Source organism: Balaenoptera ricei, chromosome 6 (genome assembly GCF_028023285.1).
Source record: "Balaenoptera ricei isolate mBalRic1 chromosome 6, mBalRic1.hap2, whole genome shotgun sequence".
Classification (NCBI taxonomy): Eukaryota; Metazoa; Chordata; class Mammalia; order Artiodactyla; family Balaenopteridae; genus Balaenoptera; species Balaenoptera ricei.
The window spans coordinates 97408784-97480872 of record NC_082644.1 but is presented as its reverse complement, the minus strand read 5'-3'; the positions used below and the strand labels follow the sequence as shown (position 1 = coordinate 97480872).

Here is a 72089-nt window from a genome sequence, read left to right as displayed (position 1 = left end):
GATGAGGAAAGTACAGCTTTGATATCAAAATGAGGCAGAAATAATATAAAAAAGGAGTATCACCAGCCAATAAAAATCACAATCCATATGAACCTAGATGCAAAGTCCCTGAACAATATATTAGCAAATCAAATCCAGAAACTATAAGGGATGATTATACACATGACCAAATGTGGTTTATCCAAGAAATGTCATGTTGACTTAAATTAGATATTTATTAATGCACTTCATCATCATAATATATTAAGTGAGAGAAATCACAAGGTAATATGAGTAGACACACAAAAAGCTCTCTAAAAATTCAACATTAGTAAGTGTTTGAAAAAAAAAATTTAGCAAACTAGAAATAGAAAGAAATTACCTTAACTTTAAAAATGATATTTACAAAACTCCAAAGTAAATATCATACTTGATAGTGAATTATTAAAAGAACTTCCTTTACAGTCAGCAAAGAAGCTGCTATCCTGGTTTAAATCTGATTTTTTTTAGAGGTCCTACCTCATGCAATTAGACAATATAAATAAAAGAAAGGTATAAAAATTTTCTTTATCCCCCAACTATATGATTATCTACCAAAAAAATTAATGGAAACTATAAATTATTAGAAAGAATAAGAAAATTAGCAAAATTGTTATCAGTAAACAAAAAAAAATTGCATTTAAAAAAATTATAATTTTATAATCCAACAATCATCAGTTTAAAATGAAATTTAAAAAATACAATTTACCATGGTAACAAAAATAATTCTAATAAGAAATGTACAAGACCTTTATGAATACAGCTATAAAACTCGTCAGAAGACATTTTAAAATATTTAAATGGAAAGAGAAAGTGGGATTATGTTCACGGATAGGAAGTTTCAATAGACAGATGTCAAATGTCCCCAAACTGATCTGCAGATTCAATACAATTGAAGTAAAAATACCAGCAGGGTTATCCAGGGAACCTGAACATCTCATTTGAAATGTATGACCAAGAGCAAAGAGCCAATGGTAATTCAGACAATTACCACTGTAATTGAAGAATAACAAATAACAAAACTTGCCCTTCCAAATATCAGAACTTATTATAAAATTATAAAAGTAGATAGGATACTATTGATATATGGAGAGACATATATGCCAATTGGGAGAGAACTGAGCCTAGAAACAGACCCATGCATTTATAGATAATAGGAAAGAATTTCAATGCAGGTCAGCAGATAGAGATGGACTATTCAATAAATGGTTACTGAGCAATCAGTTATGCATATGGAAGATATAACAAAAATGTTGATCCCCACCTCACCCTTACCAAAAAATCAGTTTCAGGTATTTTAGTGACTAAAATGAAAAGCAAAACTGTAAAATTTTTTGAAAAAAATATGTAGAATGTATTGATGGTTTCAAGGTAGAGAGGGAGTTCTTAATCAAACACTAAAAAAGCATTAACCTTTATCAAATTGATAAGCTCAACAACTTCTGTTCATCAAAATACAATACAGAAAAGTGAAAATGCAAAAACTGGGAGAAAATATTTACACCACCAGCCAAGGAATGGTACTTAGAGCATATAAAGAATTCTTACGGAAGGAAGGAAGGGAGGGGGGGAGGAAGGAAGGGAGGAAGGAGGGAAGGAGGGAAAGAAGGAAGAAAATGAACAAAAGATGTTAATTGACATTTTGAAAAAGAGGAAAACTTGAATGGCAAAATTTTTAAAATTTAAAATGTAGTCAATGATTAGAAATCAAGAAAATTCAAATCACAATGTGATATTTTCATCCTCCAGAATGGCAAACATTGAAAAGTCTGACAATACCCCCAGCAGAGCCAAGTATCTGGAGCACTAAATTGGGCAATAATTTTGGAAAATGATTTGCCATTTTTCAGTATGTTTCAATATGTTTGGGAATGCACATACCCTATGACCCAGCATAGATGTATGTCCTAAATTAAGAATTCTTGGGCTTCCCTGGTGGCGCAGTGGTTGAGAATCTGCCTGCCAATGCAGGGGACAAGGGTTCGTTCGAGCCCTGGTCTGGGAAGATCCCACATGCCGCGGAGCAACTAGGCCTGTGAGCCACAATTGCTGAGCCTGCGCGTCTGGAGCCTGTGCTCTGCAACAGGAGAGGCTGCGATAGTGAGAGGCCCGCGCACCGTGATGAAGAGTGGCCCCCACTTGCCGCCACTAGAGAAAGCCCTTGCACAGAAAGGAAGACCCAACACAGCCATAAATAAATAAATAAATAAAATTTAAAAAAAAAAAAAAAGAATTCTTACACATGTGAGGCAGGAGACAGGCCTAAGGATGTTCATAAAAGCACTGTTTGATTTGTCTGGTTATTTTTGTTTGGGCTGTGCCATGCAGCTTACGAGATCTTAGTTCCCTGACCAGGGATTGAACACAGGCCACGGCAGCGAAAGAGCCAAGTCCTAACCACTGGACTAACAGGGAATTCCCAGAAGCATTGTCTGAAATAGCCAAACACCAGAAACAACCCAAATGGCCATCCGCAGGATAATGGATAAATCTCGTAATGTGTGATACACTCATATATATACAGCAGTAAAAATGAATGAACTAGAAATAAACTCATTGTCATGGTTGACTATCACAAACTTATGAGGGATCAAATATAAAAGCAATGGTTTCCTAACTATTCTTTGTGTCTTGACTCACATAGAAAATGATAATACTTCTACTGTGCTCATAGCACACCAGGATCAACTTGAAGTCTGGGGTGATCCACCCAGAGTCACCAGGTGACCAGTCCCCATAGATTTCTTGGCATTGTTAAGCTCTAACAAACATTCATTATGCTGGCATTTACACAAATCAAAAACATGCAAAATGTAACACTATATTATTTATTGACACCTGAATATGTGAAAAACAATAAAGAAAAGAAAGGGAATAATGAACAAACTTACCTCTGGGGTAAGGGATGATGGGAAAGCCCATGCAGTGCATTCTGCCATGTGTCAGAAATATTTCCTTACAACTGTGGGATACGAAGCTATATGTATCATATGAACTTAACTATTTAAAAGAAGCATTAAAAAAAAAACCCCAAAACCAGAAGAAAATGTATGGAGGTATTAACCATGTTTATCTTTGAATGACAGATGTCTCTCTCTCTCTCTCTCTTTTTTTTTTTTTTTGGTAGTTTCTAATTTTCTACAATGAACGTGTATGCCTTTTATAATCAAGGAAAGAAAGAAAAAAGACTTTGCTTCACAAGACAGACCCCCTAATTGTGAGGATAAACACCAGGCAGCTGAAAGGAGAAGGAAGAAAAAAAAACCCACTAGGTATAAAAATAACTTTCCCTGGGTTTGATCTTCCAGCAATAAGCTACAATCTCAGGAACTCTTTCTCCCCTGAGCTTTTCTGGGTCCTAGGCGACAAAATAAGGCAAAATGTGCCTGTTGAATTATATTGTTCTCAGTCAGGTAGAAAAGAGAAACCTTTTGTGCATTTAAGGAAAAAAGCACACTGGTCCTCCCAGGTCTTATTTTTAGCTTTACTGTAATTCGGTCTCCTAAGAGGTTCTGCAGCCAAGTAAACTCAGAAAGTTTGTTTTTCCTTCTTGAAGCGTCATCTGTTGCTCTGTATTTTGTGGAGGTGAGTGCCATGTGGTCTCACTGCAGGCAGGGACTTCCCTTGAGATTAGCGTGTACCCTGGCATTCATCTGATTTGGACTCAGCCCCTCACTGGCCGCAGCAGTTGTTAAATTATTTCCCGGGAGGAGACTACGAACTTGGGGCAGTGAGGGCATCAGAGTAGCGGTGAGGTTCAGCTGGGCTTGTGGTCCCCCGATGTAGACGTCGAAACTGAGACACCAAGAGGTGAATGATCTGCCTTTTGTCACCGGTGGGGAACCAGGTATGGAACCAAATGCCACAGGCTGTGACCAGCTTGGCCTCACGCCTTGCCCTGCCACCCACGGACCATGTCTTTTAGCCCCTCGGTGACATGCCACCAACCCGGATGCCAAGAGCTGGTTCTAGAGTTCCACCCAGGAGCCCTTAAAAATCTTCTTGTGGGCAACGTATGGAGAGAGGAGGAAGAGAAGGAGAAGGAAAGGAGAAAAGAGAGACGAGAAGAGATTCATCTCCTTAATAACAGCTAGTGCTCAGCCACATGTCAGACTTTATCTCAGACAATTCACCCTATCGTAAATCATTTAATCCTCAAAGCCAACACAATGGATTCAGTAATGGTTTTTTGTTTGTTTGTTTTTGCCTGTTTTTCAGAGGACAAAACTGAGCTTCACAAAGGTTAAGCGTCTTGCCCAGTCACATGCTATTAAGGGCTGGAACTAGGACTTGACCCTAATCATATGGGTTTGGAGCTTGAATCTGAACTATGATTCCTCCTATTGACCCCCGCACAAGCACCCATCACAGGTGACTGAGGAGTTGAGTTTTTTCTCCAAAACAGAAAAAAAGCTACATGTGGCTCGGCTGCCCGCAAACATTCAGGGGCTCCCGATTTCCTGAACTTGTTTTTCAGGATTCCATGTCCACCTCTACAATCTCTCCCCAGGATGACCCCTCCCTATCTACCCAAATCCCAGGTCTGTGCAGAATGCCTGGTCCCCACCTCGGGCCTCCACCCCTCCAGGTTCAAGGCTGTCTCTGGTTTTAACTGCCAGGCAGCTTTTCTCCTTTCTGCAGTTTCCTGGAATGACTTCTTTTCAGCCCAATAAGGCAAGAAGCCGTCGCTGATTTCATCAAATGCATTAACTCCTTCATTCAATCAACAAATTGTACTAAGCAGTCACCATGTGACAGACCCTGTGAATTAAATCATGAATAAATACTCCAGTGAAACTCATCAGGGAGGTCAAGAAAGACTTTTCTGAAGAACGGGTGGTTGATCAGGGATCTGAAAGACAAACAAGAGAAGTTAACTAGAAAAACTAGAGGAGGGAAGTGTTGCTAAGAGGACCAGACCAAAGGAACCACCATGAACCAACAGACAGATCAGAGACAAACCATAAACTAGCTGTGGGAATGGGGCCAAGTTATTCCACCAAACTTTTTTGAAAATCAGTTACTCCATGACAAAAAGCAAGTATCGGTGCTTATCCCACAGTCAGAATACTACGTGATTATATTTGTAAAGTCCTTGGCACAAAGTGTGTCACGTAGTAGGTTCTCATTAAATGGTATATCTCTTCTGACAGATGTTTCTCTTGGGGAGTAGAAACAATCTCATAATTTTTATAAGCATCAGAGTTTTAGGGCAAATGGTAGAATGTTATTATCTGGTCAACTCCAGATCCCTGAGGTCACCACCGTCTGTTCTTTGTGTCCCTGCTCAAAGCTCCACTGAAGAAGGGGACTTCACTTGTCTTGCTCACTACTATATCCCCAGTGCTGAAGCAGTGCCTGCCCCAAAGTGCTAAACTGGGAATGTTTGTTGAATGAATGTTTGATGGCTTTACTCATCTGCTAGACCAATGGTTCTCAAAGACTGTTTCTCCAAGCAGCAGTGTCTTGGAGCTTGCTAGAAACACAAATTTTCAGGCCCCATCCCAAGTCTACTAAATCAGGAACTCTGGGGTAGGGCCAAGGAATCGGTGTTTTCATAAGCCCCCCAGGTGACTCTGATGCCCACTTGAGTTTGAGAAGCACTGGTCTAGAGATCAGCTCCTAGAGAACAGGGTTTGGCTTACTTAGTTCTAAGCTTACTAAGCTCTAAGCGCTGAGCAAACTCATCAGGTCTGAAAATTGTTTGTCCCTCCTGAACTCAAGTCCCTCTGCAACACTCAAGCCAACCTGAAGAATGTCAGAACCAACTGGCTCAGGGAATTGGGCCTCCTCCTTTCACCAGCCCCCAGAAAGGTGCTCCTACCTTTGCCAAGGATGCCCTTCCCTTCTGGGTGCAATCAAGTCCCAACTCAAAAGTCTCCTTCCCTGGAAAGACTTTGGAAGCAATTCCCAGAAATGCTCCCTCTCCGTGTTCCCAGGGTACAGAGGAGAGGCTTCATTAGGGCCAGCATCCCATGGTGGCATATGAACTAGTTTAGAGACATGTGCCCCTAGACATGCACCATCCAATATGGCAGCCACTAGCCACATGTGGCTACTGAGCACTGCCAATGCGGCTGGTACGAATCGAGATGTGCTATGGGTGTAAAATCCACACTGCATTTGAAAAAAAAAGTAATAGGAATAAAAGAATGTAAACTATCTCATTAACATTATCTCATGGACTATATGTTGAAATGATCATTTTTTGGAAATATTGGGTTAAATAAATATATTCTCAAGTTAATTTCATCTGTTTCAGTTTTCTGTTGTAGCTACTAGACAAGTTAAAATTGCCTATATGGCTCATTTTTATAGTTCTATGGGGCAGTACTCTAGACACTCAGAATTCCACCATGGTAAAGGCCAGGGCTCACTCACTTTTGGATCCCTACACCCATCCCCTCTCTTGCATATAATAGATATGCAAGGAATGAGTGTAGAAAAGTAAAAGAATTCACGAACACCTCAAGGCTTAGAAAGAAGTGTTGATCTTCTTAAACATGGATGCATTGATATCAACATCTGGGACCAATTCAGTTAGTTCCAACTCAAAGTCAAAGAAAGAGGACAAGTTTGGGGAGTTTAAAGGCCCTGGTTCTGATGCTGAGCCCTAAGCAGCCAGATGATTTCACGCAACTCAACCTCCTTCTTAACTCCAACAATTGCTGCCGTTCCCACTCCACGAGCTTTATGAGAGCTGAATGAGAAAATAAATAAGAGTCTATTGCAGCGACTGCTAGCATTGGAAGGGTGTGAGAAATTACCCTCCATTCCCCAGCCCCATCCCTCCAGTTGTCTGGCTTAGATTTTCTAGAAAGCTACAGAGTGTGCAGACATTGTGTTCCCAGGATTTATAGCTCGGTTTACAATGTTTCGGGTGAAGCCAGAAGCTTTACATGCATTATTGTTTTTCTCGTTTTAAAACTAAACTTGCTTTCTCTCAAAGAGAAGAATTCCAGAAAGAGGAGGCTACCAAGGCATTCCAGAAAAGCTCAGGCTCCCTTCCCCTTAGTTACCCAGCCAGCGTATCTCGGTCCATGTCTAAGGAACTGGAGGGAACGTTATCTTCCTAGAGTCGCAGGTTCATCTTAGACCAGCCTTGCAAGTATCAAAAAATTCAACAGCCGACCAGATGTCTTATTCAATAGTTGTGTTTGATGCAATTACAGTCAAACTTCATGATTCTCAAATTATTATTCTTTATTTATGAATTCACCTACTTGCTAAAATGTATTTGTAACCCCCAAATCAATGCTCACAGAGCTTTTCAGCTCATTCGCAGATAACTGCAGAGTAGCAAAAAATTTGTTCCCGACATATACGGTTATGGACTAAACTGTGTCCCCCCAAATTCATGTGTTGAAGCCCTACCCTCAGAATGTGACTGTATTTGGAGATTGGGCCTTTAAAGAGATAATTAAGTTAAAATGAGGCCATTAGGGTGGATCCTAATCCAATCTGACTGGTATCCTTATCAGAAGGGGAGTTTAGGACACACAGAGAGATAGGAGGAATGATCATGTGAGGTCATAGCAAGAAGGTGACCATCTACAAACCAAGGAGAGGGGCCTTGGGAGAAACCAAACTTGCCAACACCTTGCCCTCAGACTTCCAGCTCCAGAACTGTGAGAAAATGAAATTCTGTGGAACCACCCAGGTTTTGCTTGTTGTTATTACAGTGGCCCTAGCAAACTATGACACAAATGTTCCCAGCTGGGATCATGTGTGAGCTCTCAGGCTGTCAATAAGGGTCATTGTCATGGTCTATTTAGTGCCACGTTCTTCACATTTTTGTGCTTTTGGTTATGATTTTGTGCTTATGATTTCACTGTTTAAAATGAGCCCCAAGAGCAGTGCTGAAGTGCTGTCTGATGTTCCAAAGCACAGGAAGCTGTGATGTGCCTTACAAAGAAAATACAAGTTAGATAAGCTTCATCCAGGTGTGAGTTATGGTGCTTTTGGCTGTGAGTTCAATGTCAATGAGTCAGCACTATATATTAAATAAGGTGCCTTGGGGCTTCTCTGGTGGTGCAGTGGTTGAGAATCTGCCTGCCAATGCAGGGGACACGGGTTCGAGCCCTGGTCTGGGCAGATCCCACATGCCGCGAAGCAACTAGGCCCGTGAGCCACAATTACTGAGCCTGCGCGTCTGGAGCCTGTGCTCCGCAACAAGAGAGGCCGCGACAGTGAGAGGTCCACGCACCGCGATGAAGAGTGGCCCCCGCTTGCCGCAACTAGACAAAGACCTCGCACAGAAACAAAGACCCAACACAGCCAAAAATAAATAAATAAAAATTAAAAAAAAAAAAGAAGAATGCTCCTTGTACAACAATAGTCAATATTCTAAAAATAAATAAATAAATAAATAAATAAATAAGGTGCCTCTACACAGAAACACATACCACAAGGTTGTATATTGATCAGTTGATGAAAATGTTGTGACCAGAAGCTTGAAGGAACCTAACCCTGTATTTCCTGTAGGAGCTACAGCACAATAGTCACTAATTCCGTCTTCATGGTGACTATAGACTGTAACTGTAACTCCAGCAAATGGATCCAGCGATTCCACTTCTGGGTATTTACCCAAAGGAAATAAAATCACTATCTCGAGAATATATCTGCACTGCTACATTCATGGCAGCCTTAATTACAATAGCCAAGATATGAAAACAACATAAGTGTCCATCAATGGATGAATGGATAAAAAAGATGTGGTACAGAGACTTCCCTGGTGGTCCAGTGGTTAAGACTCTGTGCTTCCACTGCAGGGGGCATGGGTTCGATCCCTGGTCAGGGAGCTAAGATCCCACATGCTTCATGGTGCGGCAAAAAAAAAAAAGAAGATGTGGTGTATATATATATATATACAACGGAATATTGTTCGGCCATAAAAAAGAAGGAAATCCTGCCATTTGCAACAACATGACTGGACCTTGAAGGCATTACGCTAAGTGAAATAAGTCAAACAGAGAAAGACAAATAACATATGATCTCACTTACATGCGAAATCTTAAAAAAACCAAAAATAATTGAAACAGAGAACAGATTGGTGGTTACCAGATGCATGGGGAAGGGAATGGGCAAAACGAATGAAGGTTGTCAAAAGGTACAAACTTCCAGTTATAAGATGTAATGTACAACAAGATGACTATAGTTAACAATACTGTATTGCATATTTGAAAGTTGCGAAGAGAGTAGATCTTAAAAGTTCTCATCACAAGAAAAAAAATTGTGACTATGGTGATGGATGTTAACTAAACTTATTGTGGTAATCATTTCACAATATGTACATATATTAAATCATTATGTTGTACACCTAAAACTACTACAATGCTATACGTCAGTTATACTCAATAATTTTAAAAATGTTTTCATCGGCTGTAAATGTCTTTTAAGTAAATGAGTTCTGAGTTCTGCTCTTTTGATACGTTGCTCTTTCCATGCAGCGACATCTCTGGTCTCACCTCTTTTGAACTGACAATCACCAGCATATAACCCAGTAAAGATTAGCAGATGTGCTCAGCTGAGGCAAGAGAAGGAAGAGCTGATCATTTCTCAATGTTGCACGTAGGAAAACACCCTGATTTGTTTCATATTGTTCAGAGGAGGGGTTATGTTGGTCAGACACAGGCATCAGTTAGGTGGATTAAAGAATGGAAATTAAACCCTTAATTGAGCAGACAGGCTCTAAATGTTCTGTTATTTAAAAAAAAAAAAAAAAAGAAATGTGTCTTTACCAGTGTACTGGCACATGGAATCCAGTACAAGATATCCGGACAATAATAAATGAGATGGGCAGCTTTTACTAGCTACCTGACATGAAAGGACACTTGCCTTGGAAGAGGGAAACTTTTGACTCTATTTCCTGAGTCACTCATCTGGCGTCTCTCCTGCCCCGTGGAGAGGTCAAGGGTTGTGGAGTCAGACAGACATGGGTTAAAATCCTGTCTGCCCCACTCCCTGGCTGTGCAAATTACAGCCTCCGTATCCTTATCTATAAATTGGAGCTAATAGTACCTATTCCGTGGGTTATTGAACGCTTATTGAGGGAAATTAAGTGCTTATTGCAATCCCTAGCACATATTGACTGGCTTACTCCATAAGTAAGGATCTTCGACATCGATGTCTTATTTTTCAAGTGCGCGTTTATTTGTGAATATCATCTCTCAGCGACCCTTTTTCCCAGGGAAGAAAGGACCCTGTGTCAAACTTTCAGTCCTTTAGCAAAGTTGTACTGTGTACCTACTACTTACCAAGCCGTGTGTGATACCAGAGAAGCAGATATATAAAGTTCACGTAAACCTGTTCTGAAGGAACTCTTTCTAGGGTCCACGATAATACTTCATATCTTAAATAATAATATCTTAGTATCTTATATAACCCTCATGACACAAACAGAGTGATAATAAGATACTCAAGGAATTGGGGCTAGAGCTGTAAACATTCCACAGAAGATATTATTTGCATGGTGGTCGGAGTGGGGAAATCTGAGAAGCCTTCCTGGAGGAAGGAATGCTCCACTTAAGCCTTGAATAGGGCCAAGATTCAGAGAAGTACAGATGAGATGAGAAAGCGGGGGGGGGGGGGGGGGGGGGGGGGGGGGGTGAGATGGGAGAAAAAAGTGAGTCACTTGGTTTTCATAGGAATGTGTATCTGAGCCCTGAGGGCCTGAGTGGGAAATCACACAGTGAAAATACATTGGGTTAAATTTCTTTCTGCAGTTCCTCACCTGCCATGCCAAAGCCAATCTTACTTCTTTATTTTTTTCTTTATTGAAGTGGGAGAAATTTTAAAATTTATTTTCTAGATTATATAAATATTGATTGTTTAATTAGCAAATTTAGAAAATTCAAACAAACAAACAAAAAGAAAATTACGATCACCCACATTCTTACTCCTTAGAGGTAACCACTGTTAGAGACAAACCCCTTTCTAGAATATTATGTGTGTGTGTGAGAATGAGAAAGGGGCGGGGGTGGGGGGGAGGAACATGACATTTACAAACTAGGATCCTAATGTGTGCCTATTTTAGAGCTTACTTTTTATCACTTGATTAACATGTTACAGATATGATTTCAATGTCAGTAAATATGGAACTCTTATCTTTCACAACTATACAGTATTCCATTGAATGTATGTACAATAATTTGTTTAACCCATCCTTGCTTGACAAATGGATGTGTGTGTTTTAAAGATTATTCTAATTATTATAAAATAAAAATTTGGTCAGATAGACTACTTGGAAAGTATAGAAATGTAGACATTTTTCTATTTTTCTTATAAAAAATAAATTTCAGTCAATATAAATTATCTAGAATAACAAGGACCTAATCAACAAACTTATTTTACTTCACATAGAAGGCATCCAAGAAATTCAGACCTTGATAGTAATGCCTATCTGATAATGTGCATAGCAGTGCTAAGTTTTCCTGGTAGCTGACTTCATCTTCCTTTCTGATTAAAAAAAAAAAAATTTTCCAGATACTTTAATGCAGACTACTCAAAAATTGCATTATGTAGAAATTAAATTGTCTTAGGATACATGTATTTTTTAATTTATTAATTTTTGGCTGTGTTGGGTCTTCGTTGCTGTGCACGGGCTTTCTGTAGTTGCGGTGAGCGGGGGCTACTCTTCGTTGGGGTGCGCAGGCTTCTCATTGCGGTGGCTTCTCTTGCTGCGGAGCATGGGTTCTAGGCACACGGGCTTCAGTAGTTGTGGCACGTGGGCTCAGTAGTTGTGGCTCGCAGGCTCTAGAGTGCAGGCTCAGCAACTGTGGCACACGGGCCTAGTTGCTCTGCGGCATGTGGGATCCTCCTGGACCAGGGCTCGAACCCGTGTCCCCTGCACTGGCAGGCGGATTCTCAACCACTGCACCACCAGGGAAGCCCAGGATACATGTATTTTTTTTAAAAAGGCAAAAAATTTCTACAAGACAAAGAGAAATACATACAACTGCTTCAAATAGTTTGGTCTGATATTCTTATACTAAACTGATTTTGGAAACATGTTTTAGATACATGCAGAGAGGGCCATGAACAAGGGTTAACTTTCTCCATCACATATTTCTTTAATGCTTGCAATTTTATTCAATAAATGTGTGTTAAATTTGTATCAGAACAAACTAAACTTTTCTTAAGACAGGAGAAGTTGCAAGAGAAACAATATCACTCTTAGTCCTCCCACCCACTGTTAATATTTTGGTGTATTTCTCTCCAGTCTTTTTCTATGCCTACTTGGGAAACTAATTCTACACAGCTGGGGGTCATAGTATCAATATAGTCTTACATCCTGCTTATTTCAATAATAACATAAGCATTTTCCATTTATAAGCTCTTCATAAACAGTTTTTTTTTTTAATTATTTATTTATTTATTTGTTTATTTATGGCTGTGTTGGGTCCTCGCCTCTGTGCAAGGGCTTTCTCCAGCTGCGGCAAGCGGGGGCCACTCTTCATCGCGGTGCGCGGGCCTCTCACTATCGCGGCCTCTCTTGTTGCGGAGCAGAGGCTCCAGACGCGCAGGCTCAGTAATTGTGGCTCACAGGCCCAGTTGCTCTGCGGCATGTGGGATCCTCCCAGACCAGGGCTCGAACCCGTGTCCCCTGCACTGGCAGGTGAACTCTCAACTACTGCGCCACCAGGGAAGCCCCATAAACAGTTCTGATGGCTGTATAATATTCCATGGAGCAGCTATGTAATAATTTACATAATGCTTCCCCTACGTTTGAACATTTAGTTGTTTCAAGCTTTTCTCTATGATACATAAAGTTTCCATCTTGACACAGAAATCCGGGTCTACACTTTAGATTATTTCCTTATGAGAGCTTCCCAGAAGAGAAATGACTAGCTCTAAGGCAGCGAAGATTTTTTAGGCCTGTGATACACATTGCCAAATTGCTTTCCCAAAAGGACTGTACCATTTCACACTCCCACTAACACATTCCATTTTTAATAGCATCATGTGACTGAAATGGCCAATAGCAAGGTTTAAATAAACTAGCATACATCTCGCCAGTGAATTATACAGCCAGTGAACTTGATTATGAGGCCTGTGTAACAACATGAAAAAATAGTTATGTTGCAGTGTCAAGCAGAAAACAGAATTGAATGTAATTGCCGCTGCGTTAAAAAGAAAAAAAAAAACAGTAGGTCTGCATAATGAAGAGGACTGGAAGAAAGAAAAAAAACAGGAAACATTGACATGTAAGGATCAGTGTGGCAGGGTGATGACTTCAAGATTTATCACTGCCCCTCTGGTTTTAATTATTTTCATTTTCTGTGTTAATTTCACCCTATGTTGCTATAGCACTACTTCATATTTCAAAAAGTTCGAACGCAGGCAAAATATTCAGGCTACAGAATGACACACGACAGGACTTCTCAAAAGCTGCTCCTGCCGACAAATTCTAGCATTTCCAAGGCCGGCCCCAGCATTTTCTCAGCTAAAGGATCATGGTGGTCTTTTCTGAATTCCCAGAAATAATTAAGTCAATGAATGGAATTTTCTCAAATGTAAATTCTCCCATGATTTGTTTTTCCTCCAGCCTCTGGCAACTGCCACCAGTCTTCTGCTAGCAGATGACAAGAATGAAGACTTCACAAATAGTACCAGAAAACCATCGAAACAGCTGGTAACATTCTATGGATCCTGCCCTTGTGGTTGTACTATTTTGCCCCAGCATGGAAGAGAGAGTCATATTTTCTGCTGGCAAAATTGTTCCAAATCTTGCACTGGTGTGAATATCAGCAGGTTATGACTATCCCCCAAGACCACTGTGATGTCAGTTGCTGAGACTCACCATCTGAAAGACTTGGGCAAAGCTGAGTTCTGACCTCTCCTGTAGAGGATGACTTAACCCAGATGGGGTCTGGGTTCCCAAAGCTGACGGGAGAAGCAACAGCTTTCTTTTCTTTTTTTTCCTTAATTTTTGAATTTTTTTAAATTTATTTTTTTATACAGCAGGTTCTTATTAGTTATCTATTTTATACATATTAGCGTATATATGTCAATCCCAATCTCCCAATTCATCCCACCACCATCACCACCCCCCTCCACTTTCCCTGCTTCGTGTCCATACGTTTGTTCTCTACATCTGTGTCTCTATTTTTGCCCAGCAAACCAGTTCGTCTGTATCATTTTTCTAGGTTCCACATATATGCGTTAATATACGGTACTTGTTTTTCTCTTTCCGACTTCCTTCACTGTGTATGACAGTCTCTAGATCCATCCACGTGTCTACAAATGACCCAATTTCGTTCCTTTTTATGGCTAATATTCCATTGTATATATGTACCACATCTTCTTTATCCGTTCGTCTATTGATGGACACTTAGGTTGCTTTCATGTCCTGGCTATTGTAAATAGTGCTGCAGTGAACATTGTGGTACATGTCTCTTTTTGAATTATGGTTTTCTCAGGGTATATGCCCAGGAGTGGGATTGCTGGGTCGTATGGTAGTTCTGTTTTTAGTTTTTTAAGGAACCTCCATACTGTTCTCCATAATGGCTGTATCAGTTTACATTCCCACCAGCAGTGCAAGAGGGTTCCCTTCTCTCCACACCCTCTCCAGCGTTTGCAACAGCTTTCCTGAGCAACCAACTCTCGGCTCCCCAACGTCTGCTTGGATGTTTTTCCTGCCTCCAGACTCTCCCTGCATCGGTCCACAGTGATCTGAAGGACAGCTACTTAAAATCTTTCTACTTCAAGTGTGTTCCAGGGACTAGCAACAAGTTCCAGCGTATCTTTGGAACTTGTTAGCAATGCAGAATGACAGGCCACGCCCCAGACATATGGACTCAGAATCTGCATTTTAACAAGAAGCCCTGGTGATTCACAGGCACAGTACATTTGAGAAGCACTGAGCTAAACCATAGGGCTGATGTCATTCTTCTGCCCAGACACTTTTAGTGGCTCCCTGTGGCCTGAAGGAAACCATCCAAACTCAGCAATCTCATCCCAGACTACCTACTCAGCCTCTTCTCAATTAATTAATCCCCTGGGTTCGACATTCTCTGAGTACACTAGGCTTTCGCAAGCCCAACTCAGCACAACTTTGTATGTGCAGTTCCCCACTGCAAGAATGCCCTTTCCATGAATGGTGAAATCACGCTCAGCCTTCAAAACCTCTTCCAGGAAGCCTTGTGGGACTCCTCCTCCCAAGACACTCCCTACTCCTCCTTCTCATCTCCGAGGCCCTCATAGGCTAAGTAGTCTATTAGTCTATAGGCTAAGTAGTCTATGTGCACGTGGGTGTGGCAGTTTCCTGCAGGTACCTCAGTAGATGTCTAATCCATGTTTGAGAAACGAAAATGAATGAATGAGTGAATGAAAGAATGAATGAATAAGTGCTACCTCTGGCTCCACCACAGACTCACTGAAGTGACTTTTCTCTTTGGAAGATGCCCTGTCTCATGGGGACATTGTGAAAATCAAATAAGCTTTGTGCATGGGAAAGTGCTTTGTAAGCCCAGCACTTCCCGAGGGCCATCCCTGGCTCTGCCTGGGGTTATAGCCCCATGATCATGACCTGAAGGGATATTGATACGTACAGATTCCAAGGTCCCACCCACAGAGATTCTGATTTGGGAGGAATTCTGCATTTTAACAAGCTTTTCAGGTGGTTTCAGTATGAAGCCCCCTCTGGAAACAGTTGTCCCGTGAGGCTCTGTGAAGTTCATCTCACACTCTTTGACCCAGGGCCCGACTAGGGTGAGGTAAGAGACACACTCAGTGTAAAATTCAAGGAGGCCCACACATTCAAGGTCGGGGAAGTGCAGGGTCAGAGCCTGAGAGAGAGGGCCCTCAAACCTTAAAACTGTGCCCCCGGGTGCCCTCTGGCTGCACCCTAGTGCTGGTCCTGTCTTGACCACCCAGAAAAGCAGGCTCAGGTCTGGGGCGTACTGTTGTCTGTACCCAGCCCTCATGAGAACCCGGCCGCATGGGGACCTCAGCTGCCAGCCACGGGCAGATCCAGGTGAGTTGAGGACAAGGTGTCCTCACAGCTTTGGAATTCCAGGCCCGACCACTACAGCCCTGTTAACAGTCTGTTTTCCCTGAAGTGGGGAAGAAGCAGACTGATTCCAGCCTCATGCCCCACGAAGTCTGACCACCTCAGGGCACTGGGGTCCATTGAAGAAGCTGGGGCTTGGCACTGCCAGCAAGATTTCTCCGTTCTTCAGACCCCGAAGGCCATCTCTGAGGACTCCTGATGGTCCGCACCCCATCAGGCTCCCCAGGCTGGCCACGCACGAGGGCAGGTGAAGGCCCACTTTCCAGGCTGCTCACCACCCCTTCCACTCCCCAGAGCACATAAAGCTTGCTCCCAATTCTCCCTCGTTTCTCATGGGCTGCGTGACGACTCTGTGTGTCGAGCTTCGTGGAAAGCACATTGCATGTATATTTCTTTTTTTTATCATCATTATCACTATTTCACAGGTGGGGACACTGAGGGTCAGAGAGGGGAGGGAATTTGTCCAAAATCACAGAGCAAGTCCATGGCAGAAGTGAAATTTAAGCCCCAAAGCTCTCCAGGCTCTTCCCCCTGCCTCTTTGAATTTACTTTTTCACACTTTATGCCCCCTGCTTTGTATTTTCAAGCTCCTTCCTCTGTTTTCCTGGAGCATCTATAGATAACGGCAATAAGTAGCCTTGAGTTTTGGCAGTTTCCCTGGAGGGTATTTCCTGGAGCCTAAGGCTGGATTCTTGGGAATTCCCCAGTGGTCCAAAGGACTCCGCCCTTTCACTGCCAAGGGCCAGGGTTCAATCCCTGATCAGTGAACTAAGATCATGTGCAGCCAATAAATAAACAAACAGGCAAATAAATAAATAAAGGCTGGATTCTTTAGAGGCTGTGGTATGTGTGCGCAGGCGTCTGCACGGGTGCACTATGGTCTCTGGATACCTTCTCAGAATAATGTGTTTACATGCATACAATAAATTGCAGATGATTACAAAGGAAAGCAATTGTGTAAAGCCCCAATTATCAAAATATTAAAAAGAAAATTTGTGATATAATAATACAGTCTTCTTTATTAATGCATTAAATATAAGGTCTGGGCTTCCCTGGTGGCGCAGTGGTTGAGAATCTGCCTGCCAATGCAGGGGACACGGGTTCGAGCCCTGGTCTGGGAAGATCCCACATGCCGCGGAGCAACTAGGCCCGTGAGCCACAATTACTGAGCCTGCGCGTCTGGAGCCTGTGCTCCGCAAAAAGAGAGGCCGCGATAATGAGAGGCCTGCGCACCGTGATGAAGAGTGGCCCCCACTTGCCGCAACTGGAGAAAGCCCTCGCACAGAAATGAAGACCCAACATAGCCATAAATAAATAAATAAATAAACCCAAAGTTTAAAAAAAAAAAAATTCTAGTAGTATTTTAAAAAAAAAAAAAAAAAAAAAAAAAAAAAAAAAAAATATAAGGTCTAATGTGAGTCTAATTTCTAAGTATGATGAGCATAAATGATTTAGAGAAATCTGCAACAATTATCATTTGATATGAAAATACCTGTTACATCCAGATACAGCACATATACACACTCACACACAACTACCATACATTAGCAGAGGCCAAGTGCAATGGAATCTACTGCCTTCTCCAGAAGGCTAATGGGAATGCAAAAGGGGTTGCCTTGGGTTCAGAACAGAATTCTCCCTCTGACAGTTCCTTAAGGCTTTTTCATTTAAAGTGCTCACATATAAATTGTCATATGGTCTCCAGGATTTCCCAGAAAGAGGGGCGCATGACCCTCTTCTTGAAAAGGTGGGCAGTGAAGGATCTCATTCAAGGTCACAGTTAGTGAAAGAAGGAACCAATGAATTTGCAGACCTCTCCTGCACTTTCCATCCCTTTTCATCACCTTTCCATCCTGCACCAATGAATTTGCAGACCTCTCCTGCACCTTCCATCACCCCTGCACCTTATCAACTCAGAGCTGGTAACGGAGGATCTTGTTTGAAAGGGGAGACGAGAAAGTGTGTGTAAGTTTCCCAGGGTTACGTGTCCTGATTCTCCCAGAACTTTGCAGAGGCTGCCAGTTACCCAAGCAACCTGCTTCACGTGCATCACCAAGAAATACTAACTTCCAAAAATGAACCGAATGGGAGTGAATCACAAAACAATCCAGGACATAGCAAGAGGAGACAGGAATGCCCAAAGTAGCAGGCTGGCTGGCACAGGTGCCAGGGATCAGATAGGTAGGTGAGTGCGAGCTCAGAGAGTGGAGTATCTCAGATAGCAAAAAAAGAGGTTTGGAATTTCTCTGACGGGGAAACGGGGAGCCACTGAAGGTTTTGTGGGAGAGGAGAAACCCATCGAGCACTGTGTTTCAGGCTCACATAGCTCAGCTCAGGGCAACCAACACCTTCTGGGTTTGCTCCACATGGGTCCTGAGCTGGGCACTGGGTCAGGGTCAGGGGGAGGGGGCTGGGAGGTGAGAGGTTGGGGAGTGGTAAGAGAGAGAAAGAAGCCAGAGCCCCCATCTCCAGAGAGCAAACAATCCCCACAGTACGACCAGTATCAGGACAGAAAGGAGTTCTAGGAAGGCTTATTGGGGGACATGAGGCCTGAATAAAAGACTAGATGATAAATAGGAGTGAGTCAGATAAAGGGCGAGGGGGCAGGGCATTGAGAGCAATGGGAGCAGCCTTGGAGGCGAGAGACAACCAAGCTGGGCAGGGTACTTGTGCCAGACACCTCCCGTCTGACCCCCAGACCCACTCTGCACACTTCTTCACTTTGCTCTGTGCCTCCGGAGGCTGACCTTCATGGACTACTTCAGTGTAACCTTGACCCTGACTTCTGGTTGGGTTCAGCCCATGGAAGGCGCTGGCAGGAGATGGGAGGAAGTGGGGAGAGGGGCTAGTAAATTGATCCCCTGCCTCTTTCCTCTTGACCCTTCCAGTCTGGGGGAGTAGGCAAGATGCCCCCTGTTATTAGACCTGAACTACTACCCTAATGCTACTGGGTTTCCCCAAACCCCACCCAGTCCTTTGTAAAAGTCATTTTTTTCAATACTCCCCAAGTGTACTATGTCCTGCTGGGACCATGCCTGATATAGTAGGCATGGAGGAGATCCATTGTCTAGAGGCGTTATGATGATAGACTAAACCAGGGGAGAAGCAGGGACATTACCCTACGAATGCCCAGCACTCGACAGCTAGCGAAGTCCTCGCACAGTCACGGACTTCCCCACTGTTCACAATCACCCTGTAAGCATCAGGCCAGTCCGAACTACCAACTCCATCTCACAGATGCAGCAATAGAGGCCCAAAAGTATGTGGAGATTTGACCAAGAGGCACAGCTAGTCAGTGAGAGCGCCAGGGCCTCAGCTTGATTTTTTTTTTTTTTCATTTTTATTGGAGTATAGTTGATTTACAATGTTGTGTTAGTTTCGGGTGTACAGCAAAGTGAATCAGTTACACACATATCTGTATCCACTCTTTTTTAGATTCTTTTCCCATAGCTTGATTTTTAAATTGCTAATCTAGTCCCTTTCTACCAAGGCAATTTAAAGCAGGCCTGGGACGGAGAAAGAAATTCAAGAGGCCTTACATACATGCACACACACACACACACACACACACACACACACACTCCCCTTCAACAAGAATTAGTGATTCATTCAACAAACATTTATTGACTGGGTTTCCAGACTGGTATTGGAAACTGACGGATGAAAAAGATTAGATACAGGGAGAAGAAGAATGAGTCAGAGGAGAAAGGGTGGCCGTGTACAGTGGTGGACAGAGACCAGTGGCCCTGGGGTCAGAAGACCTGGCCTCCAGGCCAAGTCTATGAGTTGTGGCTCTGAGGTTGTCCATTGACTGAACTCAGGGACTCTGAAGGGGGCAACTACTCCTGGTTTTAGACAAAACAGTCAAGTCAATTTCAGATGCAACTGCAAAGCTGAAATCCCTTCAACAGCTCCAGAACGTCTTAGCATGACACCCAAAACCATTCATCACCTGGTCCTTGCTTATCTCTCTCCAGTCTTGGCTGCTGGAGGCTCCAGACCTCCTGGTAGTCTGACATTGGGAGCCACACAGTTCCCTATAACTGTACTTCCTCTCTTACCGGCAAAACTTTGCACTAGCTGTTCTCTCTGCCTGAAAGGCTTCTCCCCCTCCTCACTCCTCTTTCCTCGCCTGAAAAATGCTTACTCAACCCTCATGACTCAGTCCAGGCAATTACTGTATCCTCAGTAATAACCAGCACATACCAGGCACCAAGAAAGCTTCCAATTTTTTGGAATTAATGATTTGATTGATTAATAATAATAAAATAGCTAGCATATTGTGAGTATATTCTGTCTCCATGGGATAATAATAGAAATATCATACAAACTGTGTGGAACTAGGAATTTGAACTTGGTTGAAACATAATTGGGTGGATGGTTAGATGGGTGGGCAGGTGGATGGATGGATGGCTGGATGAATTGAGGATGGGTGAGGAGGTGGATGGATGGAGAATGGCTTCATGGACGGATAGTTGGATGAATGAAATAACTTGCATGAACTTGATCAAAAGGAATTTGGGGAGCCAGTCTTCAGGCAGTGAGAAAGGGCAGACGTTGAACTGGTGAGAGTGGGACTGTGGAGCTTGGTATTAAAAAAATATCCAAAATCTCGCTAGCAAATGTAAAGTGTGCTTGTGGACAAGGAACCATTAGCACAAAGGCCCCAGGAAATTCAAATCTGCTGTTCCAGGTGAATCCCTGAGGATGATGCCAGGCTTGATTGTCTGTTGAATGACTGACTGACAGGACTTAACTTAATGGAAGTCCATCAAGGTTAGGTCAAAGTATAGAAATCTGACCTTGAGGCTTACAGGAGCTGAGAGACATTTCTGTGACTCCTGTGACAAGACAACAAAGAAGAAAGAGATGCAGGGACTTCCCTGGTGGCGCAGTGGTTAAGAATCCGCCTGCCAATGCAGGGGACACAGGTTCAAGCCCTGGTCCGGGAAGATCCCACATGCCGCAGAGCAACTAAGCCCGTGCACCACAACTACTGAGCCTGCGCTCTAGAGCCCGCAAGCCACAACTACTGAGCCCGTGTGCTGCAACTACTGAAGCCCGCGTGCCTAGAGCCCATGCTTCACAACAAGAGAAGCCACTGCAATGAGAAGCCCGCACACCACAACGAAGAGTAGCCCCTGCTTGCCGCAACTAGAGAAAGCCCGCGCACGGCAACGAAGACCCAACACAGCCAAAAATAAATAAATAATAAATAATAAATAAATAAATAAAAGAGATGCAAGTAGAGGGAGGATGCGTGAACTGCTGCTAAAACAAGGTGGCAATTCCTCTCCTAACATCAGGGCTTCAACACACAATTTCTGCCCACAGATCAGGTCCTAAGCCAGCCTGCCTCTTCCTCAATCACTTGGCACGTTCCCTCTACCATGGGCTTTCCCGAATCCCAGAGGCTTCTGACAGCTGTGTCCCACATTGCACTGCTCCTTGGAAACCCGGTATTCACATTACCTCCCCTCCCCCAACCCTTATGGTCCTCTCCTCCTCCTTCCCCATGCAGAAGGTATTCAGTGGCTTGTCGCATCCGTTCCTCCAGACCTTCCAGAGAGCTGGAGAGAGCTCCCTGGAGACCAGACCGATGTTTGGCCCAAGATTACTAGGGTGGGGCTGGATTTCCTTTGGAGCCAAAGATGAAGCATCAGCAAGAGTCTGCTTTCTATGATGGCCTGAGCTGAAAGGGGAATCTCTTTTTTTTTTTTTTTTTTTTTTTTTAAGTACAAGAATTACTCTCCTTTTAAAGTTAAAGGGAGAAAGAATTCAGAGCTAGCACAGGAAAACTGTGAGGCTTCCAAGGACCTTCAGCCTTGATCAGCCCTTTCACATAGTTTTAATTTTGATCTCCCCAGGAGCCTTCTAAGGAGGTTCTCCCCTTTGGCTGCATGATAGGATCACCTGGAGAGTTTTTAAAATCCTGATGCCCTGGTCAAAGCCCAGAACAATTACATAAGAATCTCGGGGATGGAGTGGGTCCAGGCCCCAGCTAATTCCAATGTCAGCCCAGTGAAGGACAGGTACTCTGGGTATCAGCTCATGTTGCCAGGGCTTGGAAGCCTCCAGAGGAGTGAGATAAGTTGGTCCCAGATCTCACTGCCTGTGGAGGGGCGCTTCAAAACCAGGACCTCTGTTCACTCAGACCATCACTCTGTGTTCTTCCAGGAGTGGCTCTTAGGACCACGTGAGAAAAGTAGTTACTAACATATACAGTTGACCCTTGAACAACACTGGTTTGAACTGTGCAGGTCCAATTATAGGTAGATTTTTTTTCAATAAATACATACTAGAGTACTACACCATCGTGGTTGGTTGAATCTGCAGATGTGGAACCACAGATCCAGAAGTCACCGTAATGATACATGACACACAATGAACCATAAAAATAATTATAATAAAAATAGGCTGTATGAAAGTCTTTAAATTTTCTGGTTGTTAGCAAATCCCATTAAAGTCATAACAGCGGGGAAGATGAAAGTTTCTTCTATCAACAGAGTGACTGGTAGACTGTTTCTTTGCTTGTTTTTTAGTATTTTTATTCTACTGTGCTTTTGCCTATTTCAGCAACATTATTATATCTGATCTGTAATTGGATGTATGATTTTCTTCTTGCCAGCCCTTGCCAAAAGCCCAGTTGAGACAATTGATACTTGAAAGGAAGCAATCTAAGACAATGCAAACACTTCATTTCCTTGGAGTCTCTTCAAACTGTTCCATACATCATACAGAACAACAGAAAGCCACATAACTTATCTTTGATGCTTTAATTCATCATCTAAATGCATTAGCACCTGTCATTTCTTGGTGCAGGAGATAGCCACACAAAGAACATTCCTATTTCTCTGGTAACAGTTTTATTTGAGGGGTACTTTTCTTTCTTTCTTTCGTTTTTTTTTTTTTTTTTAGTTGTGGCACGTGGGCTCCAGAGCACGCAGGTTCAGTAGTTGTGGCGTGCAGGCTTAGTTGCCCCGCAGCATGTGGGATCTTAGTTCCCCGAGCAGGGATCGAACCCGTGCCCCCTGCATTGGAAGGTGGATTCTTAACCACGGGACCACCAGGGAAGTCCTGATTTGGGAGGTACTTTTCATTTCAATGTTCCTTAAAGTTTTTTCTCATAACTTCTCAGAGTTTACCATTGAAGGAAAAGAAAATGACAATTGATGGGCTTGTTCACTCTTATTTATTGTCTGATATGACCTTTAATTCATCCTTTTCCATTTTCCCCTTGACTGCTAGGGAGCTCAGTTCTAAGGTGTATGTATTATTACAGTAGATATTCTTACACTATGGATCTGAACAACTTACTTCCCCGTTACATTTCATGGCTCTTGATCTGTCTTCCTTGTTTTGACAGCTATATTCTATGTCACCTCAAATCTCTTTTGGAAAAAAATAAAATAAAATAAAGCAGAGCATAATAATTTAGTGACAGATAAAAGAGGATACCGGTACCCAGCCCTTTTCTTAAAGGTAATCACATCTGCCTTCTGGATTAAATAGAGGATTCAAAATTAATTGCTAATTTTGAGCACCTGAAACTTGACAAAGGGCTGTGAAGCAGAATAATCGCTTTACTCACATTAGAGATATGATCTCCAACAAACACTCTCTCATTCAAAACTTTACGGACCTTAGTACAGTACCTACATACAGTCGGAACATACCATTGGAATTCCGTGAATATTTGTTGAATAAGTGAAGGCATGAACAAACAGCCTTCAAGGTCATCAAAGAAACCTCAGTTAATAGAAAATTTGAAACAATAAAAATCCTTCAAAAAGATGATGATGATAATGAAAATGATGATTAGTAGCTGGTGTATATTGTAGGCTTACCACACCAGCCCCATACAAAGCACTGTGCAAAACAGCATATTAGTGATCCATGAAGCCTGTATCATTATATTCACTTCACTGATTCAGAAGCTGAGGCTCAGAGCAGCTAAGCACAGTTAGGAAGTGTTGGGGTTTGGATTCTGGTCTATCTGATGCTATAGTCCACATTCTTTATCACCATGCTGTATTTCATCAAATATTTTTGAATATTTGATACCACCTCTGTAACTTGGTCATATATTCAGGACATGAGATTATGAAATGAAACTTAAATACAGCTTTTTTTTCATATTGCTGATTTTTTAGACAGTTTCTTCCATCTGGAACTGCAAAATAGGAGGAGAAAGAGTAATATAGAGGGGAGGATATATAGGTATATGATATGATCATTATATATATGAATACATGTGTTGCATAAAGCATTGACGTCTTCATTCAATCATAAATTCCTCCTCCCTTCAAATGTACCAAGTGATTTTTCACATCTGTTATGTCATTTAACTCTAAAAGCCTATAAGGTCGGTTCTATCATTTCTGCCTTCCAGATGAGGAACCCAGCTTACGGGGATCAAATGACAGTGATGGCGCCCGTATGGCTCCAAGCCAACCTGGTTCCAGAGCGCAGACGCTAATCCTTTCTCACTGCACAGCCATGACCTCCTCATGCCCTCAGCCTGGTGCCATCAGAACTAACGAGATGGAGTTAAAACCATGAGAAATAACTATGTATGTATATCCCAAATGTACAATCATACACATATTTTGCATAGAAGTAGAGGGTTTAGGTACACAGAGGTCAGGAATATTTCGGAACAGAGACGAACCATGCTGGCTGACATGGGCTGAGCTGAGCTTATGGAGATACGAAAGGAAGGGCCTGCACTGAAACAGCAACTGTATTTGGATTCAAGCAAAAGGACTATTTTTTATTTATACAGTATTAACCTGTTAGCTAAAGTTCTGTCAGCTAAAACTACCAAGCTGTTTCTTGCAGCTTGTACAAAGGAGCCCACCCTCCCCTCCTTCAGATTTCCAGCCTTAAGCAGTTGAGTTTGGGATCTGCCGCGTACATGGACCCCCTTCCATCCTTCCCAGGCTCCTGGGTCTCTCTTCCGACACCTTAAATTCCTCGTCTCCCTGTCTCCTCTTAATCACGCCTCACCCCCACCGGGCCCAGGGAGGCTTTGAAAAGAGTAAAAGGGAGCAGACGGGACTCACAGCTTCCCTCACATTTCAGGGGGTCCAGGTGGGGAATTAGGCCATTCATCTAGATTTTCTGGCAAGTTCTCCAGAGAGTCTGCTCTTCCACGCCCCTATACTCTTCTCTCTGCCTTGAAAGCCTTTCTTCCCCCCTCAGCCTGCAATTTACTCTCTCAAAGTCAGCTCAGTCACGAAGGATCCTGCCCCCAAACCAGAGTACATCTTCCTCTCACCCTCAGAGGACTTACCGCAATGATTTAGTGAAATCACTGCTTCTTACCCGCCCCCCCCCCCACCGCCTCCCCGCTAGCGGGGCTTTTTTCCGATCAGAGATTGACATCGTATTGTTTTTGTCTCCCAAGTGCCTAGCCTGGGGCCTTGCACACAATGGGCAGAATAAACAAATGCATTAACTACCTGTAGCCTCCACTTATGAGAATTCATGTTTGTAATGGGTACCTCAATTTGCAGAGGACTTCATATGACATAACCTGCCCTGATCCTCAGAGCGGCCCTAGGATCCGGGTTATCACTGTGACCATTCTCAGATGAGGAAACGGAGGCTCAGAGAGCGACAATGGCCCCAGGTCACACGATGAGAAGACGTGGTACTGGGATCCTGGCCTCCAGGTCCCTCCCTGCCCACCCCGCCCAGCCCCTCCAGCACACAGCCGGCCCTCAAGGGACGCTCACAAGTCTGTGTTATGTATTGTTTCTCACATGTTGCCATGGACATCACAAGTCCAGTCTAGGTAACGTACAACTCACGCTTACGAGAACAGCCTCGCCCTCTATCTGCTATGTCTAATCTGCTGTCACCAATAGGCTCTGGTCCTGGATTGTGCTCATCCTTATACATAAACCAGGACCATCTGGTCATCTGCTCTCTCCTTCTACCCAAGCCCAAAGCACGTCCTGGGGAGGGGAGAGCACAGATCTACCTGCTACAGAAGGCAGATCCCAGTTCAGAAAACCCCCCTCCTGCGAACGTTTGGCCTTAAGAATCCCAGAACTCTAATCTGCCACCCAAGGGAAGTGGCTCATCCGAGGGCCCCATGCTCATCACGCCCAGGAGGTGTCCCTGGAAGTGACTTCGCAGACATTAAAATCTTAATTTAAATGCACGAGGAAGCTTGGTATTTAGAGGAGGCCTGCGGGCATTTATAAGGCAAAGTGAAGATTCCTTCTATAAGGAGAATAGTTGGCCCGAGGAATTCATTTATACCTAATGGGTTTGCTTCAAGAAGGGCCCGCCAGCTCCCACTTCCAAGCTCGGAGTACTTGGAAATGTAATCTTTCCCGGCTCCCCACTGCCTGGCATCGGAGCTTCATTTCCTCTCCCTGCTTCCTTTTCCTCCTCAAACGTGTGTGCAGATCTGAGGTCCCGGCCTGTGAGCTGAGGAGGGGCCTTGGACCCTTGGCGTGGTACCACTTCGGGGAAACTAAAGACCCAGGGCTGGCAAAGCCATGTGCTGGATGATACATAGGGAAAGAAAGATGTGTCTAGATTTTTATAATGACTCCATCTCTAATATCACTTTCATTTTTCCATCAGAGACAGGATTTGGTGACTGTTACTCACTGTTGCATCACTGAGGGTGGAGATTGTGTTCCCTACGCTGAGTGGCCCTCGCAAATGTGTTGTTTGGGGAGGGGGGTGATGGCTCTGAAACATCGTTCAGATCAGCCTTTTCCTCCATCACTGGTGAGGATGCCCCCACCCCCAGTTCTCTCAGCAGCTGGTTCTAAATCTCCACCCCTTCCCCAAACTAACAGCTGTGCCCACCCAAGCTGGCTCCCTCGTCCTCAGCAAAGAAGACATCCGGTCCTGCATTCTCGGTGTTCCTCAGCCGCCCATCCAGTCCTGTCTCTCTTCTTCCACCTGAGCCTGCTGCCTTTATATCCTCTCCCTGCAGTGTCTATGATGAGCTCCTTTCCACCAGCTCTTCCCGTCAACGTTCAACCGTGCTCACATCTCTCACAAGATTATAAGTCCCTTCATCCCAATTCCCCTCCGGCTATTACCTTAGCTCTCACTGCTGTTGGCTCAGCTCTCCCCTCCAGTCCTGCACAGCCCACAAGCTGGCATCAGGCTCATTCTGCTCCCAAAACAGTTCTTACCAAGGTCACCATGATCCTTTTTTTTTTTTTTTTGAAATAGGCATTGCTGTTTACTTTATTTTTTTTTGAATTTTTGAATTTTTATTTATTTTTTATACAGCAGGTTCTTATTAGTTATCTATTTTATACATATTAGTGTATATATGTCAATCCCAATCTCCCAATTCATCCCAAACCCCCCTTCCCCCTTGGTAACCTTACGTTTGTTCTCTACGTCTGTGTCTCTATTTCTGCTTTGTAAATAAGATCATCTATACCAATATTTTCAGATTCCACATATATGCGTTAATATACGATATTTGTTTTTCTCTTTCTGACTTCCTTCACTGTGTATGACAGTCTCTAGATCCATCCACATCTCTACAAATGACCCACTTCCGTTCCTTTTTATGGCTGAGTAATATTCCATTGTATATATGTACCACATCTTCTTTATCCATTCCTCTGTTGATGCACATTTAGGTTGAAGGTCACCAAGATCTTTTGTTGGCCAAACCTAGTGGTCAGTCTGAGTACCCAACCTCCTGCCCGCTCACAGCCATTGCTCCATCATCTTCCTTAACCCTTCATCCCCAAACCCCCAAATGCTCACACAGGTGCCTGTCCTCAGCAGCCCCCTGAACATAACCAGCAGATAGTCTGCCTATAGAGACACCTGCCCGTGGGAAGGCACAGTAGAATCTTGGAGGGTCCCAGATACAGTCATGTGATTTGAAAGTTTAGGAGGTTTGAGCTAACGTGTCTTGGAGAATCCACCTCCACATACCCCTAATAGAGAAAGACGTCAAGTCTGGTGTTGAGACCCTGTGAGCCTCTGCAGTTTCCAGTTTCCAAGATTCCAGTAATGACCTGGTCCCCTTTAGATTGACACAATCCTTCTTTAGATATGTTAAAATTCCAGACAGTCTTGCCCTGGTCAGCTGTTTTATCTCTTTTTTTGATTTGCATACCTCTGGTCCCATTCCTACTTGGCTAGTTTATAGTTCTCCTCATTTACAAGTGCCCATGACATTGGCATGCTGTTGCTTGGGCATCACCAGCAAGGGGTCTGTGACTGGCATGAAGTCATCCACCAGGAGCTAGTGATCTTTCCACCCACTGACTCTCTGTCCCCCGATCCCTGCTCCAGCTCCCTCCTCCAGTTCTTCTCAAAGGCCTCCTGAGTTCTTTCCCATCCTGCAAGCCCCCAGCCCCAGTTCAGGCAGAAAGAATGGGTCCCCCTCTGGGTTCCCTCCCATGACTATAAACTTTATCACACTCGAGTATTGATTACTCTTGACATTCTATGAGGGTCATCTGGGACTTATTGTTGCATTTATTTTCATTTTAAAACAGAGTGTTAAAAAGCAATCTATAACTGCCTGATACCTACACAAACATCCAGAGCCATTATGTCAATAACCTGGTAAATGTTTCACTCACTGGTTTCCAGCTGCCATGGGGAGAGATCTTACCATTTGCCAGATGCTCAGATGTTGCCTGGAAAACAGATCTATAAGGCACATTTGGTGGGGCCGGCGGGGAGGAGAAGGGGTGTAGTAAATAAACAATTTTAGGGCTGCTGAATGTTTCATATTTATTTTTTAGAAAATAAAAAAAGAAAAGCATGGTGTACTGGAAAAAGGATGGACTAAACTTGGATTCATCTTGGACAAATTGGACTCTGGTCCTGACAGTACCACTTACGGGTGCTGTGTATTCTCTGGGATTCAGTTTCCTCATCCATACAATGGGCACAAATAACAGCAAGCCTGCCTCACTGGGGATTGTTGGGATAATAGATGTGAAAGGCCCCTATGAGCTATAAACTAGGACTGCGAATCAAGCACCTTTGCCTTGACCCAACTGGATCACTTTAGACACAAGATGCCTGCATTACTTCACAGGATTCCTTGGGAGATAGTGATCTAGGAAATGGCAAATAACTTCCAAAAGGCAAGAATCTGGGGCAAGTTTGGGGGCACTCAATAGCAGTAACCCTTTATACAGAAGCAAATTGAGAACACTTATTCCTACCTCCCCTCCCGTGGTAATATCCACCATAGGAAGATCCACAGACAAGCAAGAAAGAACTTCAGCATCTACTTATGAAACACCCACCATCCATGCCCGCCTTCGTCCTCCTGGTGTGGCATGCGCTCCGGGATGACTTTGGGCTGGTCCCTTCAGCTCCCCGTCCTCCCTCTTCATCTGTCAACTGGATATACTGAGAGAGCCCTTGCCACATGGTTACTGTGAGAGCATTAAGTGAGCTCCTATATTTGAAAAAACGTTGGTAAACATTTAACTATCTACCGAGCCCCGTATGCATGTTAACGATCAGCATTATTTACAGTAAGTGTGTGAGATGAATATGAAGGAAACCCCACTAGGCAGAAGCAGAAGTTCTTTTTCAAAGAACCTGATTTGGAGGAGTCTCCCTATAATGGATGGAGCTGCAGGGAAGGGGTCCGGATCAGGGTCAAGAGCACAGTAGCTTTGAGATTTTAGGCTTGAATCCTGCCTGCGTCACTAGTGGTAACAATTTGCATAATCTTAGGCAATTTATTTAATCTTTCTGAGCCTCCGGTTTTTCCTCTGTAAACTGAGAATAATAATAGCACTTACCTCACAGGATTGTCATGATGATTATTCGAGATAATGCGCCTAAAACAATTCACACAATGCCTGGCTCCTTGCAATAGCTAACAATGTCAGTTTCAGTAGGTAGGTGGGTTGGAGAAAGGAAGACAGAAGTATTAACTGGTAAATTATTTATATTTTGCTTCATACAGTGGGTCACTCTCACCTAATGAAATATATAAATAGTATACATATTGGCAAGAACTGAACCATCATATGGAAGATGAGAATTGTCTTGCTAGTTATGGTGGAGAAATGTGGAGTGATTGTTTTTCAGTTCTTGTCATAATGTTGTTTGCACAAAGAATACAGTTTTGTCATATATATTAATATAAATGTGTATACATATTGAGTGGGCCAAAAAGTTCGTTCGGCTTTATCCGTAACATCTTACGAAAAACCTGAACAAACTTTGTGGCCCACCCAATATATACACACATATACATTTATATAAAAACCTTACCCTTGTGGTTTTTGTGGCACAAAATGTTGTGGCAGTTGGCTCTGAGGATGCCTTCAAGATTATAAGTCTTAGGCAGGTGGAAACAGAAATCTGCAGTTTGCAGGGAGAAAAGTCAGAAAGTGTTAAAGTATTAGATTCCCATTGCCCTGGGGAGAATGGCCCTACCCATTTTCCACTTGGGAAAAAAATCCACGCTCCTTCCTAGGGGCCCAAGAGCACCTTCTTGAACAGAGAAGGTACTCAAGGTAGGACTGGGCTCTCACCTTACTCTCCCACGTGCATCTCCGGCCGGCATCACCACGAGCTAGTCAGCAGCTGACTCTCACTCCCCCAGGCTCCTTTCACCTGGGCCAGATCCTTGCCTATTTGCAATTCAGGTCTCTGATCAATGTTATCTCCTTCCAGAGCCCAGCCCTGATCATTCTATCTCATTACCCTTTTTCTTTTCTTTTCTTCATAACACTTATAGGCTATCTAAAATTATCTCATTTGTTTACGTGTTTATTATGTGCCTTTCTTTCTCTAGAAAATAAACACCATCAGATCAAGGACCTTATCTGTCTCACTTGGCCACTGTATCTCCAGCAATGGAACACTGGCAATGCACTGAATCAGTATTTAAGAACAAAGGAACAAATGAACACGTGCCAATTGCTAATGATGAGGGGATGAGTAAGGGACAGATAAGCAATGCCCCACCTCCCAGCTGACTGACTTGTGCATGCACACATACCTGGGCAGAATTTCAGGCATTTTAGCCAACAAGCAGATGGCAGGCAAGATCAAGGTGTAGGTAGCAATTGGCACAAGAGGCTCCGGCCACAGCAGAAACCTGTAAGTTTCAGCAACGTCAGCCTCGTGTAATTTTAGGCAGAACTGCTGGTCAGACATAGCCACTTAGATCTGACGTCTCGGCTTTAGTGCAGCCGTGGATACAAGGCCAAAAGTCCATGTCCTTCCCTGAATAATAAAAAAAAAAAAGACAAAATCTGGCTCAAGGGAAACAAATTCTTGGGAAATAGCACAAGCTCACTTTGATTCAACCCACATTTATTGGGCCAAGTCCTGTAGCAGGATGAACAAGATTCAGAGTGTATCTCGTAGGGTAGACAGGACTACAATGGGAATAACTAACAAAGCAGAGTAAGAAAAGAGTACTAAAATAGCACTAACTTCTCCAGGAGCACGGAGGAGGGATTCAGAAGCTCCATCTAAAGCTAAGTCCAGGCTTTCCATTCCTGTAGAGGTGAAAGTGCTACCTGTAGGGAAATTCACAACAAAAACAGCCCTTGAGAACCTCCCCAGTCTTCCCTGCTATCACTGCAAAGATTGCCCCGCAAGGTCTGACATCCTTTTCTAGCTCTGCAAACAGTGGCAGGCCTGGGGGGGCAGATTGACAAACTGCTTCCTGCTCTTTGCAGAAAGCAGGACAAGATCTTAAACCACTCAGTTCCTCGGAAAGAACGGCCAGTTCTTTTGACCACAGCTTGGGCAGTTCTAGAGGCTGCTTCTTACACTTGGCAGGTGAAGGCGGGGCTCTGAGCTCCAGGAGAAAATATCCTGGTGTCTCCTTTAGCAATAGGCCTGCTCCTGAAAAGGTTGTACCTAAGAGCCTTTGTGAATCTTTTTAATCATTAAAAAAGAAAGAAAAAAGAAACGTCTCTTCCAGTCCATCGTGTTAGGAGTGCCACTGTTTACACATCTGGGTGCAGTGGTTTGTGGAAATAGCCAGAGCTTTGGGGTCCACACATCTGGCTTCAGTCTTATTTCACCCATCACTTTCCTTAAGCAACTCCCCTTCCCCTCTCTGTGCCTCAGTTTCCTCGTCTGTAATTGGAGGGACTGAATGAGAGTAATGATTTTCAAACTGCAAGTTTTAATCCAATGATATGTAATGAAATTAACATTTTTAAAAAAGGGGAATAGAAGAGCTTAGAATATAAAATATCTGGGTACATTGCAGTTAATAGGTAAGTATTGTCTTGTGAAACTTTTATTTCATCTATGGACATGCTTGTGCTGAGATCAAAACAAAATTTATTTCTCACTGTGGATTACTGTTTTTTAAAAAAAGTTCAAAACATACTATGTTGAGTTTTCAAGGCCAGTAGCAGAGACAGACCCACTAATAGGGCCATTCTACTCCTGGCCTAATTGCCAATTTCCCATTGTTTGCCTGCAGGCTGAGTCCAGCTCCAAGTGAACACGTGATTTGGCTCATGAATATATAGACCTAATCCCCGAAGTGAAAGAGGGTGGGCCCAGAAGGTCTGCACCAGGACCCCTCCTCCCCAAATGACAGGACTTTCCTTACTTCTCATGGTACACATTAGCTGGGCTTGTTTTTTGAACTTTGTATAAATGGAATCACAGTATGAACCCTAACTGTGGACACGATGACCTAGAAAGGAGATGCTCAACGCTGCATTTATTGTCCAGCATGACATCAGCCAGAAAGCATTGCGAAAATAATATTATGATTATTGAGTGAAGGCCTGTTCACTCTGGCCTTAGAGCCAGACTCTGCCAGACTCTGTGCTTAGAGACTTAAAAACATTCAAGTTCATGCTCACAAGGTCTATGGGATTGGAGGTGTAGGTTATGACCCTCATTTTTTAGAAAAGGAAACTGAGGCAAAGGGAAGTTGTGATGTGGCATCGTCCGCAAGGTCATGGAATCTGCAAATGGCCATGGCAAGGTTGGAACCTTTATCTGTCCGCCTACAGAGTCCTTTCCATTACACACTTTTTCCACAGGGCTGAGATGCTTCGCAAAAAAGTAGCTTGGAAACTGCGCAGAACCAGTCCATTGTACAAGGAAACCAGTCCTCCCCTGCCTGGCCCTCACCCACACTTGGTGGAATCGAGTTCCTTTACATTTCTAAGGAAGCAATCAAACTACCCTTCACGAAGCCAGGGAGTTCCAGAAGGCCTGAATTAGCCGAGAGGTTTAATTTGGGGACATTCTTACTACACAAAATTTCTTCCAGAACATTTGGTCCTTTGGGACTTCCTCAAATTGCCAACGATTAGACAGAAAATTCCATCTCCCTCTCCCTGGTTGCTTCATAGTATCCGACATTTCCCCTACCTTACCTACGAGTAGATTTCCTACTTTGGCAACTCCTTACTATCCGGAGAAATTTGAATGTTTTTGTTTTGGGGTTTCCTTTTTTTAGCAAATACAACTACATTTCACTACTTCCTTGGTGAAGCCACGTCGAACCAATGAGACTGGTGAGCAATTGTTCAGTATACCCAAGAATAGAGGATACAGGAATCCATGTATCAATTTTCTTCATATTAGAGATTTTAAGAGTTTTTTTTTTTTTTTTTATGTTAGCCATCCTGATTACAACATACCTATTACTACAGATTTCCAAGGAAATTAGTCAGGCCTTAAATTAAACTTTAACCTTGTTTCAAATTAAAAATACAATTTGCCACATTAGTTTCATATGTTTCTATTTCCTGGCCTCAAAAACACTAAGAGCTCCTTGACTACAGCAGTTGAAATCCTACTTAGCACTCAATAAACAACATACCTTCCCCCACCCCCAGGCAAGGCTACAAGAATGGTCCCTTTGCTCCCATAATGCTTAGTAAAATAGAAGTTTGTGCCTCCAAACCTTCCCCCCACCACCCCCAGGCAAGGCTACAAGAATGGTCCCTTTGCTCCCATAATGCTTAGTAAAATAGAAGTTTGTGCCTCCAACCCTTCCCCCCACCACCCCCAAACCCTGAACTCTCCCCAGGGCAATAACCACGTTGTATTTATATTTGTCCTGATATTTACCCCCAGCTCAGGCAGGATCAGGTTCCCAGCATACAGTAAGCCTTCACTATACGTCATTGCATTGAGTCAATTTCTAAGTAAACTTTTTTTTTTTAATGAATTTTTATTTATTTATTTATTTATTTATGGCTGTGTTGGGTCTTCGTTTCTGTGCGAGGGCTTTCTCCAGTTGCGGCAAGCGGGGGCCTCTCTTCATCGCGGTGCGCGGGCCTCTCACTATCGCGGCCTCTCTTGTTGCGGAGCACAGGCTCCAGACGCGCAGGCTCAGTAGTTGTGGCTCACGGGCCTAGTCGCTCCGCGGCATGTGGGATCTTCCCAGACCAGGGCTCGAACCCGTGTCCCCTGCATTAGCAGGCAGATTCTCAACCACTGCGCCACCAGGGAAGCCCCTAAGTAAACTTTTTATTGAAGTATAATGTGCATATGAAAAGGCACAAGATCATAAGCCTTTGAATGGTCACAAAGTGAAAGAATATATATTCAGCCCCCCAGAAGGCTGGCACCATGACCCTTCCTCTCCCAAAGACAAGACTTTCCCGACTTCTAACACCATACATTAACTTTGCTTGTTTTCTTGCATGTTGTATAAATGGAATCACTATGTGACCTCTCTTGGTTTGGGCTTATTGTATTAAACATCATGCTTGTGAGATTTAACCATGCCGTTTTGTAGAGCACTGGTTAATCTATTCTCATTTGCTGCACAGCATTCCACTGTGGTTGTGCAGTTATTTATTTATCCATTCTACTGTTGATGGACACTTTGTTTCTAATTTGGAACTCTTATGAATAGAGTTGCTATGAACATTCTTGGATATTTTTCTGTTAAGTATTTACCTAGGAGTCCTATTGTTCAGCTTTGGTGGATGCTGCCAAACAGTTTTTAAGGTGATTGTGGAAACTGACAAGCTGCCTCTAAAATTTATATGGAAATACAAAAGGCTGAAAAATACCCAAGACAATCTCAAACAAAACTGGAGGTCTTACACCACTACATATTATAAAACTACACGAATTAAAACAGGGTAGTTTGGGCACAAATAGGCCAATAGCTTGGAAGAGAGAATTCAGAAACAGATTCACAACTACATGTTACTTGATTTATGATAGAGGTAACACTGCCATGCAGAGGGGAAAGAACCATGTTTTCAATAAATGGTGCCAGATCAATTGGATAAACACATGAAAAAGAATGTTTAACCACACATTAAAATCAATTCCAGATGGATTATAGATCTAAATGTTAAAAGGAAAACAATAAGTTTTAAATATATATATATATATATAAAATTCACTAGAATATGAATATGACTTGCAGTAGGCAAAAATTTCCTATAAATAAGACATAAAAAGCACTAATCATAAAGGAAACTTTTGATAAATTGGACTACTTTAAAAATAAGAATGTTTCCTCAAAAGAGACCATTAGGGATTGAAAACACAGAACTGACTGAGAAAGATATTTGCAAAAATATACCCAACAAAGGACTTGTAAACAATGTATACAGAACTCCTACATGTCAATGACAAAAAAGAGAACCAATAGAAAAATGTGCAGAAGGAGAAGGAGGAGGAAAAGGAGAAATTTGAATGGGCACTTTACACACACACACACACACACACACACACACACACACACACACACACACACACAATGGCCAAATGGCCAATAAACATATGAAAAGGTGCAGAGGGAAATGCAAATTAAAACTACCAAGAGACACCTCTGGACTCTTGAGAAAAGGGCTAAAATGGAAAGTCAGCTGATAGCCGGTGTTGGCAAGAATATGGAGTAACCAAGCTCTCCTACACTGCTGGGGCTAGTTAGTAAATACCGGTCCATCCACTGAATTTTTACCAGGGTCTGCACCAACTTTTCCCTCCTCCCTGGTCCCAGGAGAGCAGATTGGAGTGGGCCGGTGTGGCTGGAAAGCATGTACCAACCTCTATTTATTCCTTTTCTTCGTTCTGTCCATTCACCCAGGTCTCACGCACTCCCTAAGCTGTATTTTCCGCTTGGCCCTTCGCTAGAACCTGTGCGCACCGTTAGGAATAAGATTCATTTCTGGGACTTCCCTGGTGGTGTGGTGGTTAAGAATCTGCCTGCCAATGCAGGGGACACAGGTTCAAGCCCTGGTCCAGGAAGATCCCACATGCAGCAGAGCAACTAAGCCCGTGTGCCACAACTACTGAGCCTGTGCTCTAGAGCCTGTGAGCCCCAACTACTGAGCCCGCGTTCTGCAACTACTGAAACCTGCGCGCCTAGAGCCCATGCTCTGCAAAAAGAGAAGCCACTGCAGTGAGAAGCCCGCACACCGCAACGAAGAGTAGTCCCCGCTCGCCACAACTAGAGAAAGCCCGCACACACTAACGAAGACCCAACGCAGCCATAAATAAATAAATAAATAAATAAATAAATAAATAAAATTTAGTTAAAAAAAAAAAGATTCATTTCTGACCAGGCTGGCCTCCCTCACGAGCTCCTGGAGAAACAAACAGGCACATACTACAAACAACATGTAAGTCTTATCTCATCCAAAGACCCAAAGCTTTCTGATGCCTCTTAAATATGTCCCCAAAATGAATTCCTAGAACACACGGTTATGCTCATTTTTATTTCCGTGCAGGTTCAAGCTGCAAAATCATCCTCCTGAAAGTTTGGATCAACTTTCACTCCCACAAGAGGCGGACACATGTCCCATTTATCAACACGATCAGTGAAAAATAGTATCTTGTTTCATTTAGCTCTTTGACCACTAATAAAGCTGAACTTTTAAAATCTGTTTATTGGTCATTTTTATTTCTTCTTTTGTAATTAGCAGTTCACATATTTTGTCCATGCTGTCATTAAATTTTTCATATAATTCTGAAAGAAGGCTCTATGTAGCAAGGATACTAACTTTTCAGTGTTACATACACTGCAGATATTTTCCCCAATATTTCGTGTTTCCCCTTTAATTTTATTTATAGGTTTTTTTCCTACACAAATGAATTTGAAATGTTTATATAGCAAAAAATCTGTCCATCTGTTATAACTTCTGTATTTTTGCAAAGTACTTAGGAAAGCTCTTTCTATTTCAAAATTATAAAAATGGTTATACATTTTTCTAATATGGTTACATTTGTTATCTTTAAATACTTAAATCACTTGGAGCTTATTTTGCAGAAGTTAGGGCTCCAGTCCTGTGTGGTGTGTGTGTGTAAATTTTTTTTCATGAATGGCAGCCAGTAGTTCCAGCACCATTTATTGAAGAATGTATACTTTCCCTACTCATTTGTCTGTTTTTGGATGATATAGTTGAATAGTGAGATTCACTATCAGAAGGATCTCCTTGGCTGTCCAGGTGGCAGGTTGACCCCGAGCAGCCAGAGGGGAGGTGTGGACCAGTAGGAGGCTCAATTGCGGCAACAGTGTAGGAGAACAGCCGAGCAGCGGAATTACAACAGGCACAGGGGGAGGTGAGGAGGGGGGATTGACTGCCCTTGTCCCCTCCCTCTGGTCCTCTGTAATCACCTCATCTAGCTGCCTTTCCCCACCTGTAAGCTTTATCAACTGCCAGGCGAGGGAATAATTAATCCCAGTAGCTAATCTTGGAGAATCTGGAATCAGGTTCCTGCATTTAAATCCTGACTTCAAAACTTACACCAGCCTTGTGATCTCAAGCAAGTGTCTTGATATTTCTGGTCCTCAGTCTTCCCACCTGTGAAGTGGGGATCATAGTAACACCTATTGCAGAGCACATCAAGGAGATTTTAAGGAACTAAGTCATATGCAGCTCTTAGCCTGGTAGCTGGCACAGACTGAACTCATGTAGTCAACATCGTTATCACCTGGTTTTCAAGGGAAGTTGTGACCATCAGTTTCCTCAGTGGAACAAAACTTCAGTCCTCCCTTTGCATGGGTCTGAGCCTGAGCAGAGCAGTTAGGGGAACAGGTGGAACTGGCAAGGTGATGGGAAGGTTTCCAGGTCAAATGGTTGAAGGCGCTTGTCTAGAAAATGTTTTCTTTAGGGAGCCTCTATACTTTAAGGTATACTTATGCAATAAAGCCCCCGAACAAAGGGCTACCATTAGTAAAATACATTAGCATATTAATTAATGGTGACATGTATTCCCCCACTCCCACCCCACTTTTAAACACAGCTATTCATTTGTTTAGGTAAAGCTTTGGTCAGAAGTGGGGTCAAAAGTGTTTGTCTTTCCTTCTCATATTTTTCAGAGAATGAGATAACAGCTGTAGTTGATTGACTCCATCATAGGCAGACCTTTAAAAATTATTTCATATAATGCTCTGTAATGTATCTGAGGTTGCTATTACCATCCCCAAGGTCCAGACAAGGAAAGGGAGTTTCCCGGAAGTGAGGAGGTAACTTGCCTGCAGCCGCCATTACTAAGGACCAAGATTCAACCCAGGTCTCCACTAACTCCAGCACCCAATCTCTAAACCCAACAATGAACACATGGATGTTGAGCTGGAATTTTGGAGGCTGGGAAGTCCAGCTTGGCAGATGGGAGAAATTACTTTCTGAAGGATTTAGTGCCTTCTATTTATTTATAAAATGGTCATGCCTGGAAGGACTTCGGAAGGCATCTATCCAGAGTCTTCATCGTGCAGATGGAGAACCTGGAGCCCAGAACAAGATGTGTCCACGCCGACTACGCATGGAGTTCTCTGCCGAGTCCTGGGTCTCCTCACCCTGTGCAGTACTTGTAATCTGCACACGGCCTCAAGATCGAAGGGGAAATATGCTTGGCGCTGTACAGCCCGCACATCATCCTGGCCCAAAGGAGCTTGCAAATCAGCAAGAGAGAGGATTCATGCCCACGGATGAACACCATGAGTAAGAGGGTGAAAAGCACTTTGGGGTCTTTGGAGCACTTCATCCCTCTGACCAGAATCAGGGAAGACTTCTTGGAGGAGGTCGTGGGAGAGCTGGGTCTGCAGTAGAAATGACAGTAAGGACATTGCAAATGGAGAGGGGACTACTAATAATGTAAGCTAACATTTATTGAGCCACAGCATACAGATTCCATGCTAAACACTTTACACTTATTAACTCCTTTAAATCCCACAACGACACTGTAAGGTGGGTACAGTAATTATCCCCATTTTAGAGAAGAGGAAATTAAGACACATAAAGGATAAATGACTTGCCCATAGACATATGGCTGGGAATTGACAGGTTCCAGAATGAGAAGACCAGCTGGAGTGACTCCTCATTTCTTTTTCTTTTTCTTTATTTATTCAGTTACTTGCTTACTTATTTATTTATTTTTTGGCTGCATTGGGTCTTAGTGGCAGCACGCGAGATCTTTCGTTGCGGCGTGCAGGCTCTTTGTTGGGGTGCGCAGGCTTCTCTCTAGTTGCGGCGCGGGGGCTCCAGAGCATGCAGGCTCATTAGTTGCAGCACACAGGCTCTCTAGTTGTGGCGTGCGGGCTCAGTAGTTGCGGCGCGCAGGCTTAGTTGCCCCGCGGCATGTGGGATCTTAGTTCCCCCAACCAGGGATCGAAACAGAGTCCCCTGCATTGCAAGACAGATTCTTAACCACTGGACCACCAGGGAAGTCCCACCCCTCATTTCTTGATGCCTGAGGGGAGGACACAGGGGTGAGCATTGGGAAGAGGACACAGGATGAGGGAGTAGGAGATAGATTCTTTTTCTAGGACAAGTCAACTTCCAATTGACCCTCAGCTTTTCCATGCCATCTGGAGCCTCCTGAGATAGGCAAGAAGTACTCAGTTAATGAGGGTCAGCACCCAGACCCACTGGCCTCTCTGGACCTTCCAGAAGCTACCAGGACTGAGCTAAGGGACTCTGGTTGAAGGGCCACAGAGGCTGCCTGGCTCACTCTGGGGCCGCAATGTCCAAGACCCCATTCTGACTGATCTTACACCAGCCCCAGGGGTTTTCCAAATGCCAACCATAACTATGGCTCAGCCCACCTGGAGACAGTGGGGTTTGGAGGCAAGAGCACAGTACACAGCAGCAGCCCAAGTCCAGCTGTAAGAGCTGTGTGACCTTGGGCCAGCTCTGACCCTGGCTGGACTTCAGGGAGCACCTGGGGGGGAGGGATCAGCCTGACCTCACAGGCTTGTTAGGAGGAATCTGTGAAACCAGATGGATGAGGGCCCGCACAATGCCTGGCGCCCATAGGTGCTCAATAAATGCTAACTTCTTGCCCTTGACCTTGAGGCTCCTCATCTTCTTGGAGCAGGCTAAAAGTTGGATAGACTCACCCCATTACTCAGTCCCTTGTCATCCCTTAAAACAGATCCACAGGCCCTTTGAGTGTTGACATTGTGACTGCTAATCACTGCTAGAACAGGAGACAATAGACACAGACATGGCAGGTGACAAAGGTCTCAGAACCTATATACATTCACTCATCAGCCTCCCCCTGCTCTGAAGTGACAGCAGCCTTCCTTGGACAGCACCCTCTTCTTCAAGGGGGGAGATTTCTTCAACTCTCCACCACCCCAGACCTTCTCAAGGTGCTATTTGAGCTTCGTTCATCCATTAACTGCTCATGAACACCTATCCAATATTCTGGACATAACTCAAAGGCAAATGGGAAAGCAACCCAAGTGTCCATTGACAGACGACTGCTAAACAAAATATGCTGTATACATACAATGGAATATTATTCAGCCATAAAAAAGAATGAAATTCGGACACATGCTATAATACAGATGAACCTTTATGAAGACAGTAGGCTCTGTGAAATAATCCTAACACAAGAGGACAAATATTGTACAATTCCACTTATGTGACTACTCTACTACCTAGAGTAGTCAGATTCATAGATACGGAAAGTAGAAGTTACCAGGGGCCGAGAAGAGGGGAGAATGGGGGGTTAGTGTTTAATTGGTATAGAGTTTCAGTCTGAGAAGACTATAAAGATCTGAAGATGGATGGTGGTGATGGTTGCACAACAATGTGGATGCACTTAATGCTCCTGAACTGCACACTTAAAAATGGTTAAAATCGTTTTACATCAATAAATATACATCTACAGCATCCTTTAAAAAGTGGTTAAAATGGAAGTTTTATGTTACGTATATTTTATTACAATTTAAAAAAATATGTGAATGGATTAAAAAACTGTGTAGTCCAGACAATGGACTATTATTCAGTGCTAAAAAGAAATAAACTATCAAGCCATGAAAAGGCATGGAGAAAGCTTAAATGCATATTACTATGTGAAAGAAGCCAATCTGAAAGCCTACATACTGTATGACTCCAACTACAGGTATATGACATTCTGGAAAAGGCAAAACTGTGGAGATACAGGAAAAGACTCAGTGGTTGCCAGGGCTTGGGGGAGGGGAGAGGGACGAATAGGTGGTGTGCAGAGGATTTGTAGGGCAGTGAAAATACTCTGTATGATACCATAGTGATGGATACATGTCATTCTACATTTATTCAAACTCACAGAATGTACAACTCCAAGAGGGAACCCTAATGTAAACTATGGACTTTGGGTGATAATGATGTGTCAAAGTAGTTTCATCGATTGTAACAAATGTACCACCCTGGTGGGGATGTTGATAATGGGGGAGGCTATGTGTACAGGAGGCTCATGGGAAATCTCTGTACCTTCCCCTCAATTTTGCTGTGAACTAAAACTAGTCTAGGGCTTCCCTGGTGGCGCAGTGGTTGAGAATCTGCCTGCCAATGCAGGGCAAACGGGTTCGAGCCGTGGTCTGGGGAGATCCCACATGCCACGGAGTAACTAGGCCCGTGAGCCACAACTACTGAGCCTGCGCGTCTGGAGCCTGTGCTCCGCAACAAGAGAGGCCACGATAGTGAGAGGCTCGTGCACCGCGATGAAGAGTGGCCCCTGTTGCCGCAACTAGAGAAAGCCCTAGTACAGAAATGAAAGACCCAATATAGCAATCAATCAATCAATCAATCAATCTTTAAAAAAATAAAAATAAAAAAAATAAATAAATAAAACTAGTCTAAAAAAAGTCTTTACAGAAAAAGGGGGCAGGGTGCAAATGGAGTCTCCTGTCCCCAGAGATCTCCTTGTCTGGTTGAGGACACGGAGAGACAAACCAGCAGTTACAAAGCCACGTGTTAAGAGAGCTCGACAACAACGTAGGCAGCCTCAGGCGTCTCAGACTGGCCTTTCTCCAGCCCAGAGGGTAGAAGATTCTCTAGAGGCAGTGAGTCCCTTCCTTGTGGGGAGGCCTGCAGCCTGGGTGTGGCCACCTCAGTGGGTCCCCGACCCTCACTGGAGAAGTCCCTTCAAGTAAAGCTTGCAGGCCACTAGGCCCAACCGCTCTTGCCCTCACAAAGCACATCAGCTTCAGCTGCTCTATTCGAATTCATTCTGGTAAGTGAGCTCGGCCTTCACAGAAACGAATGTTGTGGACACAGCACTCTCTGAATGACCTGCCCGCTGCTCCTGAATCTCTAACCCAGCCCGGCTCCCCGTTACTCAGCTCTCCTCTTCCTACCCCACCTGCCCCACCTTCTTCCTAGAGCTGTAACAGCCACCTTGACTTCTGTTACCCACTTCCAGGGCCCTAGGCTGCGTGGGTGTCAGAGGGCAGCTTTCCACTCACGCAGGCCAGTCCTAGGACTGGAGTTAGAGGTGACAGTGAGATGCCCTAAAGCATCAGGACAAAGATAAGCAAAGCTGAAAAGAGCCAGGATGGCTCTTCCCGAGCAAAGCTAAATTTGATTTAGGATAAAAGTATCTAAAGAAGGAACGTGCCCTTCAGAAGCGGCTGGACGCAGGAAGGGAAGGCATGTCAGCCTGAAGGTACAGGAAAAGCAAAGTCATTCATTCATTCATTCATCTACTCAACAAATAGTTTCTAAGCCCTTATCACGTGCCAGGCACTGTTCTAGGCGTGAGGATGCAGAGTAAAGGAAACACGCAGGAGTCCTGCTCTTGTGTAGCTGACATTCTAGGGAGACAATAAAAAAGATAACTGAGGCAAAGAAAAGATACGTCAGATGGTGCCAAGAAAGAGCTTGGCAAGGGGAATGGAGATTTCCAGGTGCGGGAAGAGAAGATTGCAATATTTTAAAGGCCAGTTATGCTGATAAGTTGGTACTTGAGCAGACTTGAAATTAGAGAGTCTGCTATTTGGGTGTCTGGAAGAGCCTTCTAGAGAGAGGACATTGCAGGTGCAAAAGACCTGAGATGGGAGGATGCCAGGAGCGCTGGAGGAGCTGCAAGGAGGCCAGTGCTGGAAGGGAGTTTGCAAGTGAGGAGCAGGAGACAAGGTCAGGAAGGAAACGGGGAGCTGGATTGTCTCGGGCCTGGTAGAACACAGCAAAGACTTGGTGAGACACAGAGGTAGATCCCAGCGCTGTTGAGTGGGGAGGGAGGCTCACCAGTGCACTCTGAGGCTTCTCCTCCCAGTGGCAGGATGGAGGCACTGGGCTGTCAGGGGCCGATACCTTTAAAGAGTAAAGGCCCATAAGTGACCTCCTGCTTGGATTCCTGGCCCACAAGGTAACCTGGCCATACCCTGGTCTCCCACAGACAGGTCTTCTAGAGGGAGAGAATGCTGGCAACTAGGGTGTTGTCCTCACGGTGACACTTCTACTTTTCACTGTAAGTCGATATATAATATGGTTTGGTATGGTATGTTATGGTATAATGTAAACCAATATGATATAATACACATCCCCATCTCAGAGCTTGTATAACGTGACTCTAGCTCCCAGAGTTGAAGCAGCCCTGCAGGGGGTGTGGGGGGGGTGGGGAAGGTGGACTAATCCAGTCTCTAAACCTGCCAGACTCCTGGACTAGGCCTCAAGGCCACAGTGTCCTCTCCACGGCTGTGCCATTTTGTGAGGCTACTTGACAGCCAGCCAGCTGCCTTTCTCTTGGTACTAGTCTGATCTCACCACTCAACTTTTGATCCAAACCACTGAGCCTCACCCAGCCTCAGTTTATTCAACTGTAGAATGGGCATGATACTTCCAATCTCCAAGGCTGGCTGTAGGAACCAAATGAGATAAAACATCCGACAGCCAGCAAGGCTCCTGGCTTCCCATCTCGCCCTTCCTTCCCTGACCCAGACTCTCACCCCTCTTTTGTTGGGCCACTCCCAGCAGCACCTCCCCAGCCTCCCAGCTTTCATCCTCATGCCCGTCAGCACACTGTAGACACATATGATGCTCCAGACTCCTTTAGCTGCATCTGGGAGCCCTCACTCTCTACCCCTGACCCGTAAAGATAATATTCATCCTTTACCCAATGGGATGTGCGTCTTTGCCTTTGTACATCTCCCTCTGGTCAGAACGCCCTTCCTCGTCTCTGCCTGATGAGCTACCAGGCATCCTTCAAGTTCTAGCTGCAATGCCACCTCTCCTTTAAAGCCTCCCCGGCTCTTTCTGCCTGGCCGGTTCTCCCTCCTGTCTGCCCACAGCACCCTATGCTTTCCTCTATCATAGCACTTACTGCTACACTGGCTTTACCTACCTGGGTTTTAATTTTTTTATCCTGATTAAAGCACAAGCTCCTTGAAAAAAAAAAAAAAAAAAAAAAGCACAAGCTCCTTGAGGACAAAGAGAGATCATCTTCTCTTATGCCATATTTCACCAAATTTTGTCTGCCAACAAATTTTTAGATTCATCACTATTTTACGTACCATTAAGAAACAAAAAAGTGCTGCCAATTACATCCTGACACCTTGCCTTCTTATTACTTGGAATTTCTATTTTATGCTTAGTGAACGAATTCTTCGGAACTTAGAAAGAGTTTCGACATCATTTATTACTTCTGTGCATATTACATGTATTTGTCTATGAAATCAGTTGGTTAAGGCATTAACGCTTCCATTGTGACTAGTAGCTGTCCAACAGCAATTGGAAGAGACATTGACTGTAACAACTATCCCAGTTTTAAAGATGTTAAAAAATGAGAAAAAAAAAAAAAGTGTCCTATCCACCCTCCCAATGCACGGGGCTCGGGTTCGATCCCTGGTCAGGGAAGTAGATCCCACATGCATGCTGCAACTCAGAGTTCACATGCCACAACTAAAGATTCCATATGCTGCAACTAAAAAGATCCCGCATGCCGCAACAAAGATCCCGTGTGCCACAACTAAAACCCGACGCAGCCAAATAAATAAATAAATAAATATTTTTAAAAACAAAAAAACAAACAAACAAAATGTGCCCTAAACTCAAGGAAATACAGATTATGCCTTTCTCCTAGACTAGTAGCTGGCACCCATTGGATGTTCAATCAATGTAGGCCTGCTATTGCTTTGTGACATGACCCAGGCCAACCTACAGTGAGAGTGGTCATTTCTGTATTGCCCTGAATCTCTCACACATGTCCAAGCCATCTGGAAGGACGGGTTGGCGTCTAGGCTGTGCTGCAGGAGGTCATCTAGGGAGGAGCTGGAGGCGGGGGGACAGCCACGGAGGAGGTCCTGTTTTCCCAGTGGACGAGAGGACCGGGGATGGGGTTTTGCTGGGCAGAGAGGTGGTGGATGTGAAGTCCTTCAAACCCCTACAAGTTCAGCAGAGTCAGGCTGGGACTATGAAATCTGGAGCACAAAACCTTAGTTGTTAGAAGTACGTTTTTATTTATGTATAAACGTTTGGACCCCATCTCCAGAAACAACAGTAAATCTTGGGCTCTGCCCTCTGTCTCCTGCTGCCCCACTCTCTCTAAGTGATGTACAAGCTGGAAAAGGGACTCTGGTTTTTGGATAGCGAGAGACGGGGAAACAGAAAGTTATAACCTAAGGAAAGTAATAATGGGTTACGGCCAGAAATGCCCCTACTGTGTCTCCATGTGAATGTAATTTTGTTTGAACAAGTTGAACTGAATTTTATCTGGCTGATCTTGAATGTGCAACGCACACACACATATAGAATTTATGCGAGGGAGAAAAAGAAAGACCCCCGTTGCCTTGGCGTCATATTTTAAGCTTAGATAAACTTGGGAGGCTGTCCTCAAGCCTCTGACATTTGGCTACCCGGAGCCTCACTCTGTGCATGGACGAGCTGGTCAAAACTCAAGCGGGTTCGGTCAGCCCAGATACTCGACGTCACACAGAATAGGACAGGTGGGGGGAAGAGGCTTGACTGTGTCCTGGGAAGAGGCCTGGATGCAAAGGCAGGGCCATCCCATGCCTGCTGGGTGACCCCAGCACGTATAAAATGGGGCCTGTGGACTTCCCTGGTGGCGCAGTGGTTAAGAATCCGCCTGCCAATGCAGGGGGCACGGGTTCAAACCTTGGTCCAGGAAGATCCCACATGCCACGGAGCAATTAAGCCCCTGCGCCACAACTACTGAAACCCACGTGCCACAAATACTGAAGCCCATGCCCCTAGAGCCTATGCTCTGCAATAAGAGAAGCCACCACAGTGAGAAGCCCACGCACTGCAACGAAGAGAAAGAGTTGCAGCCCTCGCTGCAACTAGAGAAACCTGCACACAGCAACAAAGACCCAACGCAGCCAAAAAAAGAAATAAATTAAATAAATAAATTTTTAAAAAAACAAAAAATAAAATAAAATGGGGCCTGTGAAGCCTCCCCTATGGGCAGGGGTGAGAGTTCACCAGGCATTTAACAACTCATATGGCAGTGAAACTGCAATGGGTTCCCAGTGGTCCCCAGAGTGCCTGGAGTTAACCCTTTAGTCGCTGGATCATAGGAGGGACCAGGGGACAGTGTGGTGAGGGACACTCAGGACAGTTGCTATTTATTTACAACATTGATATAATATCGTAGCAAGCCATTGGACTGTACCTGTGTGCATCATATGACTGGCAGCCTGTCTGTGGGCTTTCTGTGAAGATTAAATGAGATCAGCAGATGAACGAATAAGTGAGTGAATGAGTGAATGAGTGATTGGGCACCGTGCACTTTGCTCATGAGTCAAGAATGCTCTCATCCAGTAAATATCTGTTGGACATCTACAATGTGCCAGTTTTCATGCCACGTGCTGAGGATGAAAAGCTGATTCAGAAAGAACCCTTCTTTGGAGAGTCCTTCTTGGGGCAATAAGTGATGGGTGGGAAGGGCATCTCCTGTGGAGGCAACAGTATGAGCAAAGACACAGAGGCAAAAACAAAAGAAAGCAAAAGCAAGCAAGCAAACAAACAAACAAAAAACAGCTTATCTTGTTCTGGAAGCAACAAGTTGTCGTTGCGTGCAATATAAAGTTTGAGGCTGGAAGCAGCAAGAGATGGGGCTCCTGGAAGCATAAATAAGGGCCAGTCTTGTGAGGGTTGAACACTGCTGTGTAGGAGAGTGAAGGATGGGCAGCGGCAGGTAATTTTCACACTGAAATAATCACTGAGCAGCAGCGTGAAGCCTGGCTTCCAAGGCCTGAGACTGAAGGCAGGGAGGCCACTCAGGGAGCTATTGCAATAATCCAGGTAAATGATGATGCAGCAAAATATACATTAGGAGAATAAATTAAAAATATTAAGTTTGGGGTTTTTTAAGTGGAAGAGTGAGAGAGAGATAGAGAAATAGGGCCAAAACTTGATCAGCAAACCTAGTGAAGAGAAAGTGACATATTACAGAAATATAGTCAAAAATATTTTATGATAACTTTTTATGGAGTGTAATCTATCAAAATATCAAATTACTACGTTGCACACCTAATATACTATTATAATAGTGTATATTATGTAATATACAATATTGTAACATAATATTGTAAGTCAACTACAATTTTAAAAAAGAAGCGGAAAAAAGAAAAATACTTAGAGAGTTAGTAGGACAGGAAGTCAGGGAGAAGGAGTAGCCAAGGAAACGCCCAGGTTCCTGCACTGAGTTAACCAGAGGTGACAGTGTTAGCAAGACCAGAAGCAAGGAACAAGCAGGTTTGAGAGGAAGATACGAGGGCCGGTTAAACTGGAGGAATCTAGATCATCCAAGAGGAGAGCTTCAGTAAGCAGGTTTTCCTCCTCGTCCCAGAGGTTTTCCCAAGGTTTGCTTTGGCTCACACTCTCCAAGCCCTGGGACAAGAGAGATCATTTTATGGATTCCAGTCACTTTACCATCATCCTCGTTTAAATGAGCTGACACCTTGTAGTTTCAGAACTTGGCTAAGGATTCTGTCCAGCCTGTCTTTTTCCCCTTGCGTATTGATGTGTAGCCTACATACAGAAAAGGGCACAAACCATAAGTGCACAACTCAACAAGCATGCCTTTTGGACTCTATTAAAGACCTTAAAAATAGAAACACACACACACAAATATGAAAATAGAGGCCAGCCTCCTCTCTAAGAACGTTCATTTCAGACGGAGGGAATCTGAGCAGTCATGGCCATGACAACACCATCAAGCCCAAACACCCTACTTCGCATGGAATATAAGACCCTCTGGCATCTGACCCCTGCCCACTTCTTCTCCCTCATCTCCTGCCAACACCACCACCATGCCCTTCCCAAATCCAGCCCCGGCCTCTCTGAGCCTTAGTGTCCTGGATGCCGACCGCTCACCCATCTATCCACACCTGCTATACTGCTCTTGCCTTTTCCCACTTCCTCCAGGTCCATCCAGCAGATTACCTCTTGGGTTTTCAGGCCCATTCCACTGCTTCCTCTTCTGTGAAGGCTTCCTTTTGTATTCTCCTATCCCCACCCCTATTGCAGCTCATTTCTATCGCTACTTCTTTTTTGATTTTTCTTCCTTCCTTCCTTCCTTCCTTCCTTCCTTCCTTCCTTCCTTGCTGCGTTGGGTCTTCATTGCTGTGCACAGGCTTTCTCTAGTTGCAGTGAGCGGGGGCTACTCTTCGTTTCAGTGCGTGGGCTTCTCGTTGCGGTGTCTTCTCTTGTTGCAGAGCACAGGATCTAGGGGCGCGGGCTTCAGTAGTTGTGGCGCACAGGCTTGGCTGATCCACGGCATGTGGGATCTTCCCGGACCAGGGATCAAACCCATGTCCCCTCCATTGGCAGGCGGATTCTTAACCACTGCACCACCAGGGAAGTCCCCTTTTCTGATTTCTAAACTCTATCAGCACAATTCCATGGTTGTCTCTCCAGAATGAGGTTGAGTACACCTTAACTCTCTTTGGATGCCATTACCATCACTGAGCTCTCAAAAAATGTCTGTCTTGACTTGTGATTGCCAAAGGGGAGGGGGGTGGGAGAGGAGTGGACTGGGAATTTGGGATTAGCAGACGCAAACTATTAAATATAGGATATATAAACAACAAGGTCCTACTGTATAGCAAAGGAAACTATATTCAATATCCTATGATAAATCATAATGGGAAAGAATATGAAAAAGAATGTGTATGTATATATATATATATATATATATGTAACATAACTGAGTCATTTTGCTGTACAGCAGAAATTAACACAACATTCTAAATCAACTATACTCGGGACTTCCCTGTGGCGCAGTGGTTAAGAATCTGCCTGCCAATGCAGGGGACACGGGTTCCAGCCCTGCTCCAGGAAGATCCCACATGCCATGGAGCAACTAAGCCCGTGAGCCACAACTACTGAGCCCGCGAGCCACAACTACTGAGCCTGCACGTGTCTAGAGCCCGTGCTCCGCAACAAGAGAAGCCACTGCAATGAGAAGCCCATGCACAGCAACCAAGAGTAGCCCTCGCTCGCTGCAACTAGAGAAAGCCCACGAGCAGCAACAAAGACCTAACGCAGCCGAAAAGATAAAAAAATAAAAATAAAAAAATAAATCAACTATACTCGAATAAAATATATATATTTTTTTTAATGTCTCTTTTGAAGAAAGGAAGGAAGGAAAGACTAGAAAGATGGAGGGAGGGGAAAAGGGAGGGAGGGAAGAACAAAGGAAGGGAGGAAGGGAGGAAGGAAGGGATATATGAGAGAATTCACTTTTATTCTCAGCTCCGAGCCTGACAAAAATGTGTTGGCTATGGAAGAACAGGAATCAGAGGCCCAGGCTGGAGTCTGAACTCTACAACTGACCAACTGTGGACCATGAACAAGCCAGTTAACCCCTCTTCCTGATTCCTTCCACTCTGCAAATGTCCGTGATCCTCAAGCCAGGAGTTTCAAATCATAATAAACAGTATGTTAGTGATCTCATTTCTCTATTTCCACCATCTTTCATTCGGTCTCCACTCATGTGAATAAAGACTGATGCAAAACATATTTCTTTTCATTTCTACCCTCTGAAATGTAAAACTGAGACAGAGAGGGAGAGAAACAAGAGATGCTAAATTCTTTCTACACGTGATACAATAAAGTTAAATAATATGGGTTTTTACTGTCCTACAAGGGAGCCAGATCAATAGCTTGGTTGGCAACTCCACACTGGCCCCCTCTCTTTCTCCACAAGGGCAGCGAGATGCGTACATTCTCAAGGGCAAACTGGCCAACCACCCCACATCAGTCATTCTCTTTAATGAGGCTCCTCCATCAGACCCCATTCTCTTGTACACAATTCATTTTATTAAATGGCCGCAGCTGCAATTAGGAGTGGGCGAATCCAGGCATGTGTTTGGGTTCGAGATGTGTCTTGTGTGATGTTTCAAATACTTTGGGTTTGGCAAAAGCCAAGACACATTCTGTCAAGTTCTTTTTCCCCTTCGTTTTTTAAGCCTGTGTGGATTCGAGAGAAATGTGGTCCATCTGATTCTCATTCGTTTTCGCCTAACTCAACAAAAAATTGTCTCGGAAGAGCTAGAAAAGGTCCAAGTAGCAAATCCAGCCTCTTTCACCAAAGCCTTCTTAGAATCTCTGTCTCTCCACCCCCAACATTTTGACATTCTCCAAACAGGCCAAGCATTTTCATTTCTTTGTGCTGTTGCACTTGCTCCCTGAGCCTGGAATGTGCTTCCCTCTTACCCCCTCCTCTGCCCATTGATTCCTGCTCCCCAAGCCCAGTCCAAAGATGGTCTCCTTCATGAAGGTTTTCTCCATCATCCAACTTGCAAATAATCACACGGTCCTCTGAGCTCCTGCAGGACTTCACCTGGAGCCCTAACTAGCTCTCTATTCGGTTCTGCTTTGTGTTACATTTGGTTGTTCAACCAGGTAAGTCAAGCCCTCACCGATGTCCACCTGGGTGTGAAGCCCTTGACCTTAATTAAAGGACTTCACAAGGAATGGCAGACAAAAACTGGCATTTGTGGGAAAGCTGTTGCCAAAAACATTAATTATTGTGTCTATCAATGTCCCTAGGTGGGCTTCCAGGTGCGAAGTGAACTTGAGGCTTGAGGACCGGAAATAACAATGGGCTTTTTCCTCTACGATAATGAGAGCTATGAAATTCAGCTTGTTCTCTTTTTCTCTCGGCTGCCAGGAAGCTAAGAAGCAGATCTGATGTTCAGTCCTAGCAACCGTATCACATGCCAGCTTCCTTCTTTTTCTCGTGGACTTGGTTTTCTATTTCTACATTGTTAGCGTATAAAGGAAAAGAAAGTCCAGCATCCACTGTGAGTCACTTCAAAGTCTCTGTAGATTGGCTAAGCAAAAGTAAAAGTAATAAAGAGCTATTCGTGATGATTTCACCTGCAGAATAGATCTAGGATTTAGGAAAAGGTTTTGCTTTTAGTCTTAGGGTTTTCATAAAATATTTGAATCTTTTACCAGGTCCAGTATAGTTAATACAAAATCAGTTTTTTAACTTAAAAATTAATTAAATTTAATTGTTAAAAACAGAACTGTTTACAATTCTGACTTCCCCCGGAACACAGCCCATGTCATTCACATTCTTCTCTGGATCCTCCTTCATATAGTAGAACACGCTGTACATAACTAGCATTCAGCAAATATCTATTAAGTGGATGAGGAAAAATTCTCCCAGGTGAATTTAGAAGCCAAAGAAAGAGCTGCGGGTTCTGTATCTCTAGACACTCCTGGGTTCAAAGCCCAGCTCTGGCTGACCACGCAGCCCTGAAACGGGCAGTTACTTGGATCCACCTGAATCCCAGTTTCTTCATCCGTAACATGAGGCTTTAACCACTTCTCTTTCAGGGTTATTTTGAGGATTAATTCAGAGATGAGATGCCTAACACTAAAAATTCCCTTTCTTTTAGTTACATGCGCTCATGGGCAGAAAAAAACATTGTATTTTTAAATTTTATTTATTTATTTATTTATTTTGGCCACGCCGCGTGGCTTGCGGGATCTTAGTTCCCCGACCAGGGACTGAACATGCACCCTGCAGTGAAATTGCTAAGTCCTAACCACTGGGCCACCAGGGAATTCCCCACTGTATGTTTTAAACAGGCAACTCACCACCAGAAGCTGCACTACTGGGGAACACAAGAGGAGGTACGTGGGCGAATGTCATTAGCTGGATAATGCATGCGCTTCAGAACCACAGAAATGGTAAAAGCTAAGATACAAAAGAGAATCCAAGCCCATAGCCTTCTTCCAAAGGAGGCAGTGGCCCTTGCTAGTCATAGAAATCAGCAGTTTAGACAGAAGAGATTCTGCTCAATCACTAAATGTGAGACATGAGTGATAGACGAAATAAGTAAACTTTTTGTTTTTAACATCTAAATTGCCTTGATAAACAACAAGGTCCTACTGTATAGCATAGGGAACTATATTCAATATCCTGTGATAAACCATAATGGAAAAGGGTATGAAAGAGAATGTATATATATATGTATAACTGAATCACTTTGCTGCACAGTAGAAACTAACACAACATTGTAAATCAACTATACTTCAATAAAATAAATTTTTAAAAAATACAAAAAAAGAAAGAAAGAAATTGCCCTAGAATTGTTGTGGAATGGTTTTCAGCAGAATGGAATACAAGTACCACTGATAGGACTCAAGGTGATTTTATATGGCATATGGAGAAACATTTATTATTTGTATCATTATGCATTTATTGTATGATGTGTTATAAAACATTGAGCTAGCACAGCCAAACTGTGATATTGCACAAATTATTATGAAATGTATTTTAAAGTTTTAAAATATTTTTTAAATGAGTGGATTTAAAGAAAAAGTGTTATCATGACTGGTAGAACCTATCTATGCCAAAAAAATTTAACATAGTTCTAGAATTACTGGAAGTATAGAAAATACAACTTTAACCTGCGGGTCATGAGCAACTGTTTGATTTAAGGGCAGTCATGACACTGGGCCCCTCAGTTTTTGTCCCCAAATGACTTTCCAGAGATTCCCAATCCCATCTACACACTCTACTTCGGCCCCACTGGATTTCACACCAGTCCACCTACACACCCTGCGCTCTCCCACCTCCATGCCTTGTTTGGCCCGGACACACCTTGTCTTCTCTCTCTGCCAGGCCAACCTCAAGCAGAATCAATCTCTCTCTCCTCTGGTCTCCTGCACAGTCTTGTGCACGATGCTTGCTATTATGACCTCAGCACCTTGTATTACAATTGCTTTCAGGGGTGGTCCTAGGCAATGCCTTGGGTTTTTTTAAATTATTTTTTTCTTTATTGAAATGTAGCTGACGTGCCACATTATGTGAGTTTCAGGTGTACTACATGGTGATTTGACATTTGCATACATTATGAAATGATCACCATAATAAGTCTAGTAAGCATCTGTCCCCATACAAAGTTATCACACTAGTATTGACCGCATTCCTTATGTTGTATATTACATCCCCGTGGCTTACTTATTGTATAACTGGAGGTTTGTCCCTCTTAATCCCCTTCACCTATTTTCCCCAACACCCCCTCCCCATTCTCTGAAGCTATGAGTCTTTTTGTTTTGTTTATTTTGTGCTTTGGATTCCACATAGGCAATATCTCGTTTGTCTCTGTGCCCTGAGTCCCTAGCCTAGACCATTAAACAACTTAAAAAAATTAATAACTTAGAAATACCATTGAGGCATGCTAGGTTTAGAAATTTAAAGGCATAAATACTTGTCTTAATCATCGGGGATCATAGGCCACAAGGAGAACATGACTTTCCTCTCCCCACTGTACTCCTTGTACACCCCAACTAGGCCAGTTCCCCTTTTATAAGCTTCCCTGCCCATTGCCTTCTCTTTCATAGCAGTGTTTACAGTTTGCTATTATTTTTTGTGATTATTTGATTAATGTCTTCTCCCGGCAATAGACTGTAAGCTTCCTGTGGGCAGGATCACATCTACCTATGTTCACCATTGGCCTTTCAATCAATGCTCAGCACTGAGCCAGACACATAGCTGGTGCTCCCTAAATATCAGTCGTACGAATGAATGAATGAGATTTTCTCCCTACACACACACACACACACACACACACACACACACACACACACGGGCTTCTAGCACCTACATTGTTGTATAGATCACTGAGTAGGCAGATGGTTGATACAGACCAGTGTAAACTCTCCTGTTTGTTTTTCAGACAGATTACAGCGGAAACACGATGCTTGCCAACTAGAAGAGGAGAAATTCAAAATGGTAAACGGAGTGTTGTCGCTCACGGGGCTCGAAGAGGGCTTCACAAACAACAGGGAGCCAAAATAAATGTGTCAAAAGTCTACTCCAGCAAAAGAGAATTGACCGTGTCCTTTCAAGAATGTTCCCAGCCAGCAAGAATAAAAACTGTAAGGACTGGACTTTGAAGAGGACTCAGGAAACCAGGGAATATATTATCTGTGCCGACAGCTTCTCAGAACTTGGAGGACTCTGGGACAACAGAAAGAAAGAAGAAGGAAGAATTGGTGTCCTACTGAAAGGAAGGCAAAGCCACTCTAAGAATTGCTTTTGTCCAGCCAGACAACAGATTTTCTAAAAGGATCAAAGCTACTTTACCAGCTCAGTTTTCAGCAGAGTTGCAGGGAGGGTGAAGAAGAAGAAATGTCTCAGCCTTGAGAGCTAGCAGATTTGTTGCTTTTTCCCTTTCTTACTTGAGAATATCTAGGCTGATGCCATCCAGACAAATTCAAGAATGGACCCAACCATCCAGATTAATCCTGATACTTTGGAGCCACAAGGGACTGGCTCCACTCCCTCCTTCATGTGACAGATGAAGAGCCCGAGGTGCAGACAGAGCCAGTGACTGACCCCAGCTCACGCGAGTGTGAACTAGAGGCCAGACTGCCCAGTTTTGTGGTCAGGCTCACGTCCCTGCCCACCCTGCTCTGTGGCTGCCCCAGACCAAACACCAAGCCTCTTCCTGCCCCCAGCCCGCGTGCCAAACAAAGCTGATTGGCTGCAAGCTTTGCTTTAAGATCAGCCAGTTGAGGGCCATGTTTTAGCTCGTCCGTGGTCGTTATCGAAGTGGTTTTTCTATCCCGTGGGCATTCCTGAGGCATCCGCACTCAGTGCCACCTTGTAAACAAGCAGTGAGCCTCTTGGTACTATCTTTTCTTAAATATCTACTGGTTTCAGGCAACCTAAACTAATCAGGTCCCAGTGGTCTGGAATACCAGACAACATATGTTGACTGGTCCTGGAGCTCCTTGAGGGCAAGAACCATTTTTTACTTATTGGTGCAGGTGCAATGCCAAGGCTAGTGTCTGGCTCATGGCAGGATGGCAAAATGGGAGGATATCCAAAAAGTGCACAGAATCTGAAATTGAAGCCAGAATGAACTGTGTTAGAATCCTTGGCCAGAAGCTTACAAAGATGCCCGACCTCTGTGGGCTTCAATCTTCTCATCTGTAAACTAACACAAATACCAACTACCTAACAGAATTGCTACAAGGACAGAAAATGATCTGCGTAGAGCATCAAGCACGCGGGATGCTCCATCAGTAGCCCTTACAATGATGCCCTTCATCACTGTAGATGCAAGGAAAAGATGAAGTAAGGCAAATTTTTGTTTTTCGGCTGCGCTGTGCGGCATGCGGGATCTTAGTTCCCCAACCAGGGAAGGAACCCATGCCCCCTGCACTGGGAGTGCGGAGTCTTAACCACTGGACTGCCGGAGAAGTCCCGTAAGGCAAATTTTAAATTGGTTCTTTTCTAGAAGCAAGAAATAAAGAAAAGGAAACAACAAATGCAATTACCCAGCCTGTGAGTGGTCAGACTTTCCTCTGCTATTTATTGTCAGAGCTTAAGGCCCTGCTTTAAAGCCAGCCCTGCCTTATCCCAGCTTTTGCTTCATCTCCCACTGAAGTCATAACGCTGGGCTCACTCTCTGTCTATTGACACAGAGAGCCTGTGAGTCACAAATTCAACAGGATGACTTTGCTGCAGTGTGATTGACTGGAAAATGTTCCCTCATCTGAAAAACTTTTTTTCAAGCAAATGGACATGCTTATTTTTGCAACATGGAGCGCAAGCTCTGTGTTTATTTGACGTTGGTCTCTGTGACATTCCAGCTGGGCCAAGGGAGGGCTCACGACGTTCACGACCTGCCTTGCAAAGTGACATATATTTTTCCCTCTCCTTCTTCCTTGCTGCCGACTGTTATATCTAAAGCAAACAGTCGTGGCACAATAGTTAGACTGCACTTCAATTTGGTGTTTACTTGACATTTACACACAGGCCATGCTGGACAGCTCAGTCATTCCGGTACGGGGGCCCGGCCAGCAAGCACTGGATTCCACTTGTGCTCAACCCCAAGCAACACAATCCTGAACCAGCTAGATGATGTCTTGAGAAGTGCTTGTGCGGCTGGGTTTTACTCTTATGCCTGAATTAGTGTATGTTAGGGGAGGAGGTGTCAGAAGGTCCTCAGCCTTCCCAGAAAACATCTCCTTGATCCAGGCAGGGCAGATGGGTCTTGCTAATACCACCCCTCCTCCCTTTAAAACCAGCGCACACACTGTCTCTTCATTCACTCTAAGACAGATCTAATCTAGTCCCCGGTGCAAAATCTCCTCAGGACTGGGCACAGATGACTCATTTGATTAACTTCATCTCCAGTTCATCCATTTCCTCCTCTGTATAATGGAATGAATGATACCTGCCTCACAGGATTATTGAGGGCACACAATAGGCAAAGTACCTGAGGCAGGTTGAAGTGCTTAGAAGGTGCACTGAAAATGTTGCTTCCCATCCCCTCCTGAGGTCCGTGCTTCTGGTTGCAGGAGGGAAAGGGGCTCAGGGAAGGGCAAGTTATGGGGGTTCCTGTCAGTGCAGTTTGATGCAGGGAGGGAGGCTGGGACTTGACTGGGAGCCAGGACACGGGTTCTACGGTCCCAACTCTGCCAGTGTGTGGCACGGGCAGTCACCTCTGTTCCCTAGGCCTCTGATTCCATACGTGCAAAGTGGAAGCCTCTGATTACATTCAAACATTGTCCAATTTCCACACCCGCAAAATCTGGAGGCAGTCCAAACAAACTGCCCTACGAGGTTGACTAGCCCCAAAGCTGATATGTGGAGATGCCAGTATTTCAAAGGAGTAGCAGGGAACTATACTCAATATTTTGTAATAACCTATAATGAAAAAGAATCTGAAAAAGAATATATATATATATACATATATATAATACTGAATCACTTTGCTGTACACCTGAAACTAACACAGCACCGTAAATCAACTGTACTTCAATTAAAAATAAATACATAAAAACAAATGAACTTATTTACAAAACAGAAACAGACTCACAGACTTCAAAAACAAACTTATGATTACCAAAGGGGAAAGTGGGGGAGAGGGATAAATTAGGAGTTTGGGATTAGCATATACACACCACTATATACAAAATAGATAATCAACAAGGACCTACTGTATAGCACAGGGAACTCTACTCAGTACTCTGTAATAACCTATATGGGAAAAGAATCTGAAAAAGAATGGATATATGTATAGGTATAGCTGAATCACTTTGCTGTACACCTGAAACTAATACAACATTGTAAGTCAACTATACTCCAGTATAAATTTAAAAAACAAAAACAAACAAAAAACATAATAAATAAATACATACATACATACATAAAGGAGTAGCAAGAGAATAAGATGCCAATACTCAGTGCTGGGCAGCATGTAATACCTTCACACCTGGCTAATGTGAATGGAAATGCTGATGGGAATGTAAATTGATGGGAATGTAAATTTTTTGAGGAGCAATTTGATAATGGGTGACAATGTTAACCTAGTAAAACAATCTGTATAAACTGAGCCTAAGGAAATGAGCGAATACATCTAAGGGTGCACAAGGAAGTTCTGGAATAGTGAAAAATTGGAAACAATCTACATGACCATCAAAGGGAGACTGATTAAATACCAATATTAGGAACTACTAGGATGTGTTTAAAAAATAAGGTATATCTATGCATTAACATGTACAGCTGTCTGTGGTACAGCTAAGAGAAAATAAAAGCAAATTTACAAAGCTGTGTGCAAATGATAATTGGTATTTAAAAAATAAATTTTAGTATTTCTATAGATGCATAAAAATCCTGAAAATTTGTACACCAAACTGCTAATCATAGTCATATCTGGATTAGCAGGATGTGGATTCATTTTTCTTAGAACCACATTATTGATTTTTTTTAAGCAAGCAAGCATTAATTTTTTAATAAATTTATTTATTTGTTTTTGGCTGCGTTGGGTCTTCGTCGCTGCACGTGGGCTTTCTCTAGTTGCAGTGAGCAGGGTCTACACTTCGTTGCGGTGCACGGGCTTCTCATTGCGGTGGCTTCTTTTGTTGCAGAGCATGGGCTCTAAGCGCACGGGCTTCAGTAGTTGTGGTGCGTGGGCTCAGTAGTTGTGGCTCGCGGGCTCTAGAGCTTAGGTTCAGTAGTTGTGGCGCACGGGCTTAGTTGCTCCGCGGCATGTGGGATCTTCCCGGCCCAGGGCTCGAATCCGTGTTCCCTGCATTGGCAGGCAGATTCTCAACCACTGTGCCACCAGGGAAGTCCTGCAAGCATTAATTTTTGAAATCAGAAAAAAAACCTACTTTTAAAAAATAAAAGGAGCAAAGGATTTTTTATTAAACGTAGTGTATTCAACAAGTGTGATGCTCCTTCTGACGCCCCGTTCAGATGACAGTAAAGGAATTGAAAAGGCAAAACCTACCAGGACAAAGAGGATGGGAGCTGGGAAGCAATGGACATATAGCCACAAACTTAGATCAGAGGAAGTGGAAAACTAGGCACACTGATTTCAAGGTGCAGGACCCTTGGAAGGCTCAGGATGTGGAGACACCAAGTTACTCAGAAAGTAAGGTGCATGTGGGAATGGAAACAGGACTATTGATTGAAAGCCTATATAAGTAGCTGTTGGAAAATCCATTAATCTATCCATCCATCCATCCATCCACCCACCCACCTACCCACTAATCCATCCATTCATCCATCCAAGCAGTCAAGCCCTAAGATTCCCCCGTTACCCGATGCAACAGGATGACTACTTTTCCCCCAACTTGAGAAGAAGATTAGAGCTTTATTCACTGGGGAAACTGATCTAAGAACTCTGGATGGAGGGAAGCCCGGCACAGCTGAGGACAGGAGCAAACAAGGATGACAAAAGGGCAGGCCAAATAAGGAGAAGTGATGCCACAGGCCTCTTTCCCCACGCGGGCTCCAAGAACACTGGCTGCCTCACTTACTTAGCTGCACAACCCTGGGCTAGTCAGGTTTTTTAAAAAACTGTAAAATGGGGTTCACTTGTTAAACAAATATGTATTGAGCACCTACTATGGCCTGGCAAACTGCATTACATTCTGGAATAAGAATAAGTCAGCCAGGGCCCTTGTCCCTTGAAGCCTGCATTCTAGCACATCAGTGGCAGTGCCAACCTCAGAAAGTGCTCAGCACAGTATCTGGTACCGTGTCTGATAGTCGTGATGTTAATTATTACTTTGAATGTCCCCGCTTCTTCTGAGTCCTGGAGGGAGAACACGGCAGACCCTTCCAGTACTCCCAGGAAAGACAAGCTTAGAACTTTGCCAAGATTGTTTACCAGCATATAACTCTTCAGTGGTGAATTTGACTTTGAAACTCCCCGCTGTCCAACCTAAGTCTTGACTGGCTTATGAAGGGTCAAGGTCACTGTCTTTCTAGATCGGATACAGCCCAAAAAAGGCCTTTGCAAGTCATGGCACGAATCCAAGAAGTGTGATTCCCAAGTTAATTTATACCTGGCCCTACTTAAAACGGTGCCTTTGTGAGGTTTTAGGTGAGCTTGGTCCTTAGTTGTTGCATCTGCAGTGATGCTGGGATATCCGGTATAGGGGGGGTGGGTAGAATTTTGGGAAAAAGCATTTTGGTCTTCAAACCAAGATACTGTATCATCTCCCAGTGTTGGGTACAACAGAACCAATTTCAAGCTTATCAAATGGGGATAACTATGTCAGGTTTCATTGCTAGAGTGGAGAAGCTAACACTGATGGTGCCTTTCACACCCAATGTCTCAGGGCTCACAACAGCTTTGTGAGGCAGGTACACTCATAGCCCCATTTCACAGACAAGGAAAGTAGAGGGCAGCTGGATGACATGCCCAAGTTCATCCAACTAGTAAGAGGCAGCACAGGGCCTGGAATCCAAATTCTTGGGTGGCAGTCCCAGCCATCTCCCCCTGAGTGTCTGCACTTTCATCCCAAGCTTTTCCTTCATCCCCCATAAGCCAATGAATTCTGTCAAGACCTCTCCTTCACTGAGTTGAAGCAAGAGGGGGCAAAGAATCAAACTCAGATAATGACACTCTAATCCACACTCACATAGACCAAAGATACTGTCTTGTCTTTAAAGAAACCCAAAGGAGTCTCTATTTTAATGGAAAACCGAGTTTGCTGAATGAAACACAGAACATTGAAATTCAACAGTTCAGTGTTTTCCATAAACACTTGACTCTGAAAGCTTTGTTGGGTAAGTGTAGCAATCCGAAAAATTCATCAGTAACTGACAACATAGACCGAGTGAGTCTCTGAATAGATTACCTTGTTGAATCTCTATTATGATGCTGGAAATTCCTCTAAGATTAGGTAACTATTCTAGGGCTTTCTCTTTCAAGAAGCTTCTGATCATCCCTTGATATAAGAAAAGCCTGTGTCTAGATTTGAGCTAGCAACTTTGAAAAATACATCAAGCACAATATGAGATATTTGAGGGCTGCCAGAAATTTATTTTGACCTTTTTTTTTTTAAACACTGACACTGGCCATCCTCCCAGCACTCTTCCCACCAGCCAGTATATTAAAATTGATTAACAAACACAATGTTTGTGAGAAAGAGTGAACCGCAGGATAATCAAATGTATTGTTATTATTTTTTTAAAATCATTTCCTTGGCCAGGAGTACATAATGTCAAATTGGCAAAAATAACCTATCCTCTTGTCTGGCCCACAAACTGGGAAGAAAATTAAACACAGAATTGTTTGTTTCTTGTTTGCATTTCTCAGGGTGTGAAACACTCATTTTCAAACGCTCAAAATCTCTACACTTTCCATACTGCAAAAATCTGACTTCCATTCTGATTTAAACCAGGGAACCATGTTTTCCTCAGAAGGGCGACATTGTACTGGTCTAAGAATCTGAGGTACAGAAACTTTTTTTTTCCTTCAGTTTTACTGAGATACAATTGCCATGCAGCCCATGGAGGCTTTTAAATTAAGGAGATAGCATCTTCCAGAGTATAATAATGTTTTGCTTCTCTTTTCAATGCTAATTTTCCCTGGGGAAATTCTTTACCAGGCCAGGAAAATTTGGTGAACCAAGTCAAGGAGAAAATTCCAGGAACAGGTTTCTCTGCTGATTTGCCTTCTTTGCTGATTCATTTACTTTAAAAGCTAGATTTCTTTTCAAAAGCATATAGTATCAGGATTCTTCTTGTGGCCTTAAAAACAATCATAGTTGATAAAAGATGGTAAATGTTAGACCCTAATAATTTGTTAAGATTAATATTACTACTATGTATCTTACTCTTAAAAGATATTATGCTGTACTTAGACATTTAAAAATAAACAATCTAAAAAGAGATTTTGGTTTTTGTTTGTTTGTATCCTCTTACCATCTCAGAACAAGCTGAGGACACTGAAAAGCCCGAATTTAACATATTGCTGTCAGAATAGTTTAAGTCTTTAAGATAATCCCATTAGGTGTAGAATTTCTTTTTAAATAGCTTAAAGAATGTATGGGCCTCACAGTTTTGGTCTAAGAATGTAGCTTAAGTGATCAAACCTAAAGGTTCATGAAAAAGATTTTAATTAAATTTCTGAGAATTGATTTTTTAACGTCTGCGATTCATTCTCTGCTCTAAAAACTTCAAAACCCAATGTTTGGGTTTTGAAAGGCAATGGATTTGGCTCCAGAAAAGAGTGGACACTTTCTCTGTCTGGTTTTGGTTTGGCTTTCGGTTATTTTTGTTTGTGTTTTCTAGTTTGTTTTATTACAATGCCTTGGCCTGGGCTGTTCCCTCGCTTTTTGTCCAACTGTTTTGAGAGAACAGAATTATGAAGGACTTTATTTTCTGTCTCCTTCATAGAATTTTTTCAAAGAAGAGAAGTGGGTGGTAGAAGAGAAGGGACTGGAAAGCAGAGACAGTGAACTCTCCACCAGAGACAGACATTACTGATGAGATAAGGGCAGGGCTCCCAGATGAATCCTTTCACCAAGGCAGCTTTGCTGGCTCCCTTCATGCTACAATGTATACTCGCTGGGCATTTGTCCTAAAGACGCCCCAGGGGAACAGGAGCCACAGACAAGTAAGCAGATAATGTAGTCCGCTGGGTGAGTAGCGTAGAGCGAGTGGCTACATGGCTTTATTAGAGCTCAGAGGAAAGAAGATGAATCTAGACAGGGACTAACAGACCAAGGGACAATTAAGAGGGGCTCAGGAGTTTGAGGCCGTTGAGAGCCCGAGGGGAGAAAACAGAGGAGGAAAATGCACATTGTGTATTCAGAGACTTGAGAGAGCATCCAGCTGAAGTTGAGGGAGGGTGGGATCAGCGTCTGGAGCTGATCCTGTTAGTCTGTCTAGAGCCAGAGTAGGAAGAGTTTGGTATATCAGCCTAAGGAGTTTGGTTTTGCTCCTTTAGGCAAAGGGGAGCTGATGGAGGGCAGTTGGGCAGAAATGGAACTGTGGTGATTTGAACAAACTCGATTAGATCTGGCAGGGAAATTCCAGGGAAACTAGGATTCTTTTTTTTGGCCACGCGGCATGTGGGATATCTTAGCTCCCTGACCAGGGATCCAACCCGAGCCCCCTGCAGTGGAAGCACGGAGTCTTAACCACTGGACCACCAGGGAAGTCCCTCCAGGGGGACTATGGGGGAGGTGGAAGAAGAGGACAACAGTTTAGAGGCTTACAGCAGTAATTAAAAGCGATAAATGAGGAGGGCTTGAACCAAGGCAGCCCAACTTGATCGTAGGAAAAGGATAACAGATGTTTAGGAATAGAAGTGGTTGAACTCTGCGGATGCCTGGATGCCCAGGTCAAAGAAAATGAGGCAGGAGCGGAGGGGAGTCTAGGTTTCTAGCTTGGGAAGCTGGGGAGGGTGATGAAATAAGGTGGGGAAAATTAGGGTACGAGTCTGAGTGGATTGAGGTTCTTGACCCAAAAGGGGATTAATGAGCATACAGGTGAGAGCGGAAAGGGAAGTCCTGCACTAAATACCTTACTTGGATGATCCCATTTATAGTCCTCATTATTTTAAGCAGTAGATACTATTAATATCCCCATTTTGTAGAAGAAAAAACAGGGAAAGTGAGGTCAAGGAACTTGCCTAGCTAGAAAGCAGCAGAGCCAGAACACGAACCCAGGAAATCTAGTGTTACAGCCCACTTTCTTAACCTCTGCACGAGACTGAGGTGAAAAAGAGGCTGAGAGTTTACCAGGACATGGGAGTCACTCAGAGGCTGAGAAAAGCTCTGCCACCTTGAGAAAGTTGCAAGACCCTCTCCCAGTTATGTATCCGTAGGGATTTCATTTCAAAGTAATGGTCACTTAAAAGCATCTCTTGCTTTCACCTTCTGAAAAAGCAGCTTTTCCTGAGTTCTGTGGCATTTACGCACAGACACCAGGCCAGGGTGCTGCCAGGTACCCAGATCCAGTGTCCAATTCTCCCTGCAGAGTCCTTCCCTTGAAACATTATGTAGCCTCTTCAATCTATCACACCCATCCATGGCTCCACATTAACCCCTTGGCACTAATGGTTTCCATCACATCTTCTGCCAACTAATGCAATTTGTGCTGGAAAAAAAATCTATTTTATAACTCCAAGGACATTAATAATTAACTTCCATACCACAAAACTTGTAGTATCAGTTTGCTGAAATAAAGTCACCAGTAAGTATTTAATTCTCCTTTAAAGGGTGTCTTCCATTATTATTTCAGAGTGCAATTTAGTCATCAAACGTTTACTCAGTCTCATGTTTATAAATTATATAGGGCAGGGATTTAACTCTTCTGGACCTACCTGTTCTGAAGAGGAGAGGGAGGGTCATAACCCTGATGTCACACCGGGCACCTGCCTTGAAAGGAGATGATTTGTGAACTTGAAGTTCCTTACCTCTTTTAGAAATCTGGAGCAAATCTAGAGATTTCCCTTTATGATGCAATCAGGAATAACCAGAAAGTTGCCTGCCACAAAGAGGGACTGGCTTCCCTCCTCCAGAAAGCTGTTCGGAAACTACAAGTTGGTCTTTTTAATTGAGTTTCAGAATCTTCTCTTGATTATATGACACAATAATAGTGGTTTTCCAATTCATCTGTGTAATATTGTTTTTTCATTGTGGTGGTTACTTTTGTCGAAGGGGAAGGGCTACTGCCTTAGATAAATGGGAGAGAAGCAGAAAACTCCTCATGCACTGGCTACCTAAATAGGAAATTCCAAGTCCTGACAAACATCTACATCATGAAGGTGATGGCTGCCAATCAAGGCTTATCCAAGTTCAATGCAGTTTAGGAACCCTGGCCTTGATGGTAAAGTGGATAACTTCTCCATGCAATCCTCAAGTCCTAGTATCCCAAGAAATGTTTGCCATCACAATGAAAGGAACAGCGGGAGGAGGTAGCAGGTATCTTTCTTTCTTGGTTCCTCCTTTTGAAAAGGGCAGTATTTTCAGACTTAAAGTAACTGGCTGGCTCCTATGGGGTGGGGTTGAAACCCTCCAGGCCGCGGGAGGAGGTTCGGGGGGGGGCGGGGGGGGTTCCTGCCAAAGCATGACCTTCCCCCAGCTGCAGGATCTCGCAGCCATTGGCCAAAGCCGGGCTGGAGGATGGAAGTCATCCTCAAGGGCTTCCAACTCTCCGGACTGAGCGGGATTCCTGGCCTTGGCATAAAGGGTCGAGTGGATTCATTCGGGGAGCGATGCATTCCAAGAATGCTTCTGTGGTTGGCAACGAGTGGAAAAATCAAGGATAACAAATATTCTGAGGAAACCTAATAGGTACCAGGATCGCAGGACTCAAACAAACAAGGTGACAACGACTTAAAGTACGAGGTAACTGGATCTCGATGAGGGTGAGCGCACACTGCCCAGGGCAGGGGCTTCGATCCTTTTCCCGGCCCGCCTCCTACCTTTTCTCTCCTGGGCTGACACCCGGACGGGAGCGGCCGCGTTTACTGACAAGGGGGCTCGTTGGAGAGGGCGGGCGGAGCCCTGTGCTCGCCTGAATCCAAACAAAACACCTCGCGAGCCTACGTTTAGAAAGCGATACCGAACACCACACTCACGTTTAAAAAAAAAAAAAACGGCGCTGTTCGCAGAGAAGATGAGAACGAAAACATTTCCCGGCTGGAAAATTACTGATCACAAACTAAGGGGGAGTGGGGGAGGGGAGGCAGTTACAAGACTGAAATAACGACCGCCGTTTCCTCTTCTCTACCCTGTGGGCAGGCACGGCTGCCGCGAGCTCCGTGTGCCCTTTTCGGGAATCGGGGTCCCAGCGCACCGTTCCACTTTCTGGCACGGGGACACTTTCCAGCTAAGTCCCTTTCGGTGGGTTTGACCGCTCAGAGCCTAAGCCAAGGGAGAGAGTTGCCGTTTGACCTTTACCTCGCCATTTCACCTCTCTCTGACTCAGTTTTCTCATCCATAAAGTGGAAAGGAGAGCTGCGTGCCTTGCAAAGTGCTTTGAGATTCCACCTTGAAAGGTGTCCCCACGCCTCACGCCCTTCTCCTCTCCCCCAACCTCACAAAGTGAATCTTGAGCCCTTTCACTCCCTTCCTCGCTCCTTCAAATATCAAAACTGTAGTTCCATTTCCAATTCCGGCCTCTTTCCGCCCTTTCCAGGCGGGGAACACCCCTCCGGCCTTCTCAGGCTCCCGGTCCCAGCCACGCAGCGCTGGGCACCCGCCTCCTCTCTGTTCCCCCACCCTCATCCGGCAGAAGAGCCCGCGAAGAACCGTGCGAGGCAAGGCCAAGCGCCCGCACTGGAGCTCGGGCCCTAGAGCCGCGGTCCTGAGTGCGTATAAGAGGGACCCGGGCTGGAGGAGTCACGCGGATAATCGCGCTCTTCTCTAGAGCGCAGACAGCTCGACGAGCGCGTCCCGGGACGGGGGTGGGGGCGCGTTACCGTCCCCCTTCGCCCCTACCGGCCTTCTCGACCGTGGGCTTCGAACCCAAGGAGCCGCCCGTGGCGACACCGACCGTCCTGGTCTCGCGGCGACCAGACCCGCGCCCCGTACCCAGAGCCCCACGCCGGGCCCGCTGCCGCCACCGCCGCCGGCGTCAGCGCGGCTCCTGCCCGCCAGCTGCCGGGCTGGCGTCACAACCCGCCGGGCCCCGCCCGCGCCCCTCCCTCCTCCCCGCCCCCACGTGCGCCGAGTTTGTTTATTTAGCTGCCACGGCAACGCGCGGGGGGGCCGCGGGGGGGAGGAGAGAAGAAAGGGAGGGGGCGGGGCCTGGCGGCGGGCCCCAGCACACAGCGGGTAGGAGGCGGGGGGGAGGGCGGGAGCCAAGAAGTTATAAGTAAGGAGCGCGCCGGCGGGCGCCGGCAGTTCCCCGGCCCGAGAGAACGAGCGCGGCTGCGGGCGCGCGGGGAGCAGAGGCGGTGGCGGGCGGCGGCGGCGGCACCGGGAGCCGCCAAGTGCCCCTCCCCGCCCCTCCGGCCCCCCACCCAGCCACCCGCCCGCGGCCAGCGCCCATGGCCGCGAGCGGCCCGCGCAGCCCCCCGGACTCCGCGCCCCGCGCCGCCGCCCAGTCCGCAGATCCGCGCCACCGCGGCCAGTCTCACCTGGCGGCGCCGCCCGCCAGCCACCCCGGCCACAGCCCCAGCGCCCACGGCGATAGCCGCGGCGACCGCGACAGCGGTGGCGGACGCTGCTGAGTCGAAGAGAGCGCAACCCGGCCACCGGACCTACTTTTACTCGCCTTGCTGATTGTCTGTTTTTATGAGTTTACAACTTTTCTAAGAACTTTTGTATACAAAGGAACTTTTTTTTAACACATCTCCCTTTTATATTTAATCCAAAGAAGAAGGATCTCGGGCAATTTGGGGTTTTTGGTTTTGGCTTCGTTTCTAAGTCTTTTTTTTCCCCTCTTCGTTGGCTTTGGGGTTCGGGTACCCCACTGCTTCGGACTCCCGAGGATCTTCTGGGGCCCCACATTAATGAGGTAGGTGCGGCGCGGGGCGCAGGGAGGGGTGAGGGCCGGTGGGACGCGCCGGAGTGGCAGTCGAGAGTGGCCCCTGACTCCTGCCTCTGTGCTCCCCACCCGGCCCGCAGGCAGCCACCTGGCGAGTCTGACATGGCTGTCAGCGACGCACTGCTCCCGTCCTTCTCCACGTTCGCGTCCGGCCCGGCGGGAAGGGAGAAGACACTGCGTCCAGCAGGTGCCCCGAATAACGTGAGTGTTGCTCCGGGCCTTTGGGATCCTCCGGTGGGCTTCTGTGGGTGGGGTGGGGACGGGCGGAGCCCTGGGGTCACCGAGAACCACCGGACGACGGGGAGGAGTGGCCACCGCACGGGCTCCGCAGCCTTCCCGGGATGGCTTCCGCGCCCTTGTCTCAGCTGTACATGCGTGTGGTCCCGACGCTGTGGAGCGGCCGGGGGTGCACACCGGGTCCGCACATACCCCGGAGCGTGCAAGCGGCAGGGCGGGAGGTGTCTGTGTACCCAGACGCTGGCTGGGCCAGAGTGAGCTTGGCGCGTAGGCGTCCCCCTGGCGAGGGCGCACCGAGAGAGCCTCGGTGTCCCAATTCCGGGGCGGCGGGAGCGTCCCCAGGATCCGGCGGGGGAGGGACCCAGGCTGGCGAGCCGCGGCGCTGGCTAACACGCAATCGGGCCGACACAACATAACATCCTCCATATCGACGCACTGCCTCTCCTCGGACCCGGGTGTGGGCCATGACTGCAGCGCTGGCACCCGTAGTCCCCGGGCGCTTCCTGCCTGCCCAGTCCCCGTGTGTAGGCGGTGTAGGCGCGGCGGGCCCACCACTACATTGGGTGGCGGTCAGGGACAGCACTGACGGTCTCTCTCGCGTCCCGTCCCCGCAGCGCTGGCGGGAGGAGCTCTCCCACATGAAGCGACTTCCCCCGGTGCTTCCCGGCCGCCCCTACGACCTGGCGGCGGCGACCGTGGCCACCGACCTGGAGAGTGGCGGAGTCGGCGCGGCTTGCGGCAGCAGCAACCCGGCTCTCTTACCCCGGAGGGAGACGGAGGAGTTCAATGATCTCCTGGACCTGGACTTTATCCTCTCCAACTCGCTGTCCCATCAGGAGTCAGTGGCCGCCACCGTGTCCTCGTCGGCATCAGCCTCGTCCTCGTCCTCCCCGTCGAGCAGCGGTCCTGCCAGTGCGCCCTCCACCTGCAGTTTCAGCTATCCAATCCGGGCCGGGGGCGACCCGGGCGTGGCGCCGGGCAGTACGGGCGGCGGCCTCCTCTACGGCCGGGAGTCTGCACCCCCTCCGACAGCTCCCTTCAACCTGGCGGACATCAACGACGTGAGCCCCTCCGGCGGCTTCGTGGCCGAGCTCCTGCGGCCCGAATTGGACCCAGTGTACATTCCGCCGCAGCAGCCGCAGCCGCCAGGTGGCGGGCTGATGGGCAAGTTTGTGTTGAAGGCGTCGCTGAGTGCCCCTGGCAGCGAGTACGGCAGCCCGTCGGTCATCAGTGTTAGCAAAGGCAGCCCGGACGGCAGCCACCCGGTGGTGGTGGCGCCCTACAGCGGCGGGCCGCCGCGCATGTGCCCCAAGATCAAGCAAGAGGCTGTCTCTTCGTGTACCGTCGGTCGGTCCCTAGATGCCCACTTAGGCACTGGACCCCCTCTCAGCAATGGCCACCGGCCGCCTGCGCACGACTTTCCCTTGGGGCGGCAGCTCCCCAGCAGGACTACCCCGACCCTGGGTGCCGAGGAACTGCTGAGCAGCAGGGACTGTCATCCTGCCCTGCCGCTACCCCCGGGCTTCCATCCCCACCCGGGGCCCAACTACCCTCCCTTCCTGCCCGACCAGTTGCAGCCGCAGGTCCCACCGCTCCATTACCAAGGTCAGTCCCAGGGATTCATATTTGGGGCTGGGGAGCCCTGCCCTGGCGGGACACACGGGATGACGCTGACCCCACCTTCTTCACCCCTAGAGCTCATGCCACCCGGTTCCTGCATGCCGGAGGAGCCCAAGCCAAAGAGGGGGAGAAGGTCGTGGCCCCGGAAAAGGACGGCCACTCACACTTGTGATTACGCAGGCTGCGGCAAAACTTACACGAAGAGTTCTCATCTCAAGGCACACCTGCGAACCCACACAGGTAGGAGGCCAGAAGCCGCGGAAAGGAGGGGGGCTGGTGTCCAGCCTCATCGGCTGACTACGGACACTCCTCAGGGCCTCCCTTGGGATGTGGGGCGCAGTCTATCTCCTCCATCTCCTGGATCACAGGAGAGAAAGCAAACCGGCGCCTACTATTTTGCTCAGGAGCCTTTTGCTGGGCGGATGGTATCAGTGCTTGAAAATGCAGTTTTGTTAGGCCTTTGAAAGGCAGGGAGGTTCCAGGCTGCATGTGGGCCTCTTCTAGCTTGAGCAAACCATTGCCCTTGTAATCAAGAAATTATACTTTGCAAAAAAAAAAAAAAAAGAAAAGAAAAGAAATTATACTTCGCAGTGCAAAAACATGGTATTTTTTTAAATCAGTTTTTTGTTTTCTAGGCAATTTTATTGATTTTTTCCTTTCCCAGTTTCACCCCTCCCCCTTTCTAGTCTTAACAATTAGATTTTATTTAAATCCCAAGGACTTAATGGTTAGGCTTGCTGAGATTCTGGTTTAAGATTGTCACCGCAGAGAATTTGTTTGTGGATGTAAGTAGGTATATAAGGTCACTAAGGCATAGCAGTCATGAATAATGTTGGTACAGGAAAAGTAGCCTCCTGTCACTTTTTAGAACCAATTATAGTGGGACAGGATATTACTTATTTGGACTAGGAAAGGCACTATAGCAGCCATAATTTCTAAATTCATTTCCTCCGCAGCGATATCTTAGCTCAGAAGAATGAAAACGTTAGTCCAACAGAAGTATAGGTTTAAGTGGTCTTTGTTTTCTGTGATAAGGTATCTAACTTCCCCTAAAAAAAAGACAAGAGCAAAAAATTTCTATATTCCTGCTTTATGATCTAAAGTTTAATCTGGCCTTAAGAGGAGGTATAAAGACGTTCCTGGATCCTTTCGGAATGGGGTGCTTGGGGAGTTGGTTGAATGTTTGGCCTCTAGCTTAAAAAAATGGCCAGTTCTTAATTCTTTCACAATCGCTTCCAGTGGCTTTATTTTCCTTTTCCAGGTGAGAAACCTTACCACTGTGACTGGGACGGCTGTGGGTGGAAGTTCGCCCGCTCAGATGAACTCACCAGGCACTACCGCAAACACACCGGGCACCGCCCCTTCCAGTGCCAGAAGTGCGACCGGGCATTTTCGAGGTCGGACCACCTCGCCTTACACATGAAGAGGCACTTTTAAATCCCCAAACAGTGGATATGACCCACACTGCCAGACGAGCATTCAGTATTTTTTACCTTTCACACTGTCTTCCCGGTGAGGGGAAGAACGCAGCTGGAAAGCACTACAATCATGGTCAAGTTCCCAACAAGTCAACTTATGAATGGATAATCAGGAGACCTGAGGAAACCAAATGACAAAGAACAGATGGGGTCTGTGACTGGATCTTCTATCATTCCAATTCTAAATCCAACTTGAATATATATTCCTGGACTTACAAAACGCCAAGGGGGTGACTGGAAGTTGTGGATATCAGGGTATAAATTAGATCCGTGAGTTGGGGGGAGGGGAAGACCAGAATCCCTTGAATTGTTTCAATGCAATATAAGCATAAAGATCACCTTGTATTCTCTTTGCCTTCTAAAAGCCATTATTACGATCTTAGAAGAAGAGGAAGAAATTCAGGTACAGAAAATGTGTTTTAATAGCCTAAACGATGGTGCTTGGTGAGTCTTGGTTCTAAAGGTACCAAATGAGGCCAAAGTTCTCAAACTGCTGCATACTTTGACAAGGAAAATCTATTTTTGTCTTCCGATCTACATTTATGACCTAAGTCAGGTAAATACACCTGGTTTACTTTAACCTTTTTATGCAGACAGTCTGTTATGCACTGTGGTTTCAGATGTGCAATAATTTGTACAATGGTTTATTCCCAAGTATGCCTTAAGCAGAACAAATGTTTTTTTCTATATAGTTCCTTGCCTTAATAAATATGTAATATAAATTTAAGCAAACTTCTATTTTGTATATTTGTAAACTACAAAGTAAAAAAATGAACATTTTGTGGAGTTTGTATTTTGCATACTCAAGGTGAGAATTAAGTTTTAAATAAACCTATAATATTTTATCTGAACACTGTTTTTGGTTTTTGGTTTTCCCCTTGAAAAGCACATAACAGAAACTGCAGTTTAAACCCAGTGGGTAGGCATGTGAAAAGCACACCAAAAAGCCAACTTTATCTCGACAGATTAAAAGAAGACTTTTTAAAGACTAAAACTTACCTGGTTCAGGTTCCTCTTTCAAATGTACTTTAAAAAGTGCATGAAAGCAGTTTCCCTACCAATGAACTTCCAGGTAGAAACGGCTCAATAATTCTTCAGTTTGCTCAGTTTAATATAAGAGTAGTTGTACACGTTCACATTTTAAAAGATCTTTAAAATTAAATGAAAATATAAAAATCTTTTTCGAGGCCTGCCCTTGCACTCAGAACAATTTATGTAACAAAAGAACCTCCCCACGGCGGAAAACCCCAAAGAACGTGGTTCCACAGTGCCCTCCTGAGGATTAAAGGATTCACTTACGCTTTGTGTAACAGATGCATTACTTTTAG

At 44.8% G+C, this 72089-nt stretch overlaps 1 protein-coding gene and 1 long non-coding RNA gene across 4 annotated transcripts; one reads left to right on the top strand and one right to left on the bottom strand.

Moving 5' to 3' along the window:
• Positions 1-38412: 38412 nt before the first annotated feature.
• Positions 38413-65502, bottom strand: LOC132367925 (uncharacterized). Of its 2 annotated transcripts, none has more exons than XR_009503880.1 (3): positions 65358-65502; positions 64254-64308; positions 38413-39017 (listed from the first exon to the last, which is right to left on the bottom strand). It is a non-coding gene; the product is annotated as an uncharacterized LOC132367925 (long non-coding RNA). The 2 variants fall into 2 exon arrangements; XR_009503881.1 differs by lacking the exon at positions 38413-39017 and adding an exon at positions 58403-58758.
• Positions 65503-66797: 1295 nt separating this feature from the next.
• On the top strand, positions 66798-71531 carry KLF4 (KLF transcription factor 4). 2 transcript variants are annotated; one of them, XM_059926526.1, is made up of 5 exons: positions 66798-67396; positions 67507-67627; positions 68278-69268; positions 69359-69523; positions 70545-71528. In XM_059926526.1, the coding sequence occupies exons 1-5, from the start codon at positions 67392-67394 to the stop codon at positions 70718-70720; spliced, it is 1458 nt and encodes a 485-aa protein (XP_059782509.1). In that variant the 5' UTR covers positions 66798-67391; the 3' UTR covers positions 70721-71528. The 2 variants fall into 2 exon arrangements, with proteins under 2 accessions (XP_059782509.1, XP_059782508.1); XM_059926525.1 differs by having other exon boundaries at positions 68278-69523; positions 70545-71531.
• The last annotated feature ends 558 nt before the right edge of the window (positions 71532-72089 follow it).

Excerpts from the sequence above, each read along its gene's own strand:
- KLF4 (XM_059926525.1), top strand. Across the intron at positions 67,628-68,277 it reads CAGCAGGTGCCCCGAATAAC|CGCTGGCGGGAGGAGCTCTC; the intron begins GTGAGTGTTGCT and ends CCGTCCCCGCAG. Across the intron at positions 69,524-70,544 it reads ACACCTGCGAACCCACACAG|GTGAGAAACCTTACCACTGT; the intron begins GTAGGAGGCCAG and ends TTCCTTTTCCAG.